Source organism: Rissa tridactyla, chromosome 8 (assembly GCF_028500815.1).
Source record: "Rissa tridactyla isolate bRisTri1 chromosome 8, bRisTri1.patW.cur.20221130, whole genome shotgun sequence".
Taxonomy (NCBI): Eukaryota; Metazoa; Chordata; class Aves; order Charadriiformes; family Laridae; genus Rissa; species Rissa tridactyla.
In genome coordinates this window covers 49,006,593-49,076,925 of record NC_071473.1, presented here as the reverse complement: position 1 = coordinate 49,076,925, position 70,333 = coordinate 49,006,593, and the positions used below count along the sequence as shown (strand labels likewise).

Below are 70,333 nucleotides of genomic sequence, written 5' to 3'. Positions count from 1 at the left end.
CAATAAGCAAAAAGCAGCTGGTTAAGGGCCAAAGAAGCCTTACGGAGAAGCCTGGAGCCACTGCTCAGAGGAGGAACGGACATGGGGCTGCCATGCTCTGGTCCTGCCCACGTCCTCAGGAGACCGAGCACAGGCAGGGAAAGGATGGCTGCCCAAATGCCGGTCAGAGAGATAGATTAGCTGACAGCAGAGCACGGAAACCTGCCAACAGTGTCACATGGACTGCTGCTTCCACCTGAGGCCTGAAGCTCATTTCATTACATGCCCTTGTCCTGACAAGATGTGACGTCTCCTGCAGGCACGATAGGAGTTTCCTGGGTAAAATGACCCAAGAGTGTCCCAGCAGCAGACAGCCCAGCAAGTCTGGATGTCACAGGTGATGGCGCTCAGTGTGACGGGTGGCTCCAGCCCTGTCACCCCTGCTCCTCGCTGAGCCCACCTGCTGCAGGGAGAGGGCGTGGGGGAGACGGGGCTCTGGGGGACACTGGCTGGGTCCCTGTCTGGACTGGGACACCATGTTTACAACACTTCAGCTAACAGGTAGTGCTGTGAGAAAACTTCTCGTTAATAACACAATTTAGCCCACGCTCTTCGAAGACACCGCAAAACGGAAGGCCTTCACCAGAAAGGGTGATTATTATTTTGGACAAAAATTCTTCACTTGGAGCTGGGGAGAGACTAAGGAGAAAGATTTCTTATCTTTCCTCCTCCCTGGGTCTGTAGGGAAGAGCACCGACGCCGATGACCGGGCGCGTTGGCGGAGGGCGAGTGCTGGGCCTGCTGCGCCTCCGGGATGCGGGACGGAGCCGGGCCCAGGCCAAGGCGGGGACTGGGGCCTGCGCGGCCCGGGGAGACCCCTCAGGCGGCCGGGGCGGGCCGGGGCCGGGCTCTCTTACCTGCAGGGAGAGGTGGTTGGTCAGCTCCGGCAGCAGGAGCGGGAACTCCTTCAGGTCGATGCCGCCGCAGTCCACGACGCCCTCCTGGCTGCAGCCGCAGTCGCGGGGGCAGGCGGGGGCCGGGACGGGCGGCCGCCGCCGCTCGGGGCCGCCCTCGGGGAAGTCGTTGTCGGCGGCGGACGGCGGGCGGGCGGCGGCGGCGCAGCCCAGCGTCAGGAGCCCCAGCGCCAGCAGCGCCCGGCCGCCGGCCGGCATCGCCCCTGCAAGGCGAGAGCACGGCCAGGGGTCAGGCCCGGCGGGGGGCGGCCGAGACCCCCCCACCTCCCGCCTCCCCTGGGTGCTCTCACATCATCTCAAGGGGTTCGGGGACCGGGATGCCACCGGCCCCAGCGCTGCCCCTCCAGCTTGACCGGCCAGCGGGTCCCCGGCGGCCTGGCACCATCCCCCACACCCTCCCTGACTCCCTCAAGTTATTTATTGCCTTTTTTTTTTTTCTTCCCTACTGAGAAAACACCAGATGATCCCGGAGATTTATAGAGGAGGTTATGCAATGTTATTTCTATGGAACTGTTGGTCGTACTGTTCCTCGCGGTTTTGCATAGGGAAGAAACCCCTCTGGTTAATGTAAACAAGGTATGCTGGAAACAAGTGACTCACGCTGTCAGGATGCCTCTCGAGGGGCTGCTTCACCTCCATCGAACAGTAACAAAATCTCATGGCTACTGAAAACAAAATGGGCTTCCTATTGATTTTGGACAGTGCTGATCTGAACCCTAGAGGCCTGGCTAACGTTCAGCTTTTATCTTTCTGGCAGCAGGTTAAAATAATTGAAACAAGAGTTGAGGTCTCCTGGACCGTCCAGCTGGCCCTAATCCAGCCCCCTCGTCTCATTTCTTGCCCTTCTCAGGTTTCACACATAATGATTTGCAGTAAGGGCTTGTCTTTTATCCTTTTGGCTATTCTTCGCCGAAGCATTCAACAGCAATGAGAAATTCTTATTTAGGCTGGTATTTAAGGTGAAAAAGCACAATGCATTCATGACCTTAATAGAAAATAAGTACTCTGTTCACCTCTGCCAGCCCAGGTTCCTTCTTTGCATCGGAAAGAAGAACCTCCCAGAGCCAGACTGGCAGCCATCAGAACTGGCACATCTCTGTTTACATGCACGGGGCTTTGCTGCTTTGCACCAGCTGAAACTCTCTCTAGGGCTCTCACAGACTTTGGGTGCTTGGGAAGCATGAGATCCTGCTCTCAGTCATGGTTATAAAAATCTTTAAAAATCTCTTTAAACGCTGATTTATCCTTGAAGAAATGGGAGAAGGTGGGACTACAGGACAGAGCATCCCAAGACGCAGATGGTTTTGCTTTGGTCCTGGTCCTTGCTACTAACATGCTGGGTGATTTTAAGCATTTAACATTGTTTGCTTGATCCCTCTTCCCCCTGCTCCACTATTCCACAGCTTCCATATCTGTGAAAGCTGAATATAATGAGATTAATCTCTGTTATAAAACATTCCAGAGATCAGCTGGTGTTCCCTATATGGCAGCTAGATATTAATAGTGAGATCAAAATTGGCCATATGAATATGCCAACAGCGGATTAGTAAAATCCTTAGTATTTGGTGACCTAATCTCAGAAAATATTTCAGAAATCTTAGAGAAAATAATCTCAGAAAGTAATCTCAGAAACTATGATATATCAGATCTCTAAAAACATACTTTTCCTCTATATCAGCTCACCCTTATAAAGACTTAAAAAAGAAACCAAACAAAAAACAAGCAACTTCTTACATGCAGGTCACAATCAGCCCTGCTGTAACAATAGCAACACTGTTCCCATAGCACATAGTTACATCATGGTTGATATTCGGCTCTATAGATTTGCAATGAGCTGACTTTTCCACATAAATAGCTGAAGAGATGTTTAAAAATTAACATGAAATGTTGTACCTATTGCACACTAAAATTTCTGAAGCAATCTCACCCTGTTGTCATCAATATGCATGCTTCTGCTACAATGCCTTTGAAGTGAATGCTGCTCTGGTGCCACAGGGAGACACTTTGGATACAGAAACATCTGCTTACATCTGGAGCGCAGGCAGTAAAACCAGGCATGATTTTGATTTTCTTTTAGTTCAAAGAAAGTCTGAAGTAACTCACTCCATTTAAACTCATTCCCATGGGCCTGATCCAAAGCCTTACTAAGAAACCTTATTAAAGGAGTAGCTCAAAACCCACTAGAAAGAGTCCTCTTCCCTCGCTGCCAGTGGGCTTTGGACCAGGTCCTTCCACCCAAAGACTGAAGTTACACTGAAAGCAGCTCAGGGCGTTCTGTGGTTGCATCTTTCTGAGCCTGGGGAAAACCTCCACTGATTTCTGCACTTTGCTGCCACACAGCACCAGAGGCAGAGCGCTGCAAAAGGCATGGTCTCAAGAAGTAAGCTGAAGTTTCAGGAGTTACTGTATACTTCTCAGTGATTACAGTTACCTCAATAAACAACAGAATCATATTCATAATATCTCTTCTCTGTATCTGTTATTCTCCACGCACATTCTCACAGGACACACACACACAGATGGAAAAACATCCTCTCCTTCAGTATCAACAGGTTAACGGAGTTTGTTACTTACATTTAATATCCTTTCTAAAAGCTGCAGCTGAAAGGCAGGCTGCTGGATGTTGTCTGACAACCCAGCATTTAGACAAAAATAAAGTGCTGAAAAACTCACCTTTGCTGTCAGAAATCAGATGAATGGAGAAGAACATTTCTCTTGCCCCCACAGGCTCCCTCGGCTCATGCCATGTCAGTTACATGCGCTGAGCTCAGAGTGAGTCTCCCCTTTCCAAGCCAGATCCTTTCCAGATGTGAGCAGCAGAATTAGAGAGAGAGTAACAGGCAACCCTCTACCAACGAGAGTTTCCTGCACTTCCCAACAAAATCGGAGAGGAATTTTCCAAAGTCACCATGTGGGAAAATGTGAGTAGGAAAGAGGAAGCAGCTATAGTCTGAATATAAAGACTTAGGGCAAAAAACAATCTCCCATTGCTTTTTGTCAACACAGTTTGCAAGATCCATGAGAGATGCCAAAAGAAAGCATGCTGGAATTGACAGAAGAGAAGCAGAGACAGTGTGTGCTTTAGCATTTCATTGCAGGATATCGGAGCTGCACTATCTGTTACCAAGTCTTTAACTTTAGCTGCATTCAACTGAAAATCTGAATTCCAGGTGGGCATGTCCTCCCATTCCCGGGGGTCTGGTTCAAATTAGCCAGGAACAAGCAGATCAGCAGTTTTTCCTGCATTTCATCTCCCTCCCCTTTAACTCCCCCTGGTTTTCAACCCATCAACTGATCTTCAGTGACCAGGGGTAGATAGGCTGAAACTAACGTCTTAGAGGCAAAGTCCCCAAATTTGATATAACACCCCCTGCACCTAATCTCTTTTTTATCTTCTAAGCCCCATATTACAGCACTAAACATCAAAACAACCCTCCACCACACACACACTCTCTCGCTCCAGCCCAGGTTATGTTTACCCCAGAAGCCTCCCGTTTCTTATTTCTCCCCTCTTGGTAAAAAAGAGAGGAACGTGCTGTTCATAACACAGTATGATCAAAGTGCAACAAGAATTCCAAGAAAGCAAAAAAGATTTTTGTCACTGACAGCAGAATTACTATTTTAAATATAAAGCCACCTGTTTTGTGAATGCCCCACAGCGCTCCGTACAGTACCTCCACAAAATCTGCAGAGGATCAGTTCTCACCAAGAACACGACCTTCTTGCTGAATTCCAAAAGCGGGACACTGATTCTTTCCTCTCGACTCCAGCTGAACTAAAGTCTAAAGCAATTAAGTTATTTCCTCCCTCTCTTCTTCCAGGCTCATATCAACTGGAACTGATCTCCCTCTGTGCCACGTGTAAGTTTCAAAAGTTAGTGCGGGAAATGCGTTTTTACTAGAACAAAAATAAAAACAAAGCATAGCTGGCTGCTTTTTCTTAGTGATTCAGAGATCCAGGATGCATTTGCCTGCTACCCTTTATTAATTACAGTATCCTGAGTCTATACAACAGAATTGACACAGTGTTTTCAGGGAGGAGAAAAAAAACATGCTTATGTTGGGGCACCAGCCCATCTTACCCCAGTCTGGAGACAGAGAGGAGGAGGAGGAGGGCAATTACCCAGCTCCCTGTTGATGCCAGAGCAGATCACAAAGGAGAGGAAGAGAGCAGGATTCACCTTTCGCCAAAACTGCATTTTTATCTGTGTTTTTGTTGTGTAAGTATAGTACTTCGCTGTCATGTAGCATCTTGAGGTACTACATTATAAAAAGAGGGGCATTATGCCTCCTTTAGGGGGGAAACAGGGGCAGCCTGAGATTATCCAGCAGGATAGAGCCAGTACGAGAAGCCAGATACCCCAGTGCAAAGGTAACACTTATGTCCTTACCCTGTGCTGCAAATTACCTATATAGGCTGTTTTTTTCCAGGCTTTCACTTCTTCCACATCTCATGCTCCTACATCAACATATCCCAAACTCGCAATCTCCTATCTCCAAGCCCAGTGCTGCACTCCCATCATCAGAACCCACACAAATTCCCAAATTCCCAAACGCCCCTACCTAAAGGCGTTTAGACCCACCACTATGCCCTAGCATGGTACATGGCCCCAGGCAACCACCACTTCTGTTCACGACAGCTTTCTGGTGCTTTCAGAGGAAAGAACTTCCACTGCAAGACTCACGACATAAAATTAATTGCATAAAACATTTCCAGTCAAACTTGAGTCTGTACTTTTGCATGTTCCCTGCTGATGGGTGTGAGTGGTGCCTGCAGCCTAAACGAAGAAACATTTTCAGGTTCAAAAACTGAAGCTGAAGACTCAGTTTAAACTTTGGTACCATCACTACGTAGCGATGGTACCAAAACATAGATGGCAGAGAAACAGGTCCTTGGGCAAACAACTGCCAGGGTACTTCACTGATCGACTGCCAGCTGTGACAGACAGCATGTGCCACAGCACGCCGTTGTGCTTTTGCAATGGGCCTGGCACACAGCGCACTGTGCAAGACGCAACCTTCTGCACTGTCTCCAGCAGAAAAAAGCCCCGGTGGTAGTTGAGGACAGACTTTGCTAACTTGAGCTCCTGTTTTACAAAGATACTCTCACAGACCTCAGCGTAAGGACACATCCAGGGCCAAGCTACAGTATGCAGTACGCCATATTCCACTAGTAGAACTGAGAAAGCCAGCCAACTTAGATAAATTACAGCAAGGCTGCACTTGCCTCGTGCAACCGTGGAGGATAAGGACAGCACAGAGATAGCTCAAACCCGTGAGACCTGCTCAGCTCTAACTTTGCAACTATTATCACAGTCCCAAAGAGATTATAGGCTAAATTTAGATGTGATATGATAAACTCAGATAACAGACACCCCAGTCAAGCAACAACATGGCAGAGACCAAAAGGTATAAGCAGATCTATTGAAGGATCAGCTCCAAGACCAGTGGTTGTACAGGCATCAGCTCACTTGTGATCAGCATCGAGTGAGGCATGAGGCATTCAGGAGATTTAAGTTTTAGCTGTATCTTAAAAGGTAATAGAACGTTCTTTACTCTCACCTTTATTTATCTGATTTAAATAAGACTCTACAGAAATATTGGCATTCCTGAAGTATCCACTGCTATGTGCTGATACTGTCCCTTTATTTGAAAGGAGAGAAAAAATCCTATTAAAATTCTTTTAAGTAACTTGCCATCGTTTGCTTCAAAAAATGAATAATCAAAACACAAAGAATAAAAGGGGATTTTGTCTCCAACGCAGGAAGTATTTTTCAAAGCTAAGTATGCACAACAGAGGCTGGCCATGAGCCTATTGGCATCTGTGTCTTGATCTGAATGAACTTTAAGATGTCTGTTCTCCCAGAGGACATGTACTGTTTAAAAAAAAAATAAAAATCCATGACTGCTTTTAATCTACCTGAAATATGGGATACAGACATAGCATATTTTGTACTTGTTTTATACTATCCATGTTCCTTTTAGCCTGCTGCAGCATTATGAGGATATTTCTGTTCCTATCTCACAGTATATAACTAACATTTCCCAGAGAACTCACCCAGGGCCACATAAAGCCATCTGCTTTTAAGTTAGCAATGAATTCTTCTTACAGATACAGGGTACAGAACAGCTCACACTGTCACTCCAACAAATTACACTGATGTTTACTTAAGTAATAAAGGAATTTGTTCCAAACATTTGGGTTTTATTCCAGCATTTGTTCTCCACATGTGGTTTGCTTCCTCAAGTGTTGATTTTTCATAGCTAAGAGACTTTTTCCTGCCTTTTATCCACCAGGCTAATTGCATTCTTATTCTTTTCTGTTTAACGAGAGCTGACATCCAGCTCAGCGCTCTGTAAAACAGGAAGCGATGTAGTTCCTGTTCCAAGGAGGTAACAGTTTAAACTGACCTCAGATGAATTTGACATATGGAAAATGGACAAATCCAGCCACGTGATTATTTGACTTTTTTTTCTATTGTGAGAGGAAAGTTGTAGAAAAGTCCCTTTGTCCTATCCTCCTGCATCCTGAAATGATCTGTCACCCAAAAGAATAGCCCCTTAACCCAGCTGCCACAAACCAGCTGTTCACAGCCTCCCCACCTGAGCAAACCGATCTTTCTCTGCTGCTTACCAAAGAGATCCCAGATTACCTCCTACTAGGAGGACTTGCTTTACACAAATAAAGCCATGATGAGCCACCTGCCAAATTCTCTGTTTCCCCTTCTAACACTCACAGTTACAACCACCTGTACTAGGCACTCTGTGTCACACACCCCCATGAAGTTATTCAAGAGATAAGGTCAGCTCCATCCAACAACTTACAGCTGCAGTAACTGCCTTCCCCCTAGGCTGCCTCATCTGCACATGGATGTGCCCTCACTTAGCCACAGAGAGATCTCTTGCAAATATCCCAAACTCAGAATTTTGTAACAAATTCCTCTTTGTTATCCTGATCAACATAGGAACTGAGATTTCTTGATGTAGCGTGGCTCTGTTCTCAAGGAAAGGAGACATGTTATGACCATCAGCTTTTCTTCTAATGACTCAAATTAATTATAAGAAAAGCAGCACTTTTTTGAAAATGCATCATGGTATAAAGTGTGTAACGTACTGCATTGTACCTATTTCTAACTAGCCAAGGCAGCAAGACTGAAACACAAAACTCAAGTAAAAGTTTAAAAAGAAAATCTGCGCTCCAAAACCAAAGCATTCCCTCAAATTCCTGCAAGCCAGATCTGCTGAGTCAGGCATCGCTCTGCTCACTGCCTCCAATTCTGGCAAATCTATTTGCTTCTTTTATAGCAATGAAACATGTTTTACTTTTTTCTTTATTATAAACTTCATATCTGAAAGAATTACATGAATTTTACAAAGGAAAGTAAAGCTAAGCTATACCTGCCAACCTGACAGATCTCCAGCTGTCAAATGATTAAAACATTTATCACAGCTGGTAAAATAAAAAAAAAACCAACACAAACAACTAAGAGCTGCAAAGGGTACTCACCAGAGTCCATGAAGAACAACTCATGAGGATTTTAATGTCTAAAGCTGAAATTGCCTCTCACGTGAACTGGGAGTTATGCAAAAAATAAGTAACAAAACTTAACATCAAAATTTGCTCTGTATCACAGCGCTTTGCCTACTTCCTCATCATGAACAGGGCAAATTAATTCTGTCTAATTCAAAGTTATCAGATTCCAAGAATGCACAATGTAAATGAGGTATCTAGGATTTTTAGAAGAGACCCCCCCACACACACCTCACTCACAGAAAAAGGAAAATCAGAAAAAGTATTATATCGTATCTAAAAAATTCTCAGCCAAGTTATGACAGCAAGAAGGTGCTGAAAGTGAAGGAGTAACACAAGACAGATGTCTAAATAAGATGCTGTCTGTTAGATGGGGTAAATATACAACTTCGTACTTTACTCCATCTTCTTAAATACTGCAGGAGAAATAGAAAATTGACTATTCTCTTACTTCCAAGCAGAGAAAGTAGGCTGTGCTAACCTCTGCATTACTCCCTCTACCTAAAATTGATAAGTGAACTAAACACCTACATTTAATCTGGGATTTTTCTGTTATAACGACATTGTATCTGCAAGTGCCCAAACCTGAAAGTCCTGAGCCTGTACAAACCTAGAGATTTCCCTGAAGGCTCAGAGTCTCAGATTTGGATATTCTTTCTCTTGGTTGCAAACAAGCTCCAAAGTTAATTTTGTACTGTTTTTGTTTAATATTCCTGTGCTGTTTACCCCCCCTCAAAAACAATCTCAATGTGCAGGCGAGCACATCTTATTTAAATGTTCACTGGTAAGGACTACTATGATCCACATTAGCTTGTTCACACTTCCAAATTAGTTTGCTTTTTTAATTCAACAGTGGCCAAAATATGTTGTATCTGTGCTCAAAATTCTTGGAAAAGGCAGGTTCTTAGCTTGCATAAGAGACATCTATGCAAAGCTTTTCTGGTGGCATCAGTGATTCAAAAGGAGGAAAAAGCTTGCTAATGAAAGGGTGTATGTGCAACTCTGTTTAGAGGAACAAATTGTTTTCAGTACAGAATTACTGCTGCAATCCTGTAATTCCCCTTTATTTTAAACCCACAAGCCAAATGGCAAGAATTTAGGAAAAAAAGCAGTGGCTGCATTAGCAAATGTTATTTTGTAGAGAGCTAGTACTGCTTTCGTTTGAGATGCACGACTCCTATCTACTACAATCCTTTGGGTAAGTCAATAAACAAGTACACAAGAGGAAACACGATTCGTTATGTAGTAGGTTGTGTTTTAAGAAGTTTTCAGTGGAGCAAGGCATACCTGTCCTATTCAATACCAAACTAAAGCCTTGGAAAAGACGACAAACTGTGGGCTGCTAAAAGTTGATTCATTCAGATATTAAAAATGAGGGCTGAGGACAAAAGCTGCAGGCAGGTCTGAACACTGACTGCCTGGACAGTAAAACAGACAGTTGAAATTCAGTATAAGTAAAGCAATGCATATGCAATAATTAAAAAAGTTTCAGCTTCACAGTGCAGAAATAAGCACTGACTTATGAAAGAATATGAAAGAAACGAAGACTCAGTTTTAAGAGATCTAAGAAAACATCAGCTCAAAACTAGCAGTGATCAGAAAAGCAACTAAGGAAAGAAAAATAAAAGCAGAAAACGCTTTTGTATCTTGAAAACTTTTTAAGATAGGACAATCAGAATGCAGCACACAGGAAGGATCACAGAGGGCCAAAAGGACCAGTGCCTCTCCATTAAATAGCAGGTCGTCTTTAAGCTGTGAATTCTGAAGGTGATAGGGCAAGACTATAGAAAGCAGGAGTGCTTCAAAGCTGTTCACTGTTTCTTCCAGTAAAAAACTCAAAACACACACACCCCACAAAAAAACCCCAACAACAACAAAAAACCCCACAAAAACCCAAAAAAGGTACTAAGAGGTATGAAATAAAACTGCAATGTATAAGATAAAAAGGAAGACATTTAATTCCACATGACGTGAAGGTAAGCTACAGAAACTCTTGACCCAAGCTACAAAGCAGCCAAGGATTCAAAATGGGACTGGACAAGCTCATGAAAGACTATCCACCAAAGACTTCAAATACAGATACACCACTTCTGGCTCAAATTTGTAAGCTGGAAAAAAAAAAAATTAAAATCACTGGCAGTTAGGAAATTATTCTGGGTAAACAGATGTTTGGGACATCTTAATATTCCTCCACGGGTATGAACGCTCAGAAAATACAGCGGGCTAGATCGATTTTTGGTCAGATTCAGTACAGCTCTTCTTACTGCTCAGCAATTTGCTAACCATTCACACAAGATCAGCAGAATGAATTAGCTTATTTTTATTATGATTTCAGTTAAAACAGGGAAGTGAAATTTTATGGTTAAGTTCCTCAGTCATGGCCCACGTGTGAGGATGTGAGATGTATTTATTGGACTGAGATGTAGTTTATGGAGTATCTACGACAATGACTAAGGAGAAAAAAAATGAAGGACTGCAGGAACCCTTCATGATAATCCGTATAAAATAGTCAATTCAGTGCATTAACATGAAATCCACATTTACAAATCTGAGGAAGCGACACACAGAGGAACAGGAAAAGTATATTTAATTTTCTATTAAACTTCCAACCAGAATACATTTTCCCAAAACAGAAGTTAAAGCTTTTACATTACTGATAAGAATTTCATAATGATCAACACCAGATTTTCTCAGGAGAAAACAGGTTAAATGTTGGTTATACTCCCTCTCTGCTCCCCTGGCAAACCTAATTTTTTTTCCAAGGTGAAGTACTATCAAATCCTGTGAATCTCAAAGCAAAGTTCTAGTTCCTACTTCTGGATGTTTTATTTTTTAATTCCAAAGTAGTAATAAGAAAAGTATTTTATAGCAAATTCCTAAAGCGTGTTCTAAAAAAGTGTTAGAGATCCCCTTTACAAGACCATTTTAATTTAAGCAGCAGCAAATGTTAGAATGGAAGTCTGAAAGCATTTGTATGACCTGATTTACAGCTTTTAAAAGATGCAACTCATTTAATTGATAAGTCAAACTATTTATAACCTTCCTCACTCTCTTCCCAGCTAACCTGAACAACAGTAAGCAGCCTCACTCAACTCAAAGTTTTATAAAATTTTTGATATTAAAACAAAAATTGTCACAAATACCCACCATACACCATTTTTAAGAGTCAGTGACTCAAGCTTAGCCTGAAAACCTTTGCCATAGACAAACTGCTGGAATTTATTAAGAGAATTACGGTCTCTAACCACAGAATTTAGGTGAGAGAGGTACAATCAAACCCAGCCTGTGCCATACTATGGATAATGTCTAGTTTCATTCTACTTTTTTGTCAAGAATATCAAGTACTGACAGTTTATTCTAATGAGCTCAAAGTTTAGCTTTGCCTGGCTGAAGTTGTAGATTCTGAAGTTTCATTGCCATGCCCATGTTCCCAGAAACCTTCAATTTGCCTTGAAAGAATGCCTAAAAAGAAAGAAAAATTATATGAAATGCAATACAATATATTACCCCAAATGCACCCCTCCCAAAAGTTATGGGCTATTATGTATGTGCAGGTCCTGGCCTGCAGTTTTATAATTACAACAGTTCTTGCAGACACCTTACATTCATCAACAAAAGTATTTTCTGACACTGGAAGGTAGAACAGTAATCTGAGGAAGTTGCATGCTTATTATATTTGTGATACCTAAAGAGAATAAACTTGGTATTGCTTGTTTTCTTGGATTATCGTAACGACAGATCTGGGGCAGGGCAGAACACACAATGGTTTGGTGATGCCAGCTCACAGAATGAGAGTTCACTATTTCAATTGAAGATGATAAAGCAACAGTGTACAGTAGATGCCGCAACTGATTTCTTACTCAAATTCTCCCCAGCTATGACTGGCTTTGTTACTGACAAATTCAATTTTACAAGTCTAGTTTGTGAAGCAGACATGCTAAAGGTTTGGGTTTTTTCCTCCAGACCTTGTAAAAAGGATGAACTGCATGCACTAAAATATCCAAATTGTAGGTGTAAAGTTGTAATTGCTTCTGAATTTCCTACATGTACATTACAACATTTCTATAATGTGCTTTACCTTCAAACTTCTCCTAGACACGCTTTAGCTTCTGAAAATTCTTATTTACCCTGTGACCACCAGACTAAAAAAATTAAAAGAACGTTACCCAGAGCATTTCAAATTTAGAAGTATGGAACAGCAACTTAAAATTAACTTAAACGTCTGGTTTACTTGTACACTATCGCTGCTTTTGACACACTGAGGAATAAAAAAAAAAAACCATCATAGGCATTCAGTGGATGCTCACCTCTATTTCTCTTTTTTAGCATCAAGATTACTCCTTACACTAATGCCATCTGTGAGCGTAAAGCCCTCCAAACAGAGGGCCAACACTCCTCCTTTCTTAAGTCATGCTACAAACACTAGTTTCCCCCTCTTCTCTGCAAACCAAGCACTATTATATCCCCTTTCGGATTACCTACAGGATGTCTGAGATAATACGTACTTCAGAAGAACAGAAACTGTCTTTTCTTGATTAATCTTACTTTGGCCAATTTGTTCAGAGAAAGTCAAGAATTGTCATTTTTCAGATCAGCCATGGCAGTTTTGGTGGAGGGCGTTTATTTAAATGATTTCAACTTATACACACTCAAAACAAACGAGTCAGTCCTCTTATCATCTCATCTTTGCTATACTTACTGTCTGAGGATTCATTTTGCCAGTCATGAGAGCTAACAGATCAGCGTCAGCCATTGTGATTGTACAATCTGCCTTCTTATCTGTAAGATAAGAGTTGACTATGAAGATTCCAAATGAGATGAAACAGTAGTAGAAGCTGCAATTCCGTCAAGAGTCTGTTGATAGTACAGGTTAGCAAAAGGGTACATGAAGTACATACAAATAAGGGCCATTATAAAAATATCAGCAAGAGATCACCCAACAGCCATCTGTGCCACCTCGTAGCACAGACCACCCCAACAGTGAAGAAAGATGGAACTTTCTGAAAGGTGCGAAGCAAATTCATTCCTTGAAAAGAAATAATCATCTACTTGTAATCAGACAGAATGTTAACTGCAAACATTGACTATCATCTTAAGTTTTATCAAGGTTAAATTCGCTAGTATTGAGATCAACTCAGAATAAATGTTTTCCCCTGTGACACACTCTGAAGATACTCATCACTGAAATTTCAGGCATTTCCTGCCCTCTCCTTCAATGGGAACAACATGTGCATTCTAAAAACACTCATTTGAGTTCATTCAAATACAGACATTTTCCGGATCCTCTTACCAGAAATAAACTGAAAAATTATTTTAATAAGCTCTAACAAAAATATTAACATATATAACAAAGGGCTAAAAACTGCACACATCTTTTCCCACACTCACCTTATTATTAAGCTTAACTCTTTGATAAAATGTTGTCCATAAAACAGAAAACAGTGCTTTTATTTTTGTATTAACTTAGATGAATGGAATTTGAATTCCAAATCAATTCCCCTGGCACGTTTTTAATTAAACACTTTATGATGCAGGTTCATGAATATTCAAGATTCTGAGAACAGACTGTTGTCTTTGGATTTTTGTTTACATTACTAGGATGCATGACTTCAGATATGAGACAAGATATTTTCACGGCAAGGGTAAAAATCCTTTGTTTCCAATACTTTTGTGGGGTTCCCCACCACCACCCCATCTGTGTCTTATTTAGGTCTGCCTTTTTTAAAATGGAACTTGATGTCAGCTGGTGCAGTATTGAAATTAGCCAAGTTTTATTGCTTAATTAGCTGCAGAGGAGAAGTAACTTAACAAGATAGACCAGCTTTCTACCTACCAGTGTCTCCAAGAAAGCAACTGAAGAAACAGCTACAAATTACATTTCTGGCCCAAATTTTAAGAGGTGAGAAAAACAAAACCCCTGAAGTTTTAATTTTTTTTATTTTATTTTTTAAAAATTCTGATTCCTGTAAGAGTCATATGACAGATCTGTCTGGAGTCTCTAAGCAAACATGCTATTACCTAGACAGAATTCAGAGTAGATGTTGTTTCATTCTTGGTCCAAAACATCGTGGATTAAAAGTGTCAGTAATAAGAAGTTTAAAATTAAGGTAGCTCTACACCACTTCTGCTCAGGTCACTACAGCTTAAACAGAATATGAATTTATATTCTTTTCATTAGTTTTATGTGTTTTCTGCAATGACATAATAAAATAGCACTGACCTGAATTAACTGCCACAGAGCCTTTACCATTTTTCACATCTACTATCCAAGTTGCTTCTTTCCCACCAGGACCATCTTTTATTTTGAAGGCAAAGACTCCGCCAATTTTCTTGACAAATTGCTCGCCGTCCTGTAATGACCATGTAATATGCAAATTATTCATTTACTTCAAAATAATTTTAAAATATTTTGAGTTAAACAGGAAGTAATTTAAAAACCTTTACCCTTTCTACTAACATAGAAATATCTGTTTCCCCCTATTAGGCTTCATTTAAACAACCATTTAGAAAAAAACCAAAACCCACAAATATGACTATCTATATTAAAATCTATGAACTATGAAAAATTACCACTCTCTTAATAGTCTTGTCTTGATGTAAATGAAGTAAGTCAAGATGATAAAATGTGATTTCTTCTTCTAATCACACTTACAAAACAAGAAACAAACACAAACTTAAAGTTTCTTGTGTTAGTTAGCAAGCTCCTCACATACAATATAAACTTGCCTTTACTGAAATACCCTTATGCAGGTAGCAACTGTCTGAAAAAAAGTAATTTAAAATCATGGCCCAGCATAGAAAGATCTCTGACACAGCGAAATTCCAAGCTGTAACATCTGTTTCAATGAGAGGTAGTGAGGAAGTGACTGATGCTACTATATTCCCATCAGGTTTCACACATGTTCTGTCATAAATTAAAATCCTGTCGTAGGTAAAAGAAGTAGTCAAATACCTCTTGGAGCTTCTTTTCAATCTCCTTGAAGACCAAATGTGACTTAAATCCATCAACAGCTGCGCTGAGAGGCACAGCCGCAATACGGCCAGTGCTGAAATGAAAAACCCATTTATTTACATACCTTTAATCACATTTTCAGCATCTTAAAATTATCATGAATAGACCTAACCCCAGCGAGAACAGCCACACTGAAACACTTTAGCAATACAGACAACTATATGATAGTGAAGTGAAGCTTACTCTCTCATGGGCATGACAGCATGAATTACAATCACTTCAAGTATCTAGATGTTTTTGCATGTATGGACAGGACGCTAATTTTATAATGAAAGTAAATCACTAATCTTGTTAAGATAAATCAGCAAACACTGTTGCCACACCTTGTGGGAAGACAGAGAGCAGCATATGCACCATCTCAGAGAAATACCACCCTTTTTCTTTTGGCAAAACAAATCCCCTTTTCCCTCCCAATTCATGCAGGTCTCTTAACTGTCCCAAGAAGTACTAAGCATTATTCCTGATTCTCTGGAGATGTCACCCCGCATGGTGTGACAGCAGCATGAAACCTTATTCTTCATTTCTGCAGAGGCACCCAGAGCCAAAGTAAGTATAGAGATGTCCAAAGAAATGGCAATTCAAGCATCAGGAAAAACAAGTTTACAATTATTACCATCTCTTGGCAGCAGAGTTCAAAACTGTGGTCAGGTTTGATATTGTTGAAGAGACAGAATCGCTTCAGAAATGTTGCTAGAACCTACTTGTGTGGTACTAACACTACCCTACAGATGTATGCCAGGGTAGCAACAGTAAGGACTGTCTCATCTGAAGAGGACACATCAATTTTGCTAATAAACCAAGGCTGTACTAACAAGATGTAAAGTGCCAAAAAAAAAAAAGAAAGCAAAACTGTTTCAAAGACTAATCCAAAATGGATCAAGTCCTGCTGTCATTTACCTTGATGTACATTCTTGGCAGCTCTTATGAAAGCCACTAATTACAGGCTAGATCTGAATCCAATGATTAAGTCTACATGCATTGCTGCAGAAAAAATGGCATGAAGTATCTTCACAAGCATGAAACACTACCACCTTTCCCTTAATTGCACAACACACAACATCATTCAATTACATAAGCGGTGTCTGAACAGATCAGCCGCACTGTTTCATTCCAAAGTCTGATATACATTGGTGCAACTCCTTGTGTCAGGTACCTCTTGCACACAAAGCCTTTGGGAGAACTAAAGGCTTTTAAGCTTCTCTAAGGTAAGATGTAACTGGTATTGCTAAGACTTCTCTGGTCTGAGTTGTACCTAAAAAAGAATTTTAAAAATTCTCAATACCAATGAAGGTGAAGTGAGCTGTAGTAAATCAGACTTCTTTCTTCAGGAGAAATATCATCTATACATGTAAAACTTTTCCTGACAGAAAGGCACTACTTCTAGCAGTACCTCAAGGTTAACAGTATACAAAATAGCAACAGAGTCCCTGTTACATAAAATCACAATATTTTTAAAGACAAAGTTCAAAGCAATGGAAAATAGTATATTCCCTGTAACAGTCTTTCCTCTCCGATTTAAAACTGCGTACCAACACCCACCGCCAAGTTTTGTGAGCATGTTTGAAGACAATCCATGAAGACACATGATTTTTTCCTGTATAACACCTATTTTCTCATATGGTCTAACCTCTTACAGATTACAGAAGTGATAGGATTATCACCTCTGACACTGTACTACAAAAAGTTACTGTTGCAACCCTTCAAAGTTCAATTGCTTCTCTCATTATCTCTTCCACAGATTATACTGTCACCTCCCAGGAACAGAACAGGTCTAGCAAAAACAGAAATTAGAAGTATGACTTGGGAGGAGAATATTTTTTCTGTAATTCCAGTACATAATGAATTTTACTGTTCACAGGTTATTAGAGCACATATAAAGTACTGGCATCGAGCTTTAAAACCAAAACCATAATACCCACAAAGAGTAGCTCAATGTTTCTGAGCAAAGTTGAAAGCGAAAATACAAAGGGAACTGTGTATTAAAAAAAGTCTCTCCTGAAATTCTGGTGTATTTGCAAATTTTAAGTATTTTCTCTCAATTCCTGTCCTTCCTAGCATAGATTGCAAGTCAGCTTCATAACAGGGTTATCCTCTTACTCTGAAGGACACTACAATTTCAAGTGCAAATTCTTTAGCCAGGACTGGATGAGCGACATCCCTGAATTCTAATGAGTATTTAGAATACCACATGTAACACACACAGCTGAAAGCAATTCTGCATGAAACCAACCAAGTAACAATTTTAGCAGTGCATGCAGTGGGTATCTCTATTCCCATGGATGTCTTGCTGTTTTTGGCGAGTCCCCAGTTTCAATTCATTTTAATGTGCCATGTTTTGTTCTTGGAAGGGGGTTTTTGTTTTGTTGGGTTTTTTCCCTACAAACATTAGACTTTTCCTTACAGGAAATCATGCGAGCCATTTTTATGGGCCAGTTTGCTCCTTTCAATAACTTGTAACACACAGCACATATTGTTTATCAGGATTAAGCTATAATCTCTGTATACACCTGCAGTGCTGTAGGTACACAACAGTTCCAACTGCTGAGCAAGTTTTAGTTTACAGCACAATGTCTTCCTTGCTCAGAGGCAAAGAATAATTCTAAAAAAAAAAAAAAAAAAAAACAAATTTTGAAAGACAAAGATATGGGAGCACAGTCAACACAAAGTGAGCTTAGCTTACACCACTACTGAACCCACAGGGAAAGTTTCCAAAGACAGTATAACCAAGAGCTGTATGCGAATGCTGAACGCGCGTTTTCATTCAGCAGTGCAATTTCTTGCCCTACAGAGAGACAGTCTGCGAGGCGACGATTTTCTAAGGTCTTTCAGCGCGGGCAGCGGTGTCTTCCTCCTCAAGAGGCCAGCTGCACGCAGAGGGCAGGCCCTCCGCTGCCCCACCACTTCATTACGCAGCGGAACGGGCCCGCCTCGCCTGTCCCCGGCGCTGCGGGCGGCCCCGGCCCCGCGGGGCGCTCACCTGGCGGCTCCGGGGAAGCCCATGCCGTAGAGGGTCACCACCACGGCCCCGCCGAGGCCCAGGTTGTGCTGCAGCGCGACCTTTGCCCCGGGGACCTGCCTCCGCCCGGCCAGACCGCGCAGCTGCCAGCAGAGTTCGGCGCACTGCGCCAGGCCTGAAAAATCGAGCACAGAGCTCAGCTGGGGAAAGCAGAGAAGGCGCGTGCTACAGGCGTATTCCATAAACCTCCTCCCCCGGTAAGATGCTAAGTGAATCCATGCAACAGGATTTGAGAAAGTTAATTATTGACAGCTGAGATATCCCGAAGTGTATTTTCTTGGGAGGCCCAAAACGAATCATAGAATCGTTCAGGTTGGAAAAGACCTTTAAAGATCATCGAATCCAACCGTTCACGCTGGCCACCACTAAACCGTGTCCCTCAGCACCACGTCTACATGGCTTTTATATACCTCCAGGGATGGCGACTAAACCACTTCCCTGGGCAGGCTGTTCCAACGCTTGACAACCCTTTCAGTGAAGAAGTTTTTCCTAATATCCAATCTAAACCTCCCCTGGCCCAACTTGAGGCCGTTTCCTCTTGGCCTATCAGTTACTACCTGGGAGAAGAGACCGACCCCCACCTCTCTACACCCCCCTCTCAGGCAGTTGTAGAGAGCGAGAAGGTCTCCCCTCAGCCTCCCTTTCTCCAGGCTGAACACCCCCAGCTCCCTCAGCCGCTCCTCACCAGACTTGTGCTCCAGACCCCTCACCAGCTCCGTTGCCCTTCTCTGGACACACTCCAGCACCTCAATGTCTTTCTTGCAGTGAGGGGCCCAAAACTGGACACAATATTCAAGGTGCGGCCTCACCAGTGCCGAGGGGGGATGATCACTGCCCCAGTCCTGCTGGCCACACTGTTCCTGACACAGGCCAGGCTGCTGATGGCCTTCTTGGCCACCTGGGCACACTGCTGGCTCATATTCAGCCGGCTGTCAACCAACACCCCAGGTCCTTCGCCTCCAGGAAAAGTGAATTCCTTTTCATTACAGCCCTGGTTTTCAGATCACACTTACCCTTGGTCTCCCCCTGTTTCTGCAATTGTGACCCACTCCCACCACACACACACAGTTCTTCCTCCCTCCACCACCCACAGACCTCCACCCCTTCCTCTCCCTTCCCCTTGACAACCATGCAGGACTTCAGGCAAGTCAGAGGAGGAATCTGCATTTTATGTACTGAATTTTATGGACCGAATTTTATGCACTGCCAATTGAAACATCACAAAGAGGATGATTAAGAAGTTTTATAATCCCAGACACAGATGAGAATTAACAGATTTCATTCACACTCTCCCAGCCCCAAGGAGAGAACACATACCGTGGCACAACCTGCCCTGGAACAGTTTGGAAATTTAAGACGACTTACATGACCTCCGATGAGCACACAGCTAGCCTCAAGACTGTTTTATAGTGAAATTAAGCTGACAGTCTGTTGTCATTTTCTGCAATTTAATGATTCTTCCCCCCATCCCATGGCAATAGAGAGAGGCACGAATACCAGTAATTGCCTCTACATTTATCACTCTCTGACAAAAATTTAACACAAGCCTAGCAATATAATACTCATCCTGTTACAGAAACCCACAGTCTCATTTACCTGCAATGTGTTTCCTCCAAAGTTTCCTAATACTTCCCCCCCTACACTAAATGCAGATTATCCAGCTGGTACAGCTGTTTAGATTAAGGTTTGTTGTTTTACGAGGTTTCCTCAGTTTTCTAACAACCTCACATTTCCAAACAAGGAAGGTGAATTATCTTCACAAATCCAAACACATTTTATCAAAGAGCCAGGTCATTTTGGAAGTAAGTGTAGCAGTTTAAAGAAAACAAACAAACAAAAAAGAAAACAAAACAGAAAGAAAAGGAAAACCTATGTTGCTGGGAAACTAACTGAGCTTCTGTTGTAAACATCAGATGAATATTTTGACATCTAAGGCTTAGCAGAAATAGCTTTTGACCCAGCTAACAAGGGTACATGCTATTCAGATGCTGTAAAAATCTCCTAAACCTGAATTTTAAAGGATGACAACATACGAACATAGTTATTCAAACTACATTCAGCAGAACTTGTACTATTGAGCAATTACTTAAAAAAAGTTAAGCTGTTTTGCAGATGGCTTTAATAACAACAGAAAAAAAAAAGGCACCATAAAATTAAATAAGTGCTAATGATCAAATTCACACTCCAGGCCTTTTGGTTTGAGCAATCCTACACCGTTAATGCTTGCATAAGCTGGAAGTCAGAATCAACCCCAGAGCTTCCTTCTAATCTTATGAAGCCCTCATGTTTTGTATGGACAAAGTTAAGTGGGAAGCAACTGCCTGCTCAAGAGCTGTATCTCTTATCTAACCCACACAACTAAATGAAATGGTTTTGCATACCTGTAGCACCAAGTGGATGTCCCTTTGAAATCAAGCCACCACTAGGATTAATAACCCATTTTCCTCCATAAGTATTGTCTCCTCTGTCAATTAGGTCACATGCTCTTCCTGTAAAACAGTATTTATAAAAGAAAAATGTTCCTTTTTTGGTTTTAAGTGATTTTTCAATTCTACTGTCATTTACTGAAGATGCTGCATGTCAGTCAAAACCTAGGAAATACTACACCACAAATTTTACAAAGAGCAGAATGAAATTAGCCAAACTACATTAATGAGACTTGCTTATACCACTGGAGAAAGCATAACACAGAAAAGAAGTAGAAGGGCTAGTGTTTGATACGAAAGTTTTTTTAAATTTGCTGTTGAACTATTTTGTTGATATACAGTATTATGATATAATCAATATAATGAAGCTGTTCGTTATTTTATTAATGAAACTGCAGTGATAATCATGCTTTTTGTAAAAGAGGAGCTAGTCATAACTTGTGACCCCCAGGACACGGAGGTCCTGGTGAACACCAAGTTGAACAGGAGCCCTTGCCACAAAGAGGGCTAAAGGTACCCTGGGCTGCATTAAGACATTAAGATAGTAAATAAAACCACTCGTAAGACTAATGCTTGGGATTGCTTAGCTTTCCATACTATTAGTTCCCATGCCTTTAGCAGACAGTTTTCCCTTTTGACCGGTCCCTTACTCCTTGATTCTTGTACCAGCTCCTTCAGCCTATGTTATTAACACTAAAGTCTAAAAGAGATCTGCCACATTTCCTGTATTTTTAACTTACTTCTGCCATTAAATAAGAATACCAGCTTAGTCTTGCACATCTAAATCCACAATGTGGTTTATGCTGTTTCACTAATCTCTGTGTCTAATTAGTCTACCATTTCAAGATAGGTTTCACATACTACTAAGGTCAGACTGACTGCAAGGTGGTGAGAATTGCACTATTAAATTAACATACACAAGACTTATTGGTCAAGTAGAGAAGTACCATCAGGATTCTTCTGTATCTTCAATTAAAGGAATGAAGCTAAAAAGGTTAATGTACCTACTTAAATAATGTCAAACATTTACCATTTTTAGCAGATAGCATAAAAACACAGCAAAGAAGACAGTAAAAAGCAAGCATCTGAAGACCTACAAACACATAAAAAGTCTTCCTAAAGATCTGTGAACTTCTCTGTTTCAGTGAGAAAGCTTAGACTTAATACAATACACCATCTAGTGATAGAGTATGGTATTTTCTCAAAATTAGTTAAAAACAAATTAGAGAAAGATTACATCAGATGATTATTTAGGCAAAGCAAGAATACATTTAGAGTTTAAAATGTATCAAATACTGAAGTAGCAGTTCAATGCATTATTTATGTGAAATCAAACAAAAAACTCTTCAGTAGAAAATTTTAATAGTTTGATTTACATACGCAGAACGAAACTCCATTGCCACTTAACTTGTTGTAAATCCACTCACTTCAATGAAATTAAACTAATCTGGACAGATTGTGCATTGTTATCCAGTTGGCACGTTGACAACTTGCCAACAACTCTGTATCTTCAAAGGCAACAATGTTTCAAGATTTTAAAAAAGTCCCATCAAAGATAAGTAACATGGTAAAGCCCTCTATAGGCAATTCTTGTCTGATTTTGATTTCCTTACAAGGAAATACAAAGATGGAGGGAAATCTTGGGGTAGTTCAGTATGTAGCCCTGAAAAAGGGGCGTAATACTGAAAAAGATCAGAAGAGTCCTTGATTTCCTTGCTCTGTTCACTTAAAAGAACCATCCCTGCACAAGCTAGCTGTATGATTTCACGTAGCTGTCCAACACTTTAATTTGCCTCCTCTATTTTTTCAGAAATCACAGTAGCACGCTCTTTTGTTAAGCTAATTCTAGAGTTTACAGGTCTTACTTATGTTACTACAGTGGTAACTTGCTTTTCTCTCTTATGAGGTTAGCTAATAGGATTTTCAAATATCTGTCCAGTAGACAGCTCAAAGTTCTAATTATATGAACAGATAAAAAGATATTTTTAATGCTTTCCACTTCAATAAAACAACAATCTCCAATGACGCTATTACCTTCTGGACAGAGTCCCAGAGCTTCATAGGTAATGAACTCATTAACTGAGAAACAGTCATGAAGTTCGATCACATCAACATCTGTAGGTTTTAGGCCTGCTTTTTCAAAACATTTTTCAGCAGCTTTTTTAGTCATATCATAGCCAACCTGCAACAAGAAGAAACTGTATGTTAAAATATCATTACATTAAAATATCATTAAAGAAACAGAACTAGCAATTTAATTTCTACACTTAATTTTAAATGTGCTTCTATATATCCTGTAAGTGAGGTAGCATTCTAATTTATTTTAAAGCATCACATACCACAGAGTTTAATATTCACACAGTATGAATTGTATAGAAAGAAAGAACATATTCTAAGTCTCATTCTTGGCACGTGGAAACTTTTCTGGGGAATATCCTCTATTTTCTCAACCTTGCTCACAAGCCAAATTGCTCCTTTGCATGACTCAGACCAACACCCTTGAAACAAATCCTCAAACCGTCTTGCTACATTTTTGTATCAGCCATCTAAATAGAATTGTATTTGAAACCCAAATAGAACAGTAGAAACTTTTGGGTATTCTAATGGTTTGACTTACATTCAATTGCTTTAGTCAATTTGCAGTAGGATCCAAATTTTGTAGTTCGGGTCTCTCCCTTCATTCTACTTAAGCAATTACCAGATTATACCCAACAGGCTATTTCAGCTTCAGTATTACACAGAGATAAGTAAAATTGTTTAAATTGTTTCCTTACTCTTAGAAACAGAAAAATTAAAGAAATCTTTTCCTTGCTGTTCAAGTTGTTTAAAAAGCAGCCTTTAAGTAATTTATTAAAAAGTAGGTCTTTGATAGCCTGTTTATAAGTTTCTTACCGTTATTCTACAACCATACTCTATTCTACAACCATACTCCACCTGCCCAAATGAAATTACTTTTACATTTACCCCTATAATTTGCTGGCTTACTGACATGGAAGTGTCTAGAGTATCATGAGGACTTTCAGGTACTAAAAAAAAAAAAAAACCTTAAGGAATAGAGAATTGTAAACCTACCATCTTCATACAACTGTTTTCTTCAAATGTGCTTGGATAATCAGTAGCCATCACCTGGGCTAGAATTTCCACAGCTTTTGGCTGCAACTTATGCCTTTTCACAAACGCCTCACTAGCCAAAATTGCAGCTGCGGCACCATTTGATGTTGGACTGATTGAAAGAAAAATAATGATGTCATCATTCTGAATTAGTAAGGTCAATCTTCAATAGAACTATCTTCTAATACAAACAAACAAAAAAAAAAAAAAAGGACAAACAAAAAACTACTTTCTTCGGCTGATGCCACTGAAACTAAACTCTATCAGTGTTTGCTGGACACTTTCAGTAATATTTATAACAGGCATTTGAAAACTATGATATCAAAATAGAAACATAGCATTACAGTTTTTCAATTTAGGAAAAAATCAAAGCTTCTACTTGGCTAGAAGTGTTGTTAATAACAAGCCTTTCAGGAGCGTATAAGAAAAGCTGAAGAGATGAATTAACACTTAACAGCAATGGATGAACATTAGTAAGAGAAATACAGTGATGTGAAAGCTCCAAAGTACAAAACGTATTTCACCTTACTGCATTATGCTGTGAACACGTATCTAGATAGCGTTTGGTCAAGACAGATATTCCACATCTGTTTCATTTATTATAAGTTTTACTTAAAATAATCAGTAAATTTTAATTTACATGCAAACAGACTTTTATTTAAATAGATGTCCTACCATATTTGTCTTAACATCAAGATTTATTTCACAATGCTAAGTCTTCTCCTTACCAACACTGTAAGACAGTCAAGAAATCAAAAATTTTGCGAGAATGCAGAACTTCATCTAATGTGTACTCCTTTTGGAACTGGGAATACCTACAAAAAATACACAGATGCGATCTTAGTTTTAGCACAACCTTTAGCAGACTTACTAGTATCACACTATTAGACAGCTACAGAGCTGTTTTTACAAAGCGTAAGGAACTGGATATAGAATTTATGCTGGGTATAATTCTCATTCCATAATAAGGAACATACTCTGCAAAGTATTTCTAAAAATAATACTCAGTTTTGCACGAATTTTGTAACAGCAACGTACGTTCAATATAGAGGTAGAGTACATTACTCACGGGTTGTTAGTTGAATGGCTATGATTCTTCCATGCAATTTTTGCAAAGTATTCTGGATTTGTCCCTGGAAGGGGAAAGAAAGCTGTGTTGAAATACTTTGTTTACCCAAACAGTGCTAACATAGCATTTTAAATATTGTGTCATAAGAATTTGACCTTTACAAGCATCTTTACAAGAGACTCATTGTTATCAAGGGTTTCTTTAGGACTCAACTTAGGTTGAACATCCTACCTGGATATTTAACACTTACTAACATAAAAGAAACGAAAATAAGTCCATTTTATTTGAGGTATTATTAAATTACTGGAACTTGAACTCTCATTTTCCTATCAGTGCAAAACAGCTGTAGTGAAATACTGGAGTCTAAGTCTTCCATATACTAGTCTAAAACTGCATGCAAATAAAAGACGCTCAACAGGCCAACCTGTTACCTTTTTTGGTAGCCAGTTCCCTTATCTGGTGAGGGGGTAGGAAACAGCAGTGGCAGCAGCCTAGTACTATATATTGAATCAAATACCCGAAGGCTTTTGTCAAACAGTTCAGTCCCAAGCCCATCTACCCATCCTAAGACACAAGTTAAAAATGCAGGAGGTTTTGCAATGTTATGGCCCAGACCTTACAGAGGCACAAACCGTATTATTAGCATGATTACCAGACACTCTGTATCACAGCCTTAATTATGTCTCCTGATGGTTTTGTTTACCTACACATCGCCAACTTTTCTGTAGATAGCTCTTTATCCAAATATATTCCTGTATGTGTTAGCTGTAGATGCTGCAGTTGTAGTACTTAAGTAAAAGAAAGGCCACTGAATTTTCCAAAATGAAATCCTATCTTTTAAATCACTTCAGTAAAAGAGGACAATGAAAAAATGTATTTTAACATACCATATTTCTCCATGTGTTCTTTGCCAGCATTTGCAAACATCTGAGGTGCTACTGGAGCACTTGCTAAACCATATTTATTTATCATAATTTCCAAATGTTTGTCCATTGGATTAGTTCTGTCTGAAAACTAAGAAGAAGAGAAAAAGTTATAATTTTTTTTTTTTTTTCAACACAACGTCATCACAAAAGTGCCATGGATTTCAAGCAAAATAGAGGGTTTCCTGATATTTTAACAGTTCCACTGGACAGTACGTTGCACTTCAGTGACGTTTCAAAGCATTCATAATTTCTCAACTGTAAGGAACAGTAAATAAGCAGAAAATGCTTAACATTATAATCACTCCACTGATTCATGGCGAGGATCACTCCTACGTGATTCTATCACATTTAGTATTTTCAGTAGAAGACTTCAGGTATTTTTTATGTCATCTTAAAATCCTACAGTTAATATCGTTCAAAGTTATAAAATTAATACTGTAGTAGTATTTTCAATGAAGCTTAAATGCAATATCATAAAGCATGTTAAACATAACTCCTACTCTTTTCGATCAGTTGCTAAATTTAACGTTTCTCACACAAATCTGCGTATATTATCAAATTTGGCAGTTCTGTAGTTAAACCACATATGGGCTCTAATATTACTTGCCATAAGGCAAAATACAAAACAAAAACCCCCACACTTCTCCAGTAAAAACAAAGAAGAGACAAGAAAGAAAAGTTTACCAAAGTCCTTAATTGTTGGGAAAGTGCATTAACTGGTCAACTGAGTAAGCACCAAAAGCCAGAAGACCCAGATTCTTTCTTCACTTTGCTGTGTCACTTTGGGAAAGACGCTGCAATTGCTCAATGCTCCTATATTCTATCTGGTATTTCCATTATTCCCTATTAACCCTGCCTTTAACGTATTATTGGCAAATTAATAAAAGCATGACATACTACATAAATTCTAAAACATTCTATACAAAATTTGTACATCATAGCTCCAATCAAAATCATGTAACTAATTAGAAGTTTTCATGGTTCAAAATAATGGTTTATTTTGTCATCATCTACAGCAACATCTTAAAGCAACTGGTGTTTACAAAAATATGTCTCAGAGAACGAGGAGGTGTATTTCATCTATGAATACAATGAAACATATGAAGTGTTTCAGACACTTACACCTGAAGCAAGGGATCCTTTTGCCATCCTCTCAAAGCCAAGTGCCAAAACACAGTCCGCCAAACCTTAAAAGAAAATTTGTAGCTATTTAAAATGCAACGTAATTATAAATAACATTATATACTAACAACCACTCAATTACAAGAAATATACGTAACACCTACCTCCTGCTCTTCCTCCCTTCTTCATTTTTGAAAGAGAGTCAAATTGGGATGAGAATGGTACTGACACAAACATACTGATACTGAAGAATTGGGAAATCACTACAGGGTTTGGGTTTATTTTTAAACTGATTGGCAGCAATCATCTTAAACGACCAAGCACTTATTTCTCTGCTAGAAATACTAGAATAATCATACAGAATGTGACTACAGTTTTCATTATAAAAACACAACATTTAAGTGCAAGAAAGTATCGAAGTCCACAAAGGAACTACGGAAACACTCTTCCGTCAGTTCAAAACACAGTCTGTCACAAGGTGTTGCTCTCTTCCCCTCCCTTCCAAAAGTGCGTTAGTCGAACACTTGTGTTCACTTCAAGTTAAAAAAAAAAACAAACCTAAGTTTTTTAGCAGATTCTTCTCTCCTTTTCATCCTGCAGAGTCTAGTGTCTTGCATTACTACAATGCAACGTGCTCTGCACTGCTCTGAACAATTCTTCCAGAAAAAAAGAATTAACTGGCTTATTACTTACTATGTTCATACAGCTTATGACACAGAAAAGGACATTTATATCCATATGCACCATCTTCTGCAACACAGACATAGTCTCTTAGGTGCACACATAGTGCTCTAGTTCAAAGTGATAGTCTTAACTCTTTTACGTGCTTGGTCTTCCATTTGTATATACAACTGACCAATCTCTTCAGCTGAGTGAGGCAGAAAACACAATTTTGCCTACGAGGACAGGACATTTTCAACACATAGTGCTCACATTCATTAGTTCCATTCTTCAATCAAGTTATATTTATAGAAATAGAGAATATGTATCACCCAGTCCCAGAGCGCAACAACTCACCTCCTTCTACTAATTGTCTGGCCATGAACAAAGCAGTTGATCCAGTTGCACAGTTGTTGTTAACGTTAATAATAGGAATGCCAGTTAAACCCAAACCATGATAGATAGCCCGTTGTCCACAGGTCGAGTCACCTTTATACAGAGACACAACATTAAAATAAGGTACATCTCAAACTTTACTAGCAAAAAGAAATGCCACCAAGTATGTGCAATGATACCACTTAAACTGTAGACTTGAACTTTTGAACTGTCATCTTGAGTATGCCGCTCAAGTATCCACTGTACAAGAACCTTAGAAAAAAGATGAAAATCATCAGATTTTAGAAACAGAATTTTATCCTGCTTCTGTGATAACAGGCCATGAATCCACAGAAAGTAACTGGACTGGACAGAAACATCTTGGAATGGCGTGGCTTGGAAGCTGCTACCGGTATCACAGCTGACTGACCCTCCATCAGTTGCCATAATACAGTCATCAATCAAGAAACAGGAAGAAAGCAGATGGAAAACTCTCTTTGGAATGGAAACAGATTTCCCCATAATAGAAATCTGATTTTGACTGCTTTGGGAAATACACCAGGCATCTGTGAATTGGAGTGCCAGGAAAAGGTTCAAACCAGTCACTTAACACATCTCCTCTCACTACAATAAGTAGTGACTGCAAGTTAAAAGCTTCTCCTGAGGGTGTCAACTAGAAATCCACTTGAGGGTTGTGCTGATTTTGGCTGGGATAGAGTTAATTTTCTTCACAGCAGCTAATATGGGGCGATGTTTCAGATTTGTGCTGAACAGTGTTGATAACACAGGGATGTTTTAGTTATTGCCGAGCAGGGCTTACGCAGCATCAAGGCCTTTTCTACTTTTCACCCCACCCCACCAGCGAGTCCACTGGGTGTGCGGAAGAAGTTGGAAGGAGACACAGCCGGGACAGCTGACCCCAACTGATCTAAGGGATATTCCATACCATACGACATCATGCTCAGTTTATAAATCTGGGGGAAGATTGGGGGGGGATGGGCAAGGGGAGGGAATGTTTGGAGTTATGCCATTTGCCTTCCCAAGTAACCATTACTGCCACGAATTACCTACTCAACTGCCTTTATCTCAACCCACAAATTTTCTCATTTTACTCTTCCAATGCAGGTACACCTCTGAAGGCATTGTGGCCCATGGACAAGGCCACGCTGGAAGAGGTGCGCCTCAAAGCAACTGTGGCTGTGGATGAGCCTGTGCCGCAGCAGGTACACCCCTGAAAAGACTGTGGCGCGTAAATAAGGCTCCGCTTGCAACAGAGGGGGACTGCAGTTGTCTGTGGATAAGTCCAAGCTGGAGCAGGGGCAAGGGGAGGAGTTCATTGCAATGTTAAACCCGATAACCTGGCCCAAAGGGACCAGGCGTGGAGATTATAATGGCAACATCTTTAAATTGTTGTAACCCAGGATTTGAGTTGCATATTATGGGAATTACTATAGCAGGAGTCCCTTGTTGCTAGCCAGGCTCGGAGCAAGGGGAGGAGTTCATTGCAATGTTAAACCCTATAACCTGTCTCAAAGAGACCAGGGGTGGACATTATAATGGCAATACCTTTAAACTGTTGTAACCCATGATTTGAGTTGCATTTTATGCGCATTACTATAGCAGGAATCACCTGAACCAATGGAGGATGAGCCTTACAAGAAGCCCTGCAAGTGCAGCACTGACCTGACCTGAGCTGGCTTTGGTGCCCAGTAACTCCGCGCAACACACATAGATCTAGGATCACTAAAACTAGTAATTTTTTTAAAAGCTTGAGACAGTTCTACAAACTGACACGATTAAATATTTTAACTTGAAATTGATGGGATCCCCATACTTTACCCACACAGATGTCTGCACATCACGTATGTCACATCCCAATCAAATGACATTACTTACCATAAACATAACCCACACATGCCTGCTGCACTGCTGAATAAGGAATCCCAGCATCAGCTAAAGCCTTCTGGCCTAAAAAAAGTTTAAAAGTTGAAAAAAAATTTAATAGTTGAAGGAAAAAAAAAAAATCCACCACCCAGCTCTCACACCCATAACAAGCAAACCTAGAGCAGTATGTACGATTCATGCATTCACAAACAAGAGAGTGTGCTATACAAATTCCTTATTACATGATGTGAATGGTTAATATAGTCCTGCATCTTAATTCTCATAAGGACAATTTTGCGGTATTTTGAGTTCTGAACACGAAAAATTCATCTAATCAATTCTGTGCTCATGCACAAAGGTTGTTTGTCCCAATGAAAGTATGTTGGAATAATACAGGTAGGTATACAATTATTTAAGTGTCTGGTTCAATTTTAAGCTATCTTCTTGACTTCAGTACTAGAAGGCAGTGAGTTGAACAGGTCAGTTATGGATTTTCTGAAAGTATTCTTTTTTACCAGCTTCTGATTTGCTTTTTATCTGTATCTATTTACTGAACAGTAGCTGTTCCTTCATATGTATAATAAAAAGATTAACTGTATAAATAGATTATACTTATATAACTTAATAAAAAGATTAAAATAAGTTTCAGCAAACTAAATGCTTTATTATTAAATATAAAATATATACAATATATAAATAATATACATAATAAATATCTTTATTATTAAATTACCTGCCTCCTTAGCCATGTCAGGATAATCAATGCTCTTCTCACTAGGCTTTGCAAACTGACAAGAAAAAAAGAAAAGGGAAAAAAAAACAAAACCACAAGAACAAATCAGAGATATAATACCTCTTTTGCTCAAATTGGTATATTTAAAAGCGTGTATTTAACTTAGAAACAGGTTTGTGAATGATCAGTTTTAAATAATGCAAACAATGCAATTGACCAGAAAGTGCATGCACAAAATCTCAACAGTTCCCAAGTGCTACTGACAGACCCCACAATGTCTAAAAACAGGAAATAGTGCAATTTTATGGAAGCTGAAGATCATTTATGCTCAGTCTTAAAGAAGATTCATGACTTGTATAGAAATGGACAATAACCCTGTCCAAAGGCTGTGGGTGAGACAGAGAGTAACTACCACCTTCACTGATTCATAACAATACATGACATAACCTTCACTAAGGCTTTGACAAATACTTTCCTTCCACTTTATTTTGTTATACTCTTATTTGTAACAAGAAAATGCTTGTTCTTTGTACGGAACTTAGTTGTACATAAGCCTCCTATTCCCAAGCCTTATTCCACTTTGTTACACATCATATTGTGCCTTACCCCTCACCGTTGGGGTGGAGGTGGTATTTCTATTTCCTTTGTAGTATGACTCATTAGAGTCTACCAACAAATACACGTGGTTTCGTTAATGATGTAAAAATGCAAGAGTGTCACTGATAAAAACCCCTCACACTAACTACTTACAGTTCTAGTAATTATTTGACATTCACTGTTAGCATACAAAAGCTAATTTGCTACCTCCTTATGCTCACCTCCCCAACTCCAGTCTTTTGCAACACTTAGCTGTACTTTCTGTAGTGCTTCCTCTCCTTAATTTAGAGAGAGAACCTTCATACTGAAGGTATTAAGAGAAATTAGTCAGTGATTTGATCATTGTAAAAGTCTGCCAGAGTGACTGACGTCTCTTGGGCTAACAAAGAGGGAAAGAGAGTATTGATAATTTCTCAATCACACTGAACTTCTGAAAAAGAAAGGTATGGTCTGTGGAACTGACAATTACACACATTGGAAACATGGACTGTTATTTTGAGAGGGTATACCAGTTTTTAGCAGACATTACATCATTATGATTAAAAAAAGAGAAAGGATATAATCCTAAAAGACTTCATAATAAAATTCTTAAGACACACTCTGGTAACTGACAAGCTTTAGTTGTTTCTTCCACGCTACTGTTCGTTCCTTCAGCACATCGCAAAGGAGCATAAGGTGAGGTCCAATAACTTCCAAAAATCACCTTCTTCCAAAAATCATCAAAAATAAACGCAATTAACAGAATGAAGTCTTCTACCTTTTATTTTCTCTCCTATATCATCACATGCCAGAAAAATACTCACGCAGCAACATAAAAAAAAAAAAGTTATTCAAAAAGCGGGGGTTTTGTTCTGACTACTCTGGCAAACATCAAAGTCATCTTAAGCTTCATCCACCCGGATGAAAAAACGTTCCTCTAGCTTTTGCTCCTCTCTGAAACTGTTCCATGCTGCGGGAACTCTGTCGACAAGCAAATGACCAGGTACAGATCGGCACCGGGAGAGTTTCTGCAGGGCACCTGCTCTGCTGCCGCCCGTTCTCCCTGGGCCCCCACAGCGAGGGGACGAGCCCTTGACCAGAGGCGGCCGTGACTCGGAGAAAGGCTCTGGCCGTTACAACTCTGTTATATCGACCTGCCCAACGCAGCTCCAAAGCGTTTGACTTGGCGAGCGGCTCCACTCCCCCCGACACACCGAAGGAAGGTGAACTTTGCGCGGAGGCGCTGCCGCCCAGGCCTGACCCGCGGGCCCGGCTGGCCCCGCACGCCTCTCCTCAGACAGCGGCCGGGGAGGAGGCGCACGGCCCCCACAAGGCCGCCCCCCTCTGAGGCACCCCCAGGGGAAGCCTCGACCCACGGGGGCGACGAGTTTCGTACGGCCTCAGCGCGCCGGCGGTGCCGGGGAGGGCGCGGGCCGGCGGCGGAGAGCCCCGTACCTTGGTCATACCGACGCCCACCACGAACACCCGGCGCTGCATGATGATGATGATGGCGGGCGAGCGCGTGCCCCCTCGTCCTCCTCGCGCTGCTTCTCGCCGGCCGAGACGACGCCGAAGACCCCCAGTCGCGCGCGCGCGGCAGGGGAGCGAAGGGGCGGGGCGAGCGCGCGGGAGGCGCGGCACCGCCCCTCTTTCTTAAAGGCGCAGCGCCGCACCGTTCCCCCCCGGAGGCCCGGCCCCGGAGGCCTGTCCCCGGCGGCGGCGGCGGCAGCAGCAGGCGGGGAGCGGCGCCATGATCCGGTTGGGGCGGGCGGGCCGCCAGCTGCTGGGCTGGGGGGGCGGCGGGCCCCCAGCGGCCGTCCCGCGGCGGGGCGCGGAGGTGCTGGTGGGCGCGGCCGGCGGGGCCAGCGGCGGTGAGTGCGGCGGGGCCCGCCTCGGTCCGGGGAGGGGGGACGGGGGTGAGGCCCCGGCGCTCGTTCCCGAAGGGTCCGCGGAGCCCAGCGGGTGTCAGAGCCGGTTTTGGGGTGCTGCATGTTGATCTACTGAGTTTTACCGATTCCTGGTGAAAACGCAGCAGGTCCCGACCTGGCGTGAGCGGGGCCCGGGGTGTTCCCTCCCCCGCCTCGCCCCCGCCGGGCCCCGCCGGCCCCGAACTGTGCCCGCAGCACCGCCCCGTCCCCGCCGGACCCCCCCCGGAGCCCTCCTGGCCTGAAGGGTGAGGGGCGACCCCGCAGAGTCCGGAGGGGGCGGGTTCCTTACAGTCTCTCTGCTTTAAGTTTTGCCTTGATACTTCCCGCCCCCCCCCCCGGCCCCAAGAACACATCTGCCAAATAAATGGCATGGGGGCTTGCTTTTTTTTTAAAAAAAAAAAAGTTATGCACGCAGGAGATCTCGACGCGAGACGTCGTGGTTTGCAGAAGGTAGATTTTTCTGGTCTCCAGGTAGGACAGGCCCAGGGCACCTCTGTGCGTGTTTATGCACAAGGGCCGCCAAGTGATTTGAGTTTTGGCTGGTTGCCAGCGGAAAGGTAACGATTGCCAGAGCTTATAAACAGTTCCTGGTAGTTTTGCTCTTCACCTGTACGTGAATGTAGTAACCAGAATTGTGAATTTCCGTTGTTTGCTGGTGCCAGCTGTTACCTGTGACTCTGTTCCTTGGTTACACAGCTCTTCTTTACTGCCTGCTCACTGGCAGAGGAGCACCCAGAGACCTCCTCGCAGGGCAGGGGCACCACGTGTGACGGGGGCACGGCGCGTCTGTGCACCTGCAGCAGCAGCATCTTACAATATTTAGGCCTGGGGAATTGAGCAGAAATCCAGCCAAGGAAACAGGAGAGAGATTTTTCCTCTCCAAAACATACAGAAACCATTGGATAATAATTTACAAAACACAACTGCAAAGGAGAACTAGGTAGACATTGCGGTCTTATTTTTCTGCTTGGACCTAGGAACTCTTAAGTGAAGTCCTTTCCACTGGTGAGCTTATTAACTTTAAATTGAATGGGGCTGCAATTTCAGAACGGTTCTGGGACATGAGCTGGGTGCGACCAGTCTGTGCTATTCTCATGCAAACAGCAGTCCCAAGAGGATGGTTTTCTTCATTAAGGAATATGCTCAAACGCAGTAAGACTGTATAATAAAAACTGAAGTAATGTTTGAAACAGGGGGATCATTTGGGGTTTGGGTTTTTTTTTTTCCATTTCTGCGGTGATTCTAAGACATACGTTCTTGGATGTCGTGTTCGTTTTCTAAAAGTCTGCTTATTTATATTATTTGCAGTGCTACTCGATTTTACAGTTGCCCTGCATAGCTGGGTTTCATAGACATGGTCGACCACGTCCACTTTTAAAATAACTGATTGTCTTAGATGCATTTCCAGGAAAGAGAAGATGCAGCATACGCAGATATTGTTCCCAGTTGAATTACTGTGTCAGAGAATTAAATGAAGTATAACTGAAATTGTCTCCTATTACTAAGGTATTGCTGAAATCCTAATGAACCGACCCCACGCGAGAAATTCATTGGGAAAAGTATTTGTAAATGAAGTGAGTATGGGCCTGGCCTGTAAACGTGTTTGGAATCGTGATCGATAACTAAATGCAATAAGAATAGCTGCGGGGAATCTGAAACAAAAACTTAATCTCTTGCTGAAGGTCAGTGGGAGACTGCATTGGGGCAAGCAGGTTAGCCTGGAGAAAAAGAGATCGTGATGTGTCTGTACTGCGGCAAGTTCAGACACGGACTGGACAGAGATACTGGAGTTCCTTAAGTTAGCTAACTCACATGCAGGTTCATGTCCTTATTGCGTAATGTCAACAAAAACATACTTACTGTCAGACCTTAGCAGATGATCTCTTCAAGGTTGATACGTTGTAGAGAAAGTCTGGCTTGTGCCTGGACAGGAAGGGGAGTTTAAGGTACGGCAAAGGTTCGTCTCTGAACGGCAGAACACAAGAGATGGGGAGACTTGTCATTCAGAGGCTGCCATGGATGGATCCTGCTGGCTCCACATATATGATTTTCAGGAAACTTTTGGAACCTGCAGGGAAAAAAAAAAAGAAACTTTAATCATAGATTAGGAGCTTGCTAGAATTTAGATACATACACCCATGTGCTTAAAGTTTTTCTTCTCTTGTTTGTATTGCCTCCCTCGTAGCTGTTCAGCGCTCTGGAACAACTCCGCTTTGATGAGAAGGTTCGTGTGGTGGTGTTCAAGAGTGAGGTGAAAGGTGTGTTTTGTGCTGGTAAGTAACAAAGGCTTGCAAACTATTGTTAAAAATTTTGATGGCTCTTAGGGCAAATCGTGCAGAAAAGCAGTTGGAAATGCCTCCTAAAAGAAAAACAGGCTGGCTTTTGTGTAGCAAATAACAAACACATTGTTTTGTCATTTGCCTGTCTGCCTCTCAGCTTCATCGATGGAGATGTGTGTGATGGAGGCTGCGTGGTGCTACTATTTGTTGTTCATTTATAACCATCTTCAAGCACAGCTACCTCTGGTATTGGAGTCTTTGCTTTCCAGTTTTATGGATTATCATCCTTACATACAGTGATTTGTGCTCCTCTGTGAAATCTGTTCGAAGGGCCCAGAGGAGCACCCGAGCCACTGCTCCAGCCCAAATGTCCACACTCCAACTGCCACTGACCTTATTTACCCAGAACACTGTTTTCAAGACTTCTGAAATGGTCTGTCCTCTGAGAGGGACAGGAGGGAAAACAGTTCGGATACCTTTTCCCTTTTCCTGGATTCTAATCTTTTTCTCTGTTTAGGTGCAGACTTAAAGGAACGTGCCAAGATGGACGATGCAGAAGTTGGACACTTTGTTAAAAGGCTGAGGAATCTTATGGATGAGATAGGTAAATGATTATCTCAGTCGGGAAATTTGTCGTAGGCTGCCTGTACTGAGACATTTAGAAATGCTGCAGGAGGGGAAGGACGCTAGCCCTGGTGGGTTATCCATTTAGGAGTAGCTGCCCAAATGGCTCCAGCTTATGCCTGAAACAAAGATCTGATCAGAATGAAATACCAACGATCCTGCTGCTGCTCCAAGGACAAGATGCAGTTCAGGACTGCCTTTTCCATGACAAAGAGCAGCACACACACGCATATAAGAAGTGCCTGCTGGAACAAAGCATTCCGTGTACAGTTCTGTGTAACCCCTGGGAGACAATGCTAGACAAAATGAGCTGCGGTGGTTCTCCGCCTTTCAATACATGCTCAGAAGCACTTGTGATGTGGCAGTGACCCAAGAACATGGATTTGGATCTCTGAATGGATTTGCTAAATGGATTTGTGGAATGTCAGAGGGTTTGTACCTCCAAATCCCTCACCCCATTTTTATTTTTTTTTTTTTTTGCAAAAGGAATATGGATTTCTGCAATTTATTTTCTTCGCTTATTTATGAATTATTCTGCTCTCGCTAGAGAGGAATACCAAAGTGAAATCTGACTAAAATACCAATCAGAATTGCTGTAACTAAAAAACGAACAAACAACCGTGTAAAGAGAATGACGCTCTCTCAGAAACCACAGAAGCAGTCTGGGGGTGGGTAGTTATGGCACAGAACTAACGCACGTCTGAAGTCTGCTTCCAGCTCCCTCAGTATTTAAAAAGGTGTCTTATCAAGCGGCTCATCTCCAGGTACTTCAGGTTCCTCAACTATGAGGTGACAACAGCGTTGACCAAGTTCAGGAGCCTTGGCTAACAAAAGCACCAGAAAAGCTAATCCCAGTAACAGTGACTAGAAATAGTGTCTGTGTTTTGATTGTTTAACTGCAACAGCTGAATATTCGTATCGTAAACTTGCAAGGAGACAATTCTTCCTGTTTTGGGTTACAGTGCTTTGTATTTGAGTGCTGCTTTGCATGTAAGAAGAATGTTTAGTGTTCACACAAAAGGGAGAAGTGGAAAAAGTCAGTTTCTACTGCTTAGAGACAGTCAGAAAGTTTGTGGCAGAAGAAACTGATTTATTGAGCAATTTTGAATTTGAGAACTACTAAAAGCTTTAGAATTTAAGCATTTAAATTCCAGAAGTGAGTGGAACAGAACTTCTGCAACAAAACCATGTAATGTGTTTTCTTCTCTAGCTGCCCTGCCTGTACCCACAATTGCTGCAATAGATGGCTACGCGTTGGGTGGTGGACTGGAACTGGCATTAGCTTGTGACCTTCGAGTAGCAGGTTTGTGTGTTGCTTAATATAGGATTCTTCTTGTGATTGGTGACTATATTTTAAAGAGAAATTACACGCATGATAGCTGACTGTTAATGGAATCCAGTAGGTTAAGAGAGGAACTAACACAGTTCAGGAAATGAGTAGGCATTTGTCCAGAAATTGTGACATTTAGTTACTATTGGGAAAGCAGTTTCCTTACTTAAGAAGTAAAGCCTGTTTTTAGACAAGATGAGGATTCCTTCAGAAAACTATTTATTGGTAGAATTAAATAGTTATTATCATGTAATATTGGACCTTCCCTACTTAAATCAGTTTGGACTTGAAGACTTCCTTCTTCAGTTATTCCATCTGTTACATTTCTAGTGTGGAGCCAAGGTTCATTTTTCTAGATGAAATTGCTACATTCGGGGTAAGCAGCCGTACTACACTTCCCCCATCTGACTTGAGATGGATATTGGTTAAGCACTGTCGTATTCAGACTTTCTAGCCACCTGGAGAAGTGGGAGTTCCAGTTCAGTATTGAAAGCTTATTGTTTTCTTAATCTGTTCAGTATGGAAAATTTGTAGTTACACAAATCGAGAAGTAGCTAAACCCTATATTTATTTTTTTAAATAGCTTCATCAGCTAAAATGGGCCTTATTGAGACCACAAGAGGGCTTCTTCCTGGAGCAGGTAACCATCATTAAATCTTCAGTCTCTTACTCTCCCAGCTGTACAGTAAACATTTTGCCATTAGAGCCCTTGAAGTGTATTGAATGTAAATTAGAAGTAGCATCTTACAGTGACCCGAGAGATCTATGACTCAAGACTTCTGTTCCAAGCCCTGTCTCGGATTTGCTATGAATTGAGGAAAGTACCGTTACACCTTTTGCTGTTCATCAAAATACTCAAAAGGATGCTGAAGCCTTTCAGATGCCTCGCAAAGTCTTGACACATTCAGCTAGTAGTTATTAAAGAAACACGTGAATCCCTGTAGTTTTCAAACCTTCTTGCTGTATAAGGAGACAAAATATTACTGTTTCTTTGGGCATTTCTCAGAAATTGAAAATGGTGGTTTTGCTGTTGTTGTAAGGTGGAACCCAGCGCCTGCCCAGATGTGTTGGAATAGGTCTGGCCAAGGAACTCATTTTCACGGGTAGACAGGTTGACGGACAACAAGCCGCCTTAATGGGATTAGTAAATCACGCAGTGCCACAAAACAGCGACGGGGATGCAGCTTACCAGAGAGCATTAGCTTTGGCTAAAGAAATCCTTCCTCAGGTAAGTGTAGTATTCATGTGGTCGACATAGAGAAGGCATTTCTGCTTCCCTTAAGAGAGAGCAAACAATTGAAATTCCTTTCTATGAAATATTAAAGTCTTGGTTCCTGATGTTTAAGTCTCTTAACTCTGTCCCTTTTGTGAATGCAATTTCTGTAAGGAACAAACATTAATGTCCAGCTGCATAACCCAGAGGAGAGTTTTACTTCCCAGCTGCGGTTATGCAGACCAGCAGGACACGTTGAAACCTTGCACTGTGTACATCTATTCATGTAGATGTATATCTATCACGTATATCTGTTTGGCATAGATAACACCAAATTTTTTTAAAAATACTAACTTACTGCAAATTTCTATAGACTAAAAGGTCACGTGGAGCTAGGATAGTGATATAACTACACCATTATGAACCAATGTCACTTTAATTATTTTTAAATGTTTATTGTGAATTGGGTTTGTTGTTTGTTTTTTTTAATAAAGGCTCCATTTGCTGTGAAAATGGGAAAACTGGCAATAAACAGAGGAATAGAGGTAATTTTATTTTTTTTTTTAAATAATGAGATAAAAGAAGCAGACAGGCAGCTCTTACAAATTACTACAGTAAAAGTGCTCAGAACAGATAAGTTATAATCCTTGTTTAGACAAGGCATTTAAAACCATTTAAAGGTTTTCTTTAAAGACAAAATTAATACGGCAGGATTTTTTTTCTACAGATGCTAACACTAGTTCTAATACCAGAGTGAAGGTCACTCACTGCAAGTGAATGTTCATTGATTTGAGGGCTACGCTTCAGACAATCTCACGTCTTCCCTCTCGTCCCCAGGTTGACATCGCGTCAGGGATGGCGATCGAGGGGATGTGTTATGCCCAGGTAGGTTACCTTCAAAATACATTCCTGAAAGAAACAACTGTATATTTTCTAAAGCCAGATATTCAGTGTCCTCTTGTATTTTCCTCTCTGTAAGGGAACACTTTAATAGCTAAATCCAAAGCTTTGAGAAGATACTTGAGTGCACTTCCAGGTATCTGTTTTGGAATATTAACTGTTGTGTCATGCATAGTTGCCTCTCCATAACCTGCCCAAGACTAAAGTCCTTCCTTAAATACCTTTCTGTCTGAAGGAATTGTAATTTCTTAGTTTCAACAACATGTTAATTATAGTACAAGTTAAATTACAAAACAGATGCCTCCTGTTTTGAGAGTGTGTCCCTTTCTCAGCTAACAGAACAACGTAACTGCGGTGCCTCTCAGGGTGTTTTAAGATGGTAAAGTATTAAACTTAAGGAAAACTGTTTTCCTATGTAGTTCTCCAGTCTATGGTCTTTGTCTTAGAAGCTTTGCTTGTGATTTACACTACAACCCAGTCTCCTTATTTTCCAAACTGCAAAACGTGGAAGGTGGGACGTAGTGTATCACTGAAAGAAAAGCAATCTTAGTCTTAGACCACTACTGCCAAATTAGTACTTAAAAACACATCAGACTCGTCAATGAAAAATATTCCTTTTTTTTTTTTTTAAAAAACATAGAACATTCCCACAAGAGACCGTCAGGAAGGGATGGCTGCCTTCAGGGAGAAACGACCACCTCAGTTTATCGGCAAATAATGCTTCCTAGCTTCCCCTTGAGTTTTGGAAGGTAGAGGACTGAAGAGTACCCACCGATTTCTTGGGATTATTTTTATGACTGCATTCTTAGCTCCTATGACTGCAAGGACTTAGCTCCTTGCCTTGGACTGCATTTCTGAATACTCCACTGGATCATTTTGCTATAAGAATTCCCAAATAAAGATTTAACTTTGTGCAGATGATCTTTTTGAAGTGCTTACATCTTAAGTCAGTGGTTGTGCCTCTCAAACAGATGTCAAGTAACAGAGTGTGGAGAAGCTCTGGCTCATGATATGCAAATTAAAAAAAAAGGCAGAAAACATGCTGCACCTAAACATTGATAGGAAATAAATAAAAAAAAAATCACTCTGAAGAAAAAGTCAACTTACAAAGGAAGAAAACCTTCCTAACCTTGCTTCCTGTTATCAGTGCTCTTCCAACTAATCAGGCAGAATGAGCACTACTAACACAGAGCAATGGCGTTTCACCCCAGATCTGTTGTCAATGGTGCAAAACACTGAGGTATCACTCCAGCCACCTGAACTTACATTGCTTTGTAATCTGTGCTTGAGAAAACGCAGGGCCTGTATGTGCACATATGTATGGTCACTGTATCAGTCTTTGCCAGATGCCTCAGGCACGTTACCTCTCTCCCATCGCCTGTTTTCCTCTGTTGCCTGGTGAATCTGAAGGTTCTTCCTCCCTCTGCTTAGAGGTTCTCCAGCACTAAGATGTGCCACACAATTTAGCTCTGCATCTTCTTACTTCCCTAGACTGGGGCTTTCAAGCAAAAGTGAATTAACATAGTTAGAGAAATATATTTTTAGTAAATACTTTATCAAAATACAGTTGCAAAATGCGGCTTACCACATTGGAACTGGGTGTCACTTTATGCTCCAATAGCCTGAAAGCAAACCCCAATTTCACTTATGCCAAAAATTAACCCAGCAATTCCATGGGTGAGGTAACCTTTCCAGATTTATACATATACAAGTTTCCTATGTAAAGATCTGCAAAGGTAAAGCTGAGTCAGGATCTTCAGCCTTCACAAAAGAGACGCCAAATGCCACAGGTGAAATACAACTTTAAGAGTTGCTTCCAGAATTACTCTACCCTGGCAGGAACTCCCGAAGCTGCACAGGAATGTGAAGAGAACCTTTCTGTAACCAGCACATGCAAGTAAGTTCAGTAGATTTATAGCTTGTAGGTATTCATACTTTTCAGCTTAAAAGAATCCCGCTCACTGTTTGTTTGCCTGAAGCATGTGGGAACAAAACAAGAAGGGTATGGAAAATCATTTGCAATCTCTCTGCTGGTTGCAGAACTTCATGAAGTGACATACTCACCACCTGGACTGATGCCAGTATCACATTCATTTTGTGCTGCAAGGAGTAGCAGATTTATTCCCCCCCCCCCCCCCCGTTTCAGTAAGTGCTCCTGTTATTAGGAAAAACCAGTACTGTAAGGAGAGTTGTCATCTTTATTTTAAAGTCTTGTAGCAATTGATTTATATTCATTCTGTTAACACCAATTGTGACAAGTTTTGTGTTCCGTTTCATGTAACAGGAAGCAGAAGTCCCATAGCAGACATCTCAGAAAGGTGGTGGGTAAAGGCTTGCAGGCCATTTTCCATTTTTTAAACCACCTTAATAATTCAAAGCTACAACCAATTTAAATTTCTTTCCGAATCAAGAAAACTGTATATAGCCAGATACACACATGAAAATGATGCCAGCCAAATTATACCTTTGTACGAAAAGCAATTACACAACATTGATTAAATTATGTGATCAGTACCTTTTGAAGTTGCTGAAATATACAATAACTAGATTATTGAAGATTAGAGGTGATGTTTTTATTCAAAGGATGGGAGTTGGGAGAGGGAAGGAGTTAAAAATAGTAAAATATGGTAGTCATGAAGCCATCCCTGCTAGTAAGCTACCAAACATAAGTTTTCTTTTTAAACTTAGTTACCAATATATTTACAGAAGAGCCTCTGAATATCAATCAGTTGCCATGGAAATGTGGCACCTAACCAGATAAACAAAAACAATACCTGAAATTAAACAGAATTTGAATAGACATGCAGTTTGCTTCCATCACTTGTATTTTTATCAGGTATCTGTATGCTGTGCAATATGTTTCAGTCAACATATCATTTGAAACCCACAGGTAACCAAGAAAGAAAGAAGTTGTTACAGTTCGCATCTTTATGTAAAATTTCACACTCCACAAAACAATGCAATTGACACAGGGCTTACATAGAACATTGGGTGATATTTTGCACTGTGATGATCTGGAAATAGAATTCACTGCACAATACTGACAGAATATTTACAGAAAACAACAGAGCAATCATTAGTCTCTTATAAATAAGGTGACCAAATATCCTGGGCCTCCTATTGAGACATGCAATCCCCTTCATGATGAAGACAAGTCAGTATTTTGCTCTAATGAGCCTTTTCCTTTCTCCATCAGTATTCTAAGATCAAGAGAAAGATATCACACACAACCAAAAGCAGTCAAACAACAACAAAACCCCCTTCTTGTTATCAAGTTTAAAAATCTCAAGCTTAGTTCATCCTTTTAGTATTGTGTCTCCTTTTAATCGTATTTCTATTGCTTTACTTGAGCAGGTTTCCCCTTCCCCTGACGCAATGCTGATCCCCACCTTACTGAGGTTAGGGAGGTCTCAGGAGAGCTGAACTGCAAAAAGGCATTGTTCTAGCCGTAAGGAAAACAAAAGAACCCAGCTTGTAGGCAAAAGGAAAAGGAAGCAGAAGACCCTGTTTGTGTTTAGAAGGGTTATGAGACAACGGACCTTTTGGTCGCCTTAGTTACAAGTCTCATTGTAACCTGCATGCATGTACTTTTGTTTTAATCTGTAAAAGTGTTGAATCTCACAACCACACACAGTTCTATTCAAACACCAAACTGGTAAACAGTGTCATGAACAGCAATCATAGGTATGTAATAACTTTGTCCCAGAAGTCACAAAACAAGTAGTCTTTTTTTTTTTTCAGATGTGCATATTGATCTGTACAAGTCCCATCTCTCTGTAGCCAGCAACAATCCTACAGGTATGACCAGCGCAAGCACTGACCCTTTACAAGTTGCATATGCGGTTGCCATTAAAGTTGACATTCACCAAAGGTTACCGTACATGGTTCTGGGTACCACAATTATCGGCAAATCACTTTAATGGTGACCACTGTATTACAAGTTACTCCAACTACACACACATCAGAAAGGATTATTACAGAGACAATATTTTACATTCCTATACCTGAAGCTTTCAGTTTGGTTTACTTTGCTGCTGTTTTCTACATGGAGGTGGTCTCCCATGTCTCATAATATGTTTTTCCAAACTATCTAGGATGGCAATAGCAATCCTTTGGACATGTGGATCAGTCTGGACGTTTTCCTTGATGTTGTATAAGTGCTGTAAACCACCTTCTTCAATTAACATGCTGCAGTACCTGGCAGCTGTAATAAGATTAAAAAAGGGAATTAAAAAACAACAAAAAAAACCCCTGTATCTAGGGTAAACATAGCAGATACTGTAAACACTGATTCAAACTCACTTTCGTCTCCTAGACCAGGCAGCATTTAGGACACTCCGCAAGGTGTCTACATTGTAGACATTTGTACTTAAACAAGTGACAACAGAACAACAGAGTTGTTTGGACAGGACTCCAGTTGTCATCAGGTCTGTTTTCATGTCCGTCTTAGCTGACTGAAAAGTGCCTTGTAATATGCACAGTATTCTCTCTCTCCCCCCGCTTCCTCTATGCATTTTAAGTGTACATATATAAGTTTTAAGAAATGGGAATCAAAAGTGCTATAGTATCTATGAGCACCCACGTAAAAATATCACCTTTACCAAAAACCTCAGTACACAACACATACCAAAAATGGTATCAGATGTATCACATCATTTGTACAGGCTTGTAGAGTGAATAGGAACTAGTTGCTTTGAAAACAGTTTGCCAAATACAACTAGTTAAAGGCCACTGTCAATTTTAAGTCAGTATGAATGCCTTTTCAGGGATAAAAGTGGAAAGAAAAGTATAATTTTATTATCAATTTTAAAGAGTTGAAAGCACACCTACATCAGCTCTAGTGTTGTTATGTGCAGGGACCATTTATAAAGAGAGCCCTATGTTTAATGTGACACGCAAGCTTCAGAAGTTGTTACAAAAAGGTCAGGATGACTGTAATGCAATGCTGAGGGCATTACCTCAGATGTGCCCAATTTCACCATTCATTGCAGTGAAGCAACACCAGTTGTTTAAATGCTGACACCGAGCATTTCACTGGGGATCACCTTTACTGCACTGCTACTAATATTTTAGTTGTGAGCTCATTGAGTGGATATGATATAGAGAAACAGCAAAAGGAGGAAAAAAAAAAACCACCAAGAAAAATCAATCCCATTAATTCCAGACTACTTTTCACCCTCATCTAAAAGAGGAGGTCAAAATGCATCTCCTCTCCAAGACAAAAGGCCTTCTTAGCGCCAAGCATCAAAAGCTTTAGCTTTTCCCCCAAAATAAATCTCCATATTTCAGAATTAAACACATTTTTCCCCTCAGAGTAGGTTATTACATTTGCTACCAAACATTTGGTTTCTCTGCAACTTTGTCCAGAAGCTTCTGGCACTAACTACCATCAGAACTAAACTTCAGGAATACTGTCTTGATCTCAAATCACAAGTACACCATCCAAGTATTTCCAGCCTCTCTATTCTACAGAGCAGTTACTCACTGTCAATACAAACCTCTGTGGCACGTTGAAAGCCCAGAGGTTAGGGCAGCACAAAATACACACTAAAAATAAATAGAACAAATAGGACTATACTAAGTTAACAGGGCTGAGGCACAAAGAGGGGGAGAGAGCTTGCTTTAATTTCATTAACACAGAATTACAGGGTCTTAATCAAAAGCTGTTATCCAGATTCTGACCAGTAAAACAACTCTGAGGACTTTCCCATGTTGAAGTAGGGCTGTTCTGACAGTGTACCCTGGGAACAGTGTCTCATTACAGTTACAAACTCTATAAAGAACATGAAAACAGTACTTTATGTACAATTATATATTATGCCATGTCATTGTTTGGTCCTGAATAGGTGTCTTTTCACTGTAGAAACGGTGAAAACAGGACAAGGATAAACAAGCACATACTGCTGTCAAGAAGATGAAAAAAATGGCACAGAAAATACTTTTAATACTTAGAGTAAAGCTGCTTTATATCTGGTAGAAGTTAATGACAATACACAGATTCACATCACACAAATATATGTCAAAAAAAAAAAAAAGAGAAGCAAGCAATAAAAGCCAGGAAGGTTTGCCCAGTCTTACATTTAGGCATGCTCAGGGGATTTATTTCCTTTCCCAACACCTGTGCATTTCATCACATGCTCTCAAATCATTTTATAAACAAGATGTTGGTGTTCTCATTTTGCAGATAGGAAAGACAGATTAAGAAACTGACCTCCACATCACAGCAAGTTATTGCAGAAAGGCAACTAGAGATGAGGATTACCTAAAACTTCTGTTCTGATAGTAAGAGAACTACCTGCTAAAATCATTGTTCTTAGTTTAAAAGAAATATGTTGCCCATTATTAATATTTAAATATCTGAATAAAAACACCGGTGCAAGCCAAAAATGTAGTTGTTCTTAACACATGGCCACATTTTGGAATGAATACTGTGCATTTAACAGTAAAATTCCAGTAAATAAAAAGGATATAAAGAACTTTTATTACTCCGTTTTCCCGACCGACTTAGTCAAAGCCTAAATGTAGTTCCTCTACAGGATTAGGAGCGCGTACTCTAGGAATTCTTATTGTCCTGCTTCATGCTAGTGAATAATATGCTAAAGAAAAATTTTAAAGGTAATTTTATCTTAATACATACGATTTTTGCTGCAGACATGTTGCATGGCCCACACTGCCCATAATTGGACACCAGGTGTCATGAAACAGCCAAGTAGAGGAAAAAATGGATTGAAAGACCTATTAAAAAAAAAAAAATGAGGAGATGATCAGCAACTCACTTTGCTACAAGATATTACTACTTCAGAGATCACGTGTTGTCGACTTATTCAGCTACAGGTTTAACTAGGAGAGACATTTGATAAGCTAGAGTTTTAGATGCAGTAGGTGAGCCTTTTAATGTTTAAGACAATTACTAGCAAAAATCATATATATCGGGGGTTGTGTGGTATGCTTTTACCATAGCATTTGGATGCCTCCTACTGTTTAAAAACAGGAGTAGGCAGTCAAAATTATAAGGATTAGATGGACAGTAATTATCCAATTGTACTTTTTGGCCTCAAGCTGCTTTATCTAGGACAGATAGTACTAACCTAGTGCTAGCTAATATAACCTTACTGGTTAACCTTTGTGCCCACGTCTTTTAAACATGCAGCTGAATACCTTTAATAGAAAAACAGGCAGAACAACATTACATTTTTCTTTCACAGGAGTCCCTAACCTTCTTTGGTCATAGAGAGAAAAATTAACATGCTGTATATTTTAAACCAATAAATTATTTTCCACTGGGCAAAACTATGTCTGACTTAGCAGCTCACTCCGCTTTGGGAACAAGTTTTAGATCTAGTTCAGTTTATTTTCCAAAGTCTAAATCAAGACAATGGTTACCTGTAAGCCACCATCTCACATTCTGGGGTTGGCCAATTCAAAATGGCAGAATGCTGCAAAATACAGAACCAAGAACACTCATTGTTAAATACAAACATTGAAAAAATATAAAAGAGTATGATAAAATTCACCATCATTTCTGTACCAGCTGTTCAAGGAGAGATGTCCTCTGGCTGCGACTTAACGTCCAGGCCTGCTCTCCTCGAGATATCAAATGAGCAATAATCCCTGCTGCAAAGTAGCTAACTTCCACCTCCACGCTGTGCAGTAATTTACTGATGTGGTCTATAAAGTCCTTCCACATTAATTCAGAATGGAGTTCTTTAACTTCAGCTATGTTATTCTGCAGAAGGGGAAAAAAGGAAAAGAGAAAATGTCAACAGAAAGAATACAGTATGAGGGAGATAAATATATAAACTTGAACTACATTTTGCAAATAAACATATATAAACACCAGGATGAGATCTTCACATATCCAGTTGACCATCAGATGCCAAAATACTACTACTGCTTTTGAAAACTTTTTCAGTCTAATGCAGCAATTTGCCTCAAAACAAACAGGTTTTCTCACAAGTAATTTTAGGCCGTTAGCATGCAGATTACACTAAATTAAAGGCTAGTTTTAACATTCTCAAACACACTCAATTTCAGTAAACTTCAGCAATGCACCTGTCAATTTTCAACCAACTTTTTGCATTTGGACTCATCTGAAGCCTCACTGACTGCCCTTTCTTAAAAGCTCTTTTTGTTTACTGTAATTATCAATTTCAATATAACTAGTGCTTTTGGAGAACTGGTAAAACAGTGCAAAACAATGTCAATTGTGAATAATGCATACTATAAAGATTATTAGGCATGTTTTCAGATTAACACGGGGTAAAAAATAAATCAATTTTTAAAAGTATATATGTCAGGCTTTTTTTCTTTTTTGTTAATCTTACCAGAAGTCCAAGAACCTTCTGTTGGATGGATGATTCAGATGGAAAAGACTGTGGAAAAGAGAAACAAAGTATAGGTAACCATTTATACTTGCTATTGAAACGATGTTAATTATTAACCTACGATGATAATCCACCGCCAAAACTGTATTCCTCACCTCTAAGACTCTCATGAAAAGTTCTAGCCCTTGATTTTCAATGAAGTGCCGACACGTTGTTGGAGATTCATCAGTGAGGTTCCAAAGTGCACTCAATGTGAACTTGAGGGTAGTATCTACAAGATTCTGATTTGTTTTCTGTTTAACGATTTGTAGAAGTTGCTGGAAAAAAGGAATCAAAAAATCCCAGTTGTGATTGCATATATACAAAAAAAGAAGTATTAGCTCCTCTGCTTCTTTCTGCACCAACTAGGGTAATGCATAGCTATCACTTATACGCAGAGTAAAGATCTACATGTTGAGGGTCAAACTATACAAGATAAAATGGCTATTAAACTTTTTGCCTCCCCTTTGAACATGGTTGCCTGCTAGAGGAATTCCTTCGTTTTCACCGTAATTACACATGTAGTGTTACAACAGATAGCACAATGCCACCCGCAGAAATCTGGACCCCACGTGAGCATTGATAGCGCTAACCATTTACTTCAAATATTCTCTTTTTCAGCATCTTTCACGTTATACAATGGATTTCAAATCAAGAGATGTCTTGCTATTTTACTTTGTATTAATTGTGTCAGGTTTTTTGACTTTGGCTTCTTTTCATCTATACTAATGCAATAATATGAGTGCACCCTCAGCAAGTTTGCCGACGACACCAAGCTGTGTGGGGTGGCTGACACGCTAGAGGGAAAAGATGCCATCCAGAGGAACCTTGACAGGCTGGAGAGGTGAGCCCATGCCAACCTCATGAAGTTCAACAAGACCAAGCACAAGGTCCTCCATCTGGGTTGGGGCAATCCCAAGCACCGATATAGGCTGGGCAGTGACTAGCTTGAGAGCAACCCTAAAGAAAAGGACTTGGGGGTGCTGGTGGACGAGAGGCTCAACATGAGCCGTCAGTGTGCACTTGCAGCCCAGAAAGCCGATCGTATCCTGGGCTGCATCGGGAGAAGTGTGGCCAGCAGGTCGAGGGAGGTGATTCTCCCCCTCTACTCCACTCTCGTGAGACCCCACCTGGAGTACCGTGTCCAGTTCTGGAGCCCCTACTACAAGAAGGATATGGACGTGCTGGAATGTGTCCAGAGAAGGGCCACGAGGATGGTCAGAGGGCTGGAGCACCTCTCCTATGAGGGCAGACTGAGAGAGTTGGGGTTGTTCAGTCTGGAGAAAAGAAGGCTCCAAGGAGACCTTATAGTGGCCTACCAGTATCTTAAGGGGGCCTACAAGAAAGCTGGTGAGGGACTTTTTAGGATGTCGGGTAATGGTAGGACTAGAGGGAATGGATTAAAACTAGAGACGGGGCGATTCAGACTGGACTTTAGTAAGAAGTTCTTCACCATGAGGGTGGTGAGACACTGGAACATGTTGCCCAGAGAGGTGGTGGCTGCCCCATCCCTGGAAGTTTTTAAGGCCAGGCTGGATGGGGCTCTGAGCAACCTGATCTAGTGGGAGGTGTCCCTGCCCATGGCAGGGGGTTGGAACTAGATGATCTTTAAGGCCCCTTCCAACCCTAACAATTCTATGATTCTATAATATATCCCATTGCAACTGTCTCTGAGTATTATCTCTGACAAATTCTCTAGGCTTTTTTCTTCTAAAGAACTTTCAAATGAATACAGGCTAATGTGTTCTTAGAATTCTATCTACTTATGTTTATTTTATATCTTTAGGAATACTGTTAGCACAAGTAACTGAAGAGGGTGGTATTTTTGACCATCAGGAAAGTGACTTACCCTAACAATGAAGAGCTCTGCACCAAGTTGAGCTGTTTGCTCTGTTGAAAGCTGTAAACAAATAAAACCATATCAACATTTTTTTAGACTTTAGAAATATTAGCCTATCATCTCCAAGCTTAAATTTTGTACCTTTGCAGCAAGAATGGAAATTATGGCTACTGCCATCCTTTGCATGTTTTGATCTTCATGATTACACAGCCACTGCATAACAAGTTTGGCTGCTTCAAACCTGGAAGTTAAAAATAAATCTCATTTTCAGAAGTCCCATAAGTCTTATTAAAATAAAAACGTACACAGACATCAGACAGAAATGCATGCAAGACAAAAGAAACTGGAAGAAGTATGCCTCGTACCAAAAAAAAGTAGAAATACACAGTGAAACTACAGGTATTTCATGAGCTTCAGTCAGCTTTGAGCTGTTTGCTTAGGGTCTCTTAATTCTAATTATATATCAAAGTGCACAGGAATTGCTTCCAAAGAAGGAAGAAAAGTTTGGCACGATCTTCTGAAACGTCAGACCAATACAATTCAAAGCATTTGGGCAAAACATTTAAGTACAGAAACCTCTGCAAAAAGCAATCCCACAGTTCCACAGAGAAATCCTGACTTCTGTTACATGCAATTAGTGCTAGACCCATCCAGGTGAAGTAAAAAATACCTGTATACCAAAGATTTTTTCCAGACCTATATTCAACTGTGAATTACAGGCCCAAAATAACACAGGCCAGACAAATTCAGCACACTGGAACGATTTAAACTGAGCAAAACTGAGACCAGAAACAAACATTCTGAAAGAACAGACAAAGAAAAATATTCTGCAATGCTACAACTCATTTTAACAGACATCCAAAACTTGCCTGTTAAATGGAACATCCTGAAGGATTCTGTCACTACATAGTGAAAGAAGGCAATTCTTTTGCAGCTATGGGAAATAAAAAAGAATTACTTCATCAGACATATATATATATATATTTCAGAATACTTTCTTGCCCTGAATCATTAAACATATTTCCATGAGGTCATGAGATGTGGAGAAACTTTTTGTAAAATCCACAAGCCAGGGAATCCTCCAAAAAAATAAAGAAATTTTGTCTTACCTGTTGATGATTTGGGAAGTGTTCCATGGCCTTCAGGAGCAAGTGAGTGACATCGGCCAGAAGCCGCACTGGCATACCCGCTGCTAAATCTTGCTTGGTTAGGTTAAAGACACACGCACTTGCTGCTAACTGCACGGGCAAGTTCAGGGGGTGATTTCTCATTCCAATAACCACAAGCTGAAATGCAAGAGTTTTGCCCACATTAGTACGTTACATGTTTGCGCACACACCCCAAGAGTAATCCACTGTTGCTTGAGGCCACAACAATGACTCACAGCACCCAATTTCTGACTCCCTTTTACTTAAGTGAAAAATCCATCTAGTGTGATTTTAATTCTTAGGAAGAACATTTCCTTCTGCTCAGTGATTCAAAGCTGACAAGCTTTGTATTTTTCCAAGTCCTTTTGCACTGGTTGCAGCAGCCTTTCAAAGGAGATGCTACGTGGAATGCAAGAGAATCCTAGAGTGATTTAAGGTTTGCACTACACACTGGGATAAAAATTACCAAACTCTTTCAGAGATTAATTACGTAGGACAGAGTTTCTGCAGTATAATGGTAATGTAGTGGCTTGTTATTTGGCGACTAGTCATTTCAGATGTCATCCTAAACTGCTAGGTCAGGATATACTTTTTACACCTTCTTCCTGAATTATGTTTTTGACTATGTATGTTGACTGTGATCTCACCCAAGAAAATGTTTTTCTTGTTGATTATCGATTGCCAAGGTTTTTTTGATATTAAAGCCAACAAAATAAAGGTTCTTTGTTTAACTTCAAAGAGGATAGGAAAAACAAAAATCATCTGTCCTACTGATGCCTCTTTTTATGATCACAGTAAAAATTAAACCATTCCTGGTGTTCTAGACATGGAAAGCCAATGCCTAGAATGAATTTCTGATGGAAGTTTCTAGGATTTTCCAAGTTAAAGCCCAATATAGAACACAGATGATATTTAATCACTTGCTATCATACTGGAAAGTGACAGTGGAGAGAAACATCACCAAATGCCTTCCTTACTATTACTATTTTGTTAGCATCAGCAGAAGGGACTGTTGTACTTGGGGAATAGACAGACGTTTGATTTGACCTAGTACAGATATGTTCTAATGACAGAATTCAGCATCTGAAGAACATTTCATAACATACTCAAAACTACATGAAAAAACTAATTTAGATGCTACGAAATTTAGATACTATAAGTTAGTCCAGATCCATTTTTCCTAACATCAAATGCTACAGGGCATCTTCTACATCACTATTCTTTAAATAGTTGTTAATTTTTTCCTCCAACATTAAAATTTAAATCTTAAAAATCACAACCAAAAAATGTAAAAGCTGACAAAATAATTTATACCGGGGTTCAGGGGATGGGCTCAGTTTAAGGAACAATGCGTGACAGCCATCAAAACTATACTATTTTACCTTTAAGATTTCAGGCTTTGTTTTTTCCATTACATGTGTCAGGCTAAATAAATGAAAGAGTGCTTCTCTCACAAAGAAGGCCCGTTCACTGTAACGCTTCAGTGCTTCAGAAATCTGAGTTTCATTTGCTTCTCCTGACACCTATGAATAAAGAAATAAGCTTTAGTTCAAGATGTCATCATTTTACTTTAAAAATTTTGTTCTTAAGAAGTGCAAAGCTGCAGTTTCAAAGGTGGTAATACTTTTAGCCAAATCCTTCAGTAAGCAAATGATTACTTTATCTGACCATATTAATCCAGAACTACACAATCTTCAAACATTCTTCATATAGAATAATCCACATTATAAGCCAAAATTAGGCTTCAGTCATGTCTTTAAGTAGAACTGTATGAAACCACTAAGTAAAAGTAGCACTTCATAACGAACAAAAGCTGCTTATGATGCATCAAATGCCTAAAAGCACTATTTGTAACTGAATGCTCTGTCAAATGCAGCTGATAAACTGATAAAGATGCATTTTGGCTGTTATTTTTTGGCTTTGGGTTCTAGCTCTGGCAATAAAAAAAGATTTCTATTCTTTGTCTATATCACATTTCCTATAAACTATGGGAAAGCAATAGCTCTCCAGCACCATATTAAAGGACTAACTCATGCTCTCTGCAAAGTAATTCTTAAAACCAGACTTTAAATACATGTTAAAACTAAACAATGAGTTAGGTGAAGACTACATTAGAAACTACAAGCTGTTGACTAATACGAGCTTAAGTTCAGAATATTAAATCAGAAACTAGCTGCAAATCTTTCTACTTTCCAATCCGCTATATTTTCCATTTAAATATTTTATCTACTTTAAAACTGTAAATTGTATAACTGTAGATGGTTTGTTCCTCAGTCCTGCTATTTAATGAATCATCGCTGCAATCACCGTTTTTTAAAATTCTTAGAAAGCATGCAGAACTTGTTCTACTTAATGTGTCACATAAGGGAAAGCAAATGTTCCTAGATTGAAGTGTCACATTCTGGGCATCCTGTACTGTATAGAACCAAATTATTTGAAATTTTCTAGATCAGGAATATATTAGAGCCTTGAGAGAACTGATACCATCTTGGATTTTGTTTTATATTCTCTACTGATTAGAACAGTGCAATCATATTTACTGACATATTTTGCAGCCAATTATACACTCTATGAAGAATTTCCACTTGGCTTCAAGTTCTCAACTATAATGTCTGCCTAGTGTTTAATCTTTCAAGAATTTCTATAATCAAATTTCACAGGACTGCAATATGGAGAGACTTCTACTGTCTCCACAAGTGCTGCGTCCTGTTTATTATTTAGCAGTATCTAGACTACGCAGCTGAATATTTCAGTATAGCCAATAATGAATTTCACGTCACCAAAAAAAAAAAAAGGGTGGGTAGGAGGGGAGCCAAAAAAACCTAATTGCTGTCTACAGTCTCTTCTTGACAGCTATGTCTTTAAAAAAAAAAAAAAGAAAGAAAGAAATGCAAACTGCTTTTTACTAATTACACTGCTGCAAGTCCATCATGATTTTCACAATTTTCACATTACTAGAACCTTCTTCCTTCCTGCCTTTTCATAGCACAGGCACTTGTATAAAGCATGTATTCTAAATAGCAACGTTTATATTGAATTATTTTATACCAATCATGAGGTATAATTTCCTGATGCCATACATCAAACAGGAATTTGGTTTCTCCAACAATGCATTTCAACATTCATACACATCACTATTAGCGGTGACAACTAAGTACTCAAGAGATTCGGCCATCAACAACTGTCAAAAGTTCCAGGAAAAAAAAAATTATAAAATTGTGTAGCTGTGTTACCTCACTTGCCTATAATTTTAAAACTGAAATGCAAAACTCAATTTGCACAGGAGGCAGACTAAACGATGGAAACATTATGCAAACTCTGGACACATTATGCAAAGTCTTCCTCATTCCCTCTGCAGTTTCCATCATCCTCATGGCACAGTAGAAAACAAAACTCAAAGAGTCAAAGATGATATACCACTGAAACTGACATGTCTAAAACATCTCTTTTTCTTCTTTAATTCTGACCCCTTTGCAGCAGGGACAGGATAGGCTCATCCTCCAGTTAGCGCATGCATATTCTACAGAACATGGAACGATGTCTTGCTGTCTGGCACTAAAAGATAAATAAATGCACTGCAGCGAACATCTTCTCATCCTAAGGAGCTAAGTAATTTACATTACATGTTCATGACAACCAGACATTGCAAGGTGGGTAGAAATATTGTAATAGAAAGTAGAAGTGGTGATGGAATACAACTGCAGCTCAGCTACTAAGTTTTATTGTATCTGCTGTGTTATCATTAATTGCTCAAAGCTTATGCAAATTGTACCTCCACCTCTTAGATGTTGTTGCCTTACACTAGGTACTGTGCTGGAAAGCAGAGAATATTACTCTAGTAAATGACTGCAGACTAGACAAAGTTCAACACTATTAGATCTGATACGTTAAATCAGGATCTAAGGCTCACTGAAAAGGCAGAGAAAATAGATGCTTCTTACAATGGCATTATGTAAATTTCACAGGTTCTGTGCCAGAATTAAGTACGAATTTGACATAAAGTCAGTAATTACAATTAACCATTAAAAAAATGAACCTACAGCCTCCTTCTGAAACACCCGCATACATTTGTTACAAATGATTAGTTATATTTTCCCTGCACACTGTAATTTTTCAGTAAAATTAATTCCCCCACTTAACCTTTAGGTTTCCTTCTCCTGTTAGGAATTCCGAGTAGCCGGCATCAGTAGCTAGCAGTCCTACAAACTGCATCGTGGGCCGCTGCTGAATAAATGCTTCTACAGCTTTATCCGTAACATGTTTTCTTCCAGAAATGTCTAGAGACACAAGGTTAGGCAAGATATCTTTCTGTTCCAGTAAACGAAGTGCAATGTCTGATGTGAACTGTTTGTCATCTGAAATATCAAGGTGATTTAGATATTTTAGTTCTCTTATAACATCCAGAATCTGGGTTGTGGTCATTTTCAAGCATTTCAGGTGGTGCATGGTCAAAGACTTGAGTCGGTCTTTGCAAGTGAGGAGTGCTGTTATGTCAGTGACAGAGGTGTTTGATATATCCAGACTTTCTAATCTGGGAAGTGAAGCAACATCTGCCAAGTCCTCGTTGTAGAACAGAACATTGGTAATACTCAATGCACGAAGCCCAGACAACTGGCTGAAGCACCTCTCATACGGGTCTTCCAAAGAAAGAGTTAACGAGTTCAGCACAAGGCATTGCAGATTTTGTTGGATCCATTTATTGCTGCCAAGTCCACTTATAATGTCTGTGATTGTTATATCTGCATTCACCCCAGTAGCATCCAGTTCTACCAGCTTGTGATGGCAGAATGCTTTCCGGAAAGCCACAGCAGAGATTTTCGCTTTCCGGATACAAGCTCGTTTCAAACGCATCTGGTTTCCTCGGAAAATGCCCACAGTTCCATCATTCAGAAGCCCTGTTGGAAAACAGCATTAGTGTTTGACGCCAGTAATCCAAAGGGTACTAAGTGTTAACAAAGATAATTAATTGCCAAGTAATTTGTCTTGGATCATTATGTCACTGATCCCAAAATTTTATATTTGAGATTCCACTTTTAAGATTACAATCTCACTTTTGGAAAATTACAGGTTTAATAATAGGACAGATAAATTAAGATGTAGTATATGCACATTACCTATTTGGTTCAGAACACGGAGCATGCAATAAATAAAACATGGATATGATTCAGAAACATTCAGACTGCTGTCTGCATTTTCTCACTGAACTGGTTAGAACTGTGCTAAAAAACAGAACTTCAAAGTTTCTGGAAGTTACTCTTCCACCGTCACAGTTCCATTAACTTCAAGATAGTACCAGCAATCAATGACCAATTCTCATCTTGCTTTAACTCAATTGAAAAATTTAGCATTTGATTGAATTCATAACTAGGATCAATACACTGAACTAAGCTAATTAAGTTCTTCTATATATCCCTCCTGAAGAGGGTAGGAGTGTTGCTCAGAAACAAGCTGAATGTGAGAAAGAAACCTAAGAAGTGATTCAAAGAGGAGAAAGAGGAGGACAAGGAAAGGGTGGGAAGGCGAGAAAGACAGCAATGAAAAAAGGAAATACAACAATCATGTCTGAGATTATTATCTTTTATCTCTGTAGCAAGAAGACTGCATAAGTAGTCTTTTCTTGCAGCATACTGGCAACACCCTAACTGAAATAATACATTTAGTTCCAGGCACAGGATTATCCAAAATGCATTGAAAACACCAAGATGTCTTATTTGTATCTTATCAACAGAAGCATTACTGCTTTATAGAATGCCATATGAGAAGGGTATGGTGGCACAAGCACGCACACAACGGGAGTAGGAAGAACATGCCCTTCCAGTTTCACTCTAGAGGGTTATAAATCTCAACGCTCCTGTTTTTTATCTCCTTTCTTCAAGCATACTGAACATAGAAAAGAAACTGAAAATGTAATATATTTGAATAAAAACATCATTGCCCCTACAGTTTGAATTTAAGTCACGAGCTAGTAATTGCTTCTGTGATGAAGTCAAATTAATATTAAGATTTGCAGAGCTTTCTAAAGAGCAAAGAGTTTAGGCATTTCTGACCAAGTAGTCAGGGCATTCCTCTTTTGCAGGGAACGCAAAAATATGGGGTGAAACAATTGGCACTCAGCAGAAAAACCAAATGCAATAAATAATGATAATTTGGTTAAAGCACTGCTAAATTACCACTTGATTTTTCCTCATCTTTCCATTTAAGGATCGAGTCAGGCTCTCTCACTGGCCTACCTTAGCCACACCCTGTTTATCTGGCATGCACTTTCGTCCTGCACACCAACACAGTGTTTGTGATGTTTCGGCGCCTGGAACTGCCTTCATCACTACTAGCACTGGTAATAAGTATCCGGTCATTCGGTTTCATTGAATCTGATTTCTTGGTATTACTCTAAATAATTACTTATTAGAAAGTAATGTATGTTGAAGATGAAAAGTTTTTTTGAGTTTGCCTTTTTTTAGAAGCATTCCTTCTGTTATATCTGACTAGAACAACTGGAGAAGACTAGAACTTGAGAAAACTAGAGCACCAGTATTTGCACAGTAAGACCCAATCAAATCCGCACCTTGGGCACTTGGTCTGTTTATAGTTATTTTTCTAGTGTCATGTCTCATCTCTTAAGTCTCCAGGATCTCCATGAATGGGTCTCCTGCCTCTTCTCTAGGGTAATCCATATATTCACTCTTTTCATACTAAGAACCTTTTATTGACACAACATTTTCCTTTGTCATGCTTAATGCAAGCAAACCAGAGGGCAGCCCTCTCCTCAAAGATGTGCTGACAGCAAACATGATAGACCAATACGTAAAACATAATACCACAATGTGGTTTCCACAGATGTTTATACCGCTCTTGAAAGTGACCGCTTTCGAGCGAATAATTCCACTTCAAGAAAAGTGCTAAAAGATATGAGAAACTATTATAATTAAAATCACAAGATTACTTCCTAATTTAATCACAAGAACACACAGTAAAGAAAATTAAATCAACTGATCTGCAAGAGATACTGAAATATTTGAGTGCTGCTAGAAGGAGTAGAATCAAATAAATCTTTTTTTATTTAAGTGATCAAAAGAAGATCTATTAAAGAATGTTCACTTAAAGGAACAGCAAATTAAAATCGTAAACCCAAGACTTTCTACTTAGAAGTATCTATAGGGCAATGCAACATTCAGCTGAAGCTGTGGAAAAGCAAAAATAACAGGAATTCTCTATTAAGAAAATAAGGACACAGTTTTAACAGCTGCAACAGCAGATTCTACTAGAAAATACACCAGAACTGCAGTGTCACATTCCAGTAAAATATTTTCACTGATGTCCTACAAATAATTGTTTTTACCATGAAATGCCATCGTCTGCAGCAATCGATCCGCCACTTCTTGAGGAAACATTCCTGGCTCCTGCAAGCATAGTGTTCCATCTTGCCTTTCTGTGCAAAACTTCTCTAGGTTGGCAGTCAGGAAATTCAAACATATATCAAGTAAAGAATAAGGAGAAGCTTCCTCCTGTCATAAGCAAAACACAATGAAATAAAGGAGATTTAGTCAAATCATTCTCTGACTATGAATCTTCCATTACTCTATAATGTTGTTTTTAGGCAAATCATTCTTTTTTTTTTAGTTTGATTCTCATTGGAACAGGCTAATATTACAAAAGGAGACGTCTCCCTTAGAGCCATGCAGAGTCAGGTCACACAATCAATGACTGGCAATGGGCAGCCTCCTCCCCCAGAACCACATCCAGTCTGGTCTGTTGTTGTCTGCTTGCGTTCACAGAGGAAGAAAAGTAATTGCCAATAAGATCATTTGAATTTATGGAGTCTACTGAGGATTAATCAATCAAGACAGACTGAAAGAAGATTTTTAAATCAAATTTTGCTTCTTGATTTAAACTATTTCTTTTAATCCTTCATTTAAGTCAACCCACATTAGAAGTCTACTACCAACTTGCATTAGAAACACAGCTAAATTTCACATGTTGTTAGGAGCAATTTTTGACACTGAAAAGGCAGCTAGAGCTTCAGATCAAAAAAGGAAACTGAAAAAACTATTTTAATTCCAAATTTTGTGCAGGAATAAAGTAACAACTATTACAGTATTCCTTCTGATTATAGATACCAATTTTCTCCTTTTTATGCTAAGCACCTGGAAATCCTAGGTCCAAAGGACAAGGCAGAAAATAAACCTGAACTTTTCCTTCAGAGTTCTGAGACTGCACATTGATATACGAAAATCTCAAAGGTTTTTTTATTCCACATCTAATAATAGCCTACTGTTTTCAGTCACACAGATTAATCAACATAAAGAATGACTTGCAGCACTGTGAATCATCCCCAGCCCTACACAAAAGAAGGCTGAGTGACTGGTACATACTCCCCCAGACAACTTTGAAAATAACAGCATCAACTGTTGCCAGATCTCATCTGTAGGGAAAAACTGTAGCTTGCCTTTTATACTGAAAGTTCTGGATAATGTCACCTTTCTTACCTAGCTCATTTAACGTCTCTCCTGTTGCTTCATTTGCCTAATACGCTCATCACAGAAGTACAGAAACATATAAAAGGTTATGTAGAAGAAATATAAAGAAAATGACAGAAATAAGTCTTCCGAAATAAGGTGCATATGTTTGAAGATTGGGAGGTACCACATTAGGGCAAAGATGGAATGGAGCTTATCTTTAATGAATCATGTATTGACAACCATGAGAGACTGCAGTTTAATAGCTCTTGAAGACTTAAGTACAGGTTTGGGAACAAGAGGCTCCAAATTATTCAAATACAAGCTCTTTCAGCAGCTTTTGACATGTAACTTTCAACTCCTTTGACTTGATTTCTCTAGGTGCTTAATTTTATTATATATATATTTTTTTTAAAGCTTGATTACTACATTTTATTGTTGAAGAAGCAGGAGTTATTTTGTGATGTGACATGCTCACATTACCAGAAAACAGCAATTTTGGCTGCTTTCAGTCTTAAGCTGATATGAAAAGGAAGGACAGAATTTGGAACTGTTAACGTCTTTTGTTTCTTTATAGTGTGCAACAATGCCTGAAATACTTCTAAAGAGAATAAAAACAACTAATTATTTTAAAATAGTACATTTTTTGAAAGAAAGGGGAAAATTTTCTTTTTAACCTGAAACGACTACACATGCACAGGACTTATATGACAGCTGCCAATTCAAATAAAAATCAGAATCCTTACTCAAAGGCATATGAAAATTATTCCCACTGAAGCAAAGACATCCTCATCTCCCATTAGATCTTGTGCTTCTAGTTCAATGTTTAAATGTGACAAAAACGGAACACTGGCTGTCTTCGCTCCTTCTGGCACTGTTCCATAATTTCTGCCAGAAAAGCTAAAACACTTTTATGTGTCAGTGAACAAACTCCAATGAGAATTTTTAGCTTTGCAGATTGGCTGCTAGCATATGATTCAGAAAACTATTTTTTCAACCAGTACCTCTAACTGCCCAATCTACAATTTGGAGATAGTGTTTTAATTTTTGTATTAAATAATCACTTTAGAAGTCCATACAGGACATGCCCATACAATAAAGGAACAAAATCTACATGCAGTGATCAATTACACTTGCGGAAAACACCATATCGTTTTTATTAACTCCACTTATACCAGTTATAGGAGACATTTTTAATGTTTCTTCAACTTGCTGCGAGGCTGAAGAAACACACCTAACGAAAGCTCCTGAGGTAACCTGGGCAGATAGGTGAAACATTTTTATCTACATCTAATAAAGTCCCTAGACAAGCATCATAAAAACAATTTCCTAGACTGTCTGCTACTGAAATAGAACAGCTTGAATACAGCCTGTAAACCTTTTATGTGAGCCAGCGGCATTCCTTTTCTCAACTTATCTTTACTTAAGAAGAATACTGCCTAGTTAAAGACCTCATAGTAAAAGTCTTCGGTTGTATTTAAGCTCTTACAAGGCTACGATTTAAGTGGTTCCTCTCTCTAGCTATGCTTTCAAATGTCAACTTGAAAATAAACCTGGCATTTGTTTTCAGCTCATTTCAGTTTCTGGCTGTAATATTCTATTGAGATGCTGTAAATGTGTGTCAACCACAGCATGGGATTTTTTTTTTTTTCATTTAATAAAGATCATTCAGCAATATTTCAGTAGAACTTTCATTACATATATTTGACTTTCATAGCCATCTTAACTATCTGATATTTCCATGTAACCTCATGGTTTCTTTCATTCTGTCAAATTCATTCAGTGGCCAGAAAATAAAAATAAATTCCCCCAAACACTGAATTATGTATTACATGATGCAAGTCTGGGTGTCTTCATTAGCTAAAACACATATTAATATAAGAGTAATGTGACACATTAAAATCAACTAGCTTATGGAATAGTAACAAATGTAGAATAATTTAATTTAGATGGCCTTTTCAAGGCTTGTTTCCATTAATTCTTTTTAAAAAGATAACTTTATAAGTGCTTAATATAACCAAGGCAAACAAACAAAAAAAGTGTCTGGGAGGGTGAGGGGGGAATAAACTGCATGGCTACTGACATCTAACAGTAATCCAATACACCAGTGGACTGAAATGCAATACCTGCTTCAACATGATGTTACCCAGTTCCGCTTATAGCTCACACACCAGTGCAGTTGGAAAGGTTCTCACAAAGAAAACTATCCTCCACATTTTAAGAACACCTTGATTCAACTTTAAGTATTGCTAGAATATGTTTAACCTATATTTCAAAATGCAGTTAAAAAGAAAAAAGAGCTTAGGGGATGTAGTGGGTTGACCTTGGCTGGACACCAGGTGCCCACCGAGCTGGTCTATCACTCACCTCCTCAGCAGGAGGGGGAAAGGGGGGAGGGGGGAGAAAAGATGGAAAAAAAACCCATGGGTCAAGATAAAGGCAATTCATAAAGCAAAAGCTGTGCATGGAAGCAAAAGAAAACAAAAGATTTGTTCTCTACTTCCCATCATCAGGAAACGTCCAGCCACTTCCCGAGAAGTAGGGCTACAGCACGCATAGTGGTTGCTCCAAGAAGACAAACGCCATACTAAAGATGTAATAATGCCTCCTCCGCTTTTCTCTTAGCTTTTACTGATCAGACGTCATATGGTATGGAACATCCCTTTGGTCAGTTTGGTTCAGCTGTCCTGGCTATGTCCCCTCCTGAGATCGTGCCCACCTCCCAGCCTGCTGGTAAGGGGGCAATGTTGGAGGGCCAGCCTTGATGCTGCACTGCTCAGCAGAAGCCAAACACTGGTGTGTTGCCAACACCTTTCTAGCTACCAATACAGAGCACAGCACTATGAGGGCTGCTATGAGGAAAATTAACTCCATCTCAGCCAGACTCAAGACCAGGGGACGTATTAAAGTACCTGGAATAAGTTAGATAATCTTAAACGCGACACTATGCCTAGATTAACTGGCTGAGTGTTGAGCATCAAAACAAAATCCTCTTCCTTTGGGGAAGCATCACCATGCAACCACCTGCTTATACAACAATAACTAAAAAAAGATACAGGTTTAACTAATGTTTTCTATCAGTAACTGCAACGTAACTTTGCACAAAAAATAAATTTCACTGCTGTGTGGGTCTTTTTCACTATAGGTATTGTGATACTACCAACTCCAGCCTGAAAGATACAGTTCCTTCTGGCTGTGTGTCCCAGATTCCTTAAAAATCAAACCTTTTTTTCCATCAAACCTTTTTGGGGTTCCCCCTCCTCTCTCAATAAACCAGTATAAAACATTGGAAGTCAAATACCAATTTCAGCTCTAACAGAATCACTTCTCTGATGTTCTCCCTAATTTTTATACCCTATTGCAGACTCAGTATGACAAAATCCAAATGCGTAAGGTCTCTCTGTGCCAGGCCCATCTGCTTTTTTTCCTCTCTAAAGTCTCAAAGGAGGAGATGGGGTACAGGATAAGGGACTTCCAGTTGTGGCAGCTATTTCTCTCAAAAAGTTAGCAGGAAATAAGGGATAATTTAGAGCCTTGGTCTTTGGTGTTGGACATACCGTATTTCTAATTGTTTTCTACCTCTCCACAGCCCCAAAACTTTACTTACTTTCTTAAAACGAACATTCTTAAAACCATCAAGAAATAGCAACTCAAGTAATGGTCATCAAAATTCTTCTGAACACCAATAAAGGAAAGGCAGTAAGAAATAAACAGTTCTGTGATATACATTATTAAGAAACTTTATGATTATCCTGCTTAAATTAAATGAAATAAAACAGATGTAGGCAATTTATTAACCAGACTCAAGGAAACATTATGTTCAAAACTCAAATTTAACATTAACTATTCTGCCACAAGAAGTCGGAACATACTGATTAAAGCGATACAAGGTTGGCAGAGATCACGAGAGGTCTAAAATTAAATAGCGCCACATTAAAATGACATAGTGAGGCCATGTATTTCAAGATTAATACCAAGAACTTCAGATATGAGTTCATCAATTAGAAATGACTGGAGAGAAGAACCTGAATGGTTTGCTTAACCACAAGAAAACAACGTGAGGCAGCCAAAGAAGGTATCGGGAGAAGCATCAAGCAAAAATAAGGAAGTATTATGTAATTTTCAAGACACTCGGAGATCTCATGGGGCTATTTATGTTAAGAGGTACCTGTACCACTTCAGCTTGAACATTAACAGCTACTAGAATGCTCTGGGGCAAAAAGCACATTGGGAATAGGAAACAAAACCAGCTTTTCTTAGCCTAGCCAATCAAAAGGTAAGAGATATGAACGCTGCCTATAAATACAGCACAGTGAATAAAAACTATACAAGGAAAAAAGCTATTAAGGTGAAGAACAGTGCCAGCACAGCAACAAATGTGCACAGAAATGCCATGAATTAGAATTTTTGCCATAAATTTAGATGTCAGTACATATCTCCAAAACATCAAACAATTACGTTCTACCCCAGTCCACTGAATAGAACAGCAGGCGCAAAAAGTTCCTACTTTTAAAATAAAGATAAAAAAAACCTGATTAGGGGGTTAAATAAAATTAGGCTTTTAATAACAAGGGATGAGACTAGATAACCCAGGAAGTTCCTGCAAATGCTGTAAAGGCAAATATGCACACTCATCTCTCAGAGGAGCAATCAAAACAGCACCCATATGTTGTTCTCTCAGGCCTGTCTTTTAAGCAGGGCAAGGCTGTTTCTCCGCCGCCACTTTTGGCCGGCTGGGTGCCCTAAGAGCACGCTGCTCCACATTGCACACATCAGCAAGGCCCACGTACCGCACATACCACACAACCCGTGCTTTCGGTGGCACGGCTTTTTTCCAGACAGCCCCTGGACACAACAAGCCCCAGTGGGAAAAGTGCTGTTTGAGGCTTGGACTGCACCCAGGCTGGGGCGAGGAGGGGAGGCAGGGACGGCTGTCCCGTCCTGCCCTGCCCTTCACGCCGGCCGGCGGAGGAGCTCTGCCCGCCGGGCTGCCCCCGGCTCCCCTGCGGCAGGAAGACGGTCCCCGGCCCCACAAGCTGCCGTAAGAGGAGCCGAACAGCGGCGGCGAAGGCGGGCCGGCCATCACCCTCGCAGCGCTGTGAAGATGCGGGGGCGCACCGGGCAGGGCTGCCGCTGCCCCCCCCCCCCAACCCGACCCTAGCTTGAACCTCCCCTCAGTCGGGTCTCCATCGCCTTTTTCTATCACGGGGAGCGGTTACACAACAGCGAGGGCTGCCGGGCCGCCTCGGGGGTACGTGAGGGGACGGACCCACCACCGCCGCCCCGCCGGGGCGCTCCCGGCTTTGCCTCTCAGCGGCTGCCTGAGGGTGGGGGGAGATGCGCGCGCCCAGCGCCCGTCTCGCGCCCAACGGCCTCACCTGCCCGGACGCGCGGCAGCCGCCATAACGGCCCCTTCCCCCGGGGCGGCGGCGGTTCACCTCAGCTCCCCCCCGCCGGGCTCCCGCACCCCGCGGCGGGGGCAGCCCGCGGGGGCAGCCCGCACACGCACCCCCACCCGTCCCCTTCAGCGCCTCCCCGGCCCGCGGCGCTCACTCACCATCGCGGCGCTGGCTGCCGGAGGCGAGCGCCCAGCCAGCCGGGTCCCGCAGCTTAGCTCCTTTTCTTTTTTTTTTTCCCTTCCCTCAGTTTTTTAACCCCTGACCTGGAAGTGAATCTGCCTCAGCCGGCCGGGAAGCGCCGCCGGGCCCGCCTCCCTCTAAAAGGCGCCGCGCCAGGCACAGGCTGCCGGCTCCCCGGGTGAGTGGGAATCTTAAAATCCAGGTTTAAGGACGTAAAGCGTCTGGAGAAGGGTCTGTGACTCAACAAGGTGTGCGAGACCTTCCCTGACGCCTACTTTGCTTTCATTTGGGAGCCCGCGAAGGCCGCTGAGGACTGCAGCAGCTCTGTGGCAGCTCCTTGTCTTTGGGTAACCTCTCAAAAGCAGGAGTTCAACGTCAGCTTTATGCTTGTCGCTCACAGATCAACCTCTGAACTTTAAATGTTTCCTGCCCAAACGAGTTTATTCTGGTAATACAAATAATAATCTGCGGTACAATAGGCTTTGCCACCTGCTTCGACGTTGGGGAGGAGCTTTGCCATAAGCTTTTATACAAAATAATACAGCAGTAGCGATGAAAACCTGTCTCCCAACAAATACGTGCTATAATGTATTGTTGGTAAAGAGGACATGGTTATTTTTTGTTTCAGGATACAAAGGAAAGAATGATACAATTACTTTGTCCAAGTAAAACGAAACTATAAAGAGCTTACTGTTAAACCTTTTAAAGAATTGACAGTTCTACATACAGCAGCTTTGAATAATAGTTGTTTGCAAACCTGCAAAACACAAACATTAAGGAACAATTGCTAAAATAATTTATGTTTCTGTCATTGCGAGATGACAAAATATTCTACAAATATTATCAAACACAGTTTTGCCTGTTTAGGGACTACATAACAAAGGTCAGTTATAGTCCCAATTCTTTAGATGAGGATGTTGATATAGGGAAAATAAATGACGTGCTCAGGATCTGACAAGAACAGAATCCAAAGTCCTCGTGTTCTGAATTTAACCACTTAAAAATCTAATCTGTTTAGAAGAAATAATTTATATTTTGTATTATATAATTATGGACATAGACATTAGCTTAGATTAGTGAGGGGCTAGTACTTCTTAGCCCATTACACATTTCTTCCACCTCCTAATGTCTTTGGGAGCTTCCAGGCTCCCAATACCTATTAACAAATTTCCATATTTTTATTAAGATATTTCCATACCTATTAACAAACTCACTCCAATCTGAGATCACCAGATGTCTTGTCTTTGCCTTCTTTTTCCTCATTCCATCCAGGTTTATGATGGGAACTCTCTTCCTTCCTCCTGTCTGGGCACAGACGGTGAAAGCTCTGAAGCGACAGACAGATCCCCTGCCCTGGGTGCGTGTTCTTGGCCAGCCCCGCTGCACTCCAGACCCACAGCAGGGAGGAAACCTTCTCTCCTGGTGTGGAGGGGGCCGTAGGGTTGTCACTGACTCAATGTCGGTGTCAGATACTGCGAAGACAAAATCACAGCAACAACAGGCTCTTTGGGGATTTAAACTGACAAACTCAAAGAGTTTCCACGGAGCCTGTGCAAACTGAAATTTTTCAAAGCTGGATTTTCAGAGAAACAATATTGCTGGTAGTAAAGCAGTTCATCTCCCAAAGGCCTTCTCCAGAACAGAGGACTCGACACAAAAATTCTCAGATAGCAGTCAGCAGGGGCCAGACTACCTTTATCTTCTTCCCTGCTTTCTTACAGACATGTCAGTGCTTTTGGTTGATAACATTTTGAAAACAAGATTCTAGCTTCATGTGGACAACGTGTGTTAACTCCAACCCAAATACTGAAAAGTCTGAAAAGTTTTAAGGAAATATTTTAACAGAAATTATAACTGGCATTTCGGCAGCACGTCCAGCACGTGCTGCCATCAGTCCAACCAGCAGCGGATCTCACCGTTAGCTCCACCCGTTTAATAGACAACCAGGTTTCTTCCTATGGGAGTCCATGCACAGGTTTTAGCTGGATTTTGTTTATCCCAAAAGCTGAACAAGCCAGCATTATGTTGGTGAAATAATTTGGGACAAAGCAATCTCAAATATTCTTTGAAATTAATTTTTACTTAAATATTCTTCAAAATTCATTTTAACTCTAAGCAACTTGTTACGTAAATTTCTCATGCGCTGCTGTGCTCTCAGAAGAAATTCAGCCTGTGCTCAAAACCGCTAGAATTGAATAGTGTGCCGTATTTTGTATAAGTATCCTAATATCACGTCTGGCTTAAATTCATTCATAACTCAAGAAATAGGGTTTGCTGTCCGGTGTTGCTTGCTTGCCAGTCTTCAACAACCCTGTCACTGCCTGTGGGGACTTGCAGGGTTCCATCTCTTCAAAAAGCACCTCCAAAATCTTTTGTTGCACCACAGAAAGGGACGATTGGTGGCAACAGTCACTAGCAGCAACTCTCCCCTTCTAAAATTGACTCGAGAATTATTTAGCTGTTAACCCCCGACAGAAACACGCAGGCAGCAACTTGGGGAGTTGGTGAAGCCGCCCTGGCTGCTAGGCCACGCACACTGTATTCACACATGCCGTAACGCCGCAACTTGTGGATTTCATTGTCCTGAACCTCAGAAATACGTATCCAATGGCTCGAAACCCGGAAAGTACTAAAAATGAACTATTGCTTAAAACTTGTGAATTGTCAGTCTCTGGCGGTCCTGAGAGGGAGCGATGAGGCAGCGCAGGCGAGCGCGGGGCCCCCTCTGCCGCCCGGTCCCAGCGCCGGTGGCGGAGCCGGGGGAAGGAAGGGTCGGTGGTGCCGGGAAAGGGGGCACTGGAGCCGGAGGAAAGGCCGGCGGCGCCGGGGGAAGGGGGCGGCGAACCGGGAAATGGCGTCCCGGCATCGATGGCTCGGCGCTCCCGGAAGGCGCCGTATCGATCGCTCGGCGCTGCGCGGCGGCCCCGTCAGCTCCGGCATGGCCGGTCTCATCAACTTCGAGGATGAGGAGGAGGTGAGGAGCTATCTGGAGAACCTGCACGTCGAGTATAGCTACCAGTGCTTCAAGGAGAAGGACCCGGACGGTAAGCGGCCCCGCCGCGACCCCCTGGGAGCTGCGGGGTCAGCTTCCCCGGCAGGAGCCTCATCCCTTTCCCCGGTGCTCGCAGGCTGCCAGCGCCTCGCCGACTACCTGGACGCCGTGAGGAAGGACTTCGTGGCGGCGGCGCGGGTGCTGCGCGACAACTGCGAGGGACACGGGCACGGCGAGAGCTGCTACAAGCTGGGGGCCTACCAGGCCATCGGCAAAGGTGGGCCGGGGTGGGCAGTCCAGCCGCCGTGCCCTCAGTTTCCTCTGAAGCCCTCCCGCCCGTGGTGGGTGTCTGGGGCTCTGCCGCCGCAGCACAGGGGACGCCGCTCTGGGGGGGCCCTGCCGGCAACTCCTCTGTGTGCAGGGAGGGCGGCCATGCCTGCGGGGAAACTTCCACCCTGGAGGTGTTCAAGGCCAGGCTGGACGGAGCTTTGAGCAGCCTGGTCCAGTGGGAGGTGTCTCTGCCCGTGGCAGGGGGGTGGAACGAGACGGTCTTTAAGGTCCCTTCCAACCCGAACCATTCTGTGATTCTGTGAAACACAGCTCCTGCTTCTGCAAAGGTGCCAAGCACCGACATTTCCTCCTGACCTTGGAGGAGGAACTACCTGTCCCTTTTATGGTCGCATAATAAAAGCTGGGGAAGGGTGGAAAACCTTAAATTGCTTCCTTATGAAGAATCAACTTTAGGTTAACCACGTGTATTATCCTTATAGTTATGTCTGTATAAATGGTAAGTATATCCAGTGCTGAATGCTGCGGTGTGGCCTGTTCTTAAAATTTGGGTTTAATTTTTCTAGAGGAAGTAAGGAAGAGATAAATTTACAGACTGGTAACACTGCTTACAGACACATAAGTAGGCCCCAAGTCTGCCCAACATTTATGTGCTGGTACAGTAACGGCAAGCAGTTAAACTAGCAAGTTTTCTGCCAAATAACATTGCTAGGAAGGAGTATATTTTCACTGTAGTTCAAAACTAGGAACAATCTTAGTGTACCTATAGGAATACTGACAAAAGAATACTTTGCCTAGTGAAAGCTATTAAGAAATCCATAGATGTATTAGTGGAAAGAATGTTTTGCGGTTTTGGTTTGGTTGGTTTTTTTCTGGTCTGCATAAGTTGTGATTACTGGAGGGTGTAGGAGAGTTTCCTAACTAGAAGACATTAGCCAGACCTTCGTAAATGAGACAATTCGGTGTCTCTGAAGTCCTAAATTTTGACTGTAGCTTCTAAAGTGAGGGCTGCTGTGTTTCCCAAAGAGCACTGGGAAGCGTGCTGCAAAGCAGAGAGCTCCCACCTGGTTAACCATGTCCTTACAGTAATATTTTGGTTTCTTGGCCGGCAGGTGGACTCGACCCAGACTTGAAAGCTGCCTACAAATCTTTTTTGAAGTCATGTGAGAAAGGTGGGAAGAAGTCAGTAAATGCGTGTCATAACGTTGGGCTGTTGGCCCACGATGGGAGAGTAAACGATGATAAACCTGACCCTGTGGTTGCTAGAGACTATTACACAAAAGCCTGTGATGGCAATTTTGCTCCAAGCTGCTTCAACCTCAGTGTAATATACCTCCAAGGAGCACCTGGGGTCCCTAAGGACATGAACCACGCGTTGAAGTACTCGCTGAAAGGGTGTGAGCTGGGTCACATATGGGCTTGTGCCAATGCCAGTCGAATGTACAAACTGGGAGATGGCATTGAGAAGAATGATGCTAAGGCAGAGGATTTGAAAAACAGGGCAAAACAGCTGCATAAAGAACAGAAAGAAGCCTCAAGTTCTTTAACGTTTGGGGAGTAAAACTGTCAGTTGCAGTTATTAAGACTGCGGTTTTAAATGGCAAGTGAACTTGTTTAAACTGTGAGCATACGGTTTTCAGTCATAATAAATAAATATCCTGTATGCAATATGCATATGCAAATAAACATATTTCTGTGGATGCAACAAACATGACCAACTCTGCCGTGCCTTTCTATAGTTTTAAATACACAAGTTCTTAAGTGTATTGCTTAGATCCCTCCTCTTCTTTAAGGAACACAACAACACTGTCCTTTTGGAATTTTGTTCCTGTGGTTTCAAGTATGAAATTAGTCCATAACATCCTTTTTTCTTTTTTTTTTCTCCACTGCAAATGTTTGTAGCCAGGAGCTGTAATTCTGTACTGGGCTCAGACTGCATAGCTTGCTGTCACGTCTCTTCAGAGACTGTCGTGAATCCCACATATTTTCTGAGCTAACTTCCT

General features: G+C 40.8%; 5 protein-coding genes and 1 long non-coding RNA gene across 9 annotated transcripts in view; 3 read left to right on the top strand and 3 right to left on the bottom strand.

The window, feature by feature from the left end:
* Positions 1–4,790, bottom strand: part of PODN (podocan) — a 31,299-nt gene extending 26,509 nt beyond the window's left edge. Inside the window, exons 1-2 of one of the 3 annotated variants that reach the window (XM_054212528.1) lie at positions 4,660–4,790; positions 897–1,156 (exon numbers count right to left, since the gene is read on the bottom strand). In XM_054212528.1, the coding sequence (XP_054068503.1) occupies positions 897–1,151 (255 nt within the window). In that variant the 5' untranslated portion in view covers positions 1,152–1,156; positions 4,660–4,790. Of the gene's footprint in view, positions 1–896; positions 1,157–3,626; positions 4,580–4,627 lie in introns of those variants that run through there. The other 2 variants (XM_054212527.1, XM_054212526.1) reach the window with 2 other exon arrangements.
* A 6,262-nt stretch (positions 4,791–11,052) lies between these two features.
* Positions 11,053–33,017, bottom strand: SCP2 (sterol carrier protein 2). Its single transcript, XM_054212530.1, has 16 exons — positions 32,849–33,017; positions 30,818–30,872; positions 30,097–30,168; positions 28,183–28,314; positions 27,166–27,230; positions 26,005–26,131; positions 25,118–25,181; positions 24,777–24,863; positions 24,010–24,160; positions 22,972–23,119; positions 20,893–21,000; positions 18,473–18,626; positions 15,436–15,529; positions 14,704–14,833; positions 13,183–13,262; positions 11,053–11,945 (listed from the first exon to the last, which is right to left on the bottom strand). The coding sequence occupies exons 1-16, from the start codon at positions 32,888–32,890 to the stop codon at positions 11,850–11,852; spliced, it is 1,605 nt and encodes a 534-aa protein (XP_054068505.1). The 5' UTR covers positions 32,891–33,017; the 3' UTR covers positions 11,053–11,849.
* Positions 33,018–33,113: 96 nt separating this feature from the next.
* Positions 33,114–40,588, top strand: ECHDC2 (enoyl-CoA hydratase domain containing 2). Its single transcript, XM_054212533.1, has 10 exons — positions 33,114–33,264; positions 34,828–34,895; positions 35,507–35,594; positions 36,118–36,204; positions 37,435–37,527; positions 38,138–38,194; positions 38,595–38,782; positions 39,262–39,312; positions 39,605–39,652; positions 40,308–40,588. Exons 1-10 carry the CDS (start codon positions 33,144–33,146, stop codon positions 40,383–40,385), a joined length of 879 nt encoding a protein of 292 aa, XP_054068508.1. The 5' UTR covers positions 33,114–33,143; the 3' UTR covers positions 40,386–40,588.
* A 1,263-nt stretch (positions 40,589–41,851) lies between these two features.
* LOC128914012 (protein zyg-11 homolog B) lies at positions 41,852–66,387 on the bottom strand. Of its 2 annotated transcripts, none has more exons than XM_054212525.1 (14): positions 66,249–66,387; positions 58,355–58,520; positions 55,159–55,913; positions 52,401–52,541; positions 50,980–51,156; positions 50,740–50,804; positions 50,012–50,111; positions 49,880–49,930; positions 48,147–48,308; positions 47,992–48,039; positions 47,196–47,393; positions 47,051–47,103; positions 46,305–46,402; positions 41,852–43,871 (listed from the first exon to the last, which is right to left on the bottom strand). In XM_054212525.1, exons 2-14 carry the CDS (start codon positions 58,404–58,406, stop codon positions 43,681–43,683), a joined length of 2,091 nt encoding a protein of 696 aa, XP_054068500.1. In that variant the 5' UTR covers positions 58,407–58,520; positions 66,249–66,387; the 3' UTR covers positions 41,852–43,680. The 2 variants fall into 2 exon arrangements, with proteins under 2 accessions (XP_054068500.1, XP_054068499.1); XM_054212524.1 differs by lacking the exon at positions 66,249–66,387 and adding an exon at positions 65,029–65,177.
* On the top strand, positions 43,865–52,565 carry LOC128914018 (uncharacterized). Its single transcript, XR_008468152.1, has 3 exons — positions 43,865–44,094; positions 47,995–48,065; positions 48,652–52,565. It is a non-coding gene; the product is annotated as an uncharacterized LOC128914018 (long non-coding RNA).
* Positions 66,388–67,082: 695 nt separating the features above from the next.
* Positions 67,083–70,048, top strand: LOC128914016 (cytochrome c oxidase assembly factor 7). Its single transcript, XM_054212532.1, has 3 exons — positions 67,083–68,094; positions 68,179–68,319; positions 69,443–70,048. Exons 1-3 carry the CDS (start codon positions 67,686–67,688, stop codon positions 69,889–69,891), a joined length of 999 nt encoding a protein of 332 aa, XP_054068507.1. The 5' UTR covers positions 67,083–67,685; the 3' UTR covers positions 69,892–70,048.
* Positions 70,049–70,333: the final 285 nt, after the last annotated feature.

Excerpts from the sequence above, each read along its gene's own strand:
- SCP2 (XM_054212530.1), bottom strand. The coding sequence starts at position 32,890 with ATGCAGCGCCGGGTGTTCGTGGTGGGCGTCGGTATGACCAAG. Across the intron at positions 21,001-22,971 it reads TCTGGGACTCTGTCCAGAAG|GAAGAGCATGTGACCTAATT; the intron begins GTAATAGCGTCA and ends ACTGTTTTACAG. Across the intron at positions 15,530-18,472 it reads GGCTTCCCCGGAGCCGCCAG|CACTGGCCGTATTGCGGCTG; the intron begins GTGAGCGCCCCG and ends TTTTCATTTCAG.
- ECHDC2 (XM_054212533.1), top strand. The coding sequence starts at position 33,144 with ATGATCCGGTTGGGGCGGGCGGGCCGCCAGCTGCTGGGCTGGGGGGGC. Across the intron at positions 33,265-34,827 it reads GGCCGGCGGGGCCAGCGGCG|GTATTGCTGAAATCCTAATG; the intron begins GTGAGTGCGGCG and ends CCTATTACTAAG. Across the intron at positions 38,195-38,594 it reads AGGGCTTCTTCCTGGAGCAG|GTGGAACCCAGCGCCTGCCC; the intron begins GTAACCATCATT and ends TGTTGTTGTAAG.
- LOC128914012 (XM_054212524.1), bottom strand. Across the intron at positions 49,931-50,011 it reads TTTCCATTCTTGCTGCAAAG|CTTTCAACAGAGCAAACAGC; the intron begins GTACAAAATTTA and ends ATTTGTTTACAG. Across the intron at positions 47,104-47,195 it reads CATCTCTCCTTGAACAGCTG|CATTCTGCCATTTTGAATTG; the intron begins GTACAGAAATGA and ends TGTATTTTGCAG.
- LOC128914016 (XM_054212532.1), top strand. The coding sequence starts at position 67,686 with ATGAACTATTGCTTAAAACTTGTGAATTGTCAGTCTCTGGCGGTCCTG. Across the intron at positions 68,095-68,178 it reads CAAGGAGAAGGACCCGGACG|GCTGCCAGCGCCTCGCCGAC; the intron begins GTAAGCGGCCCC and ends CGGTGCTCGCAG. Across the intron at positions 68,320-69,442 it reads CTACCAGGCCATCGGCAAAG|GTGGACTCGACCCAGACTTG; the intron begins GTGGGCCGGGGT and ends CTTGGCCGGCAG.